The 72,089-nt window shown below is 43.5% G+C and overlaps 2 protein-coding genes and 1 long non-coding RNA gene across 3 annotated transcripts; all 3 read right to left on the bottom strand.

Moving 5' to 3' along the window:
• Positions 1–2,196: 2,196 nt before the first annotated feature.
• LOC110526860 lies at positions 2,197–3,510 on the bottom strand. Its single transcript, XM_036981809.1, has 4 exons — positions 3,506–3,510; positions 3,419–3,428; positions 3,038–3,352; positions 2,197–2,923 (listed from the first exon to the last, which is right to left on the bottom strand). The coding sequence occupies exons 1-4, from the start codon at positions 3,508–3,510 to the stop codon at positions 2,567–2,569; spliced, it is 687 nt and encodes a 228-aa protein (XP_036837704.1). The 3' UTR covers positions 2,197–2,566.
• An 8,791-nt stretch (positions 3,511–12,301) lies between these two features.
• Positions 12,302–68,866, bottom strand: LOC110526857 (Krueppel-like factor 13). The gene is made up of 2 exons (XM_036981648.1): positions 67,927–68,866; positions 12,302–13,314 (listed from the first exon to the last, which is right to left on the bottom strand). Exons 1-2 carry the CDS (start codon positions 68,372–68,374, stop codon positions 12,926–12,928), a joined length of 837 nt encoding a protein of 278 aa, XP_036837543.1. The 5' UTR covers positions 68,375–68,866; the 3' UTR covers positions 12,302–12,925.
• Positions 31,347–35,444, bottom strand: LOC118964996. Its single transcript, XR_005052355.1, has 3 exons — positions 33,834–35,444; positions 32,138–33,218; positions 31,347–31,954 (listed from the first exon to the last, which is right to left on the bottom strand). It is a non-coding gene; the product is annotated as an uncharacterized LOC118964996 (long non-coding RNA).
• Positions 68,867–72,089: the final 3,223 nt, after the last annotated feature.

The raw sequence follows: 72,089 nt of genomic DNA, 5'->3' as shown, positions 1-72,089 counted from the left end.
TGATGAAACCGCCGTGAACGGGCACATAGTGGGAGCTGTGTGTGGCTATGAATTACTGTGCAAATGAAACTATCATCCAGAAGAAGACACTGCCAACATTAAAATGTTTATTTATCATATTTATCCCTATTGTCCAAAAAAAGACACGTAAACATAAAAATGCTAATTTATGAATTTAATTTACCAAATGTAAACTTCACAAATCCATGCGTGCAAGTTAAGGACGACATAACATTACATCGTATATTTTTTGTTTTGCATATTTGCATAGAACATAGTCATCACAAAATAATCATCTAGAGAGTAAAAAAAATACCTTGTAAAAAAAAAATAAAGGTAAGATGGAGCTGAGAGACACATCAGACCAGACCAGGGACAACTGTACATGTCTGACATTCTGTACATTAATGTCAGCAGGGAACTGTACAGCTGGGATACCTCAACATAGTGACTAGTGAGTTTCATTGAGTCGTTATACACATTAGGGGTTCCGCGGCAGCGTAGCTGTGGTGTATACTGTACATACCGGGACAAATATACGTCAATATTTATAGAAGACATCATTTAGACTCTAAAAGAGGGTTCTTTTTTTTCTTCTTCTCCAAAGCAGGTACCGGGTTAAAGCCACCGGTGTGATGACATCGGGCAAGAACGAACAGCGTTATCGTTACTCTACTCTTACCGCAAACTAACGATGAGCTTCCACCCCACGTTCCCCCCCATTTAAAAGGCAGGTTCTGTTGGTATGTTTACAGGGCGGTACAGAGACACACAGGGTGATCAATTAATCAGTGATTCAACCCTGATTGGGAATCATTCTACCACTCTAAAGGGAGGAGGGTGATGCTAGCGGATAATGTACCATTCGATAAGAATCCTCTCAGATATACTGTGTATTCCCCATATTGATACTAGAGCATACAGTATGTTGGCTTAGCCCGTAGACCACTTGGTCTCAGAGACGATACTTAACAGTACAGTTTGGAGTCATATTTCTGCTTCGAATGGAAACTTCCAGCCACATATTTTCACAGTGTTTTCTATGTCTTGTGTGATCAAACGAGGATCAAGACGACCAAATTTAACAAGGCGGAGGACTGCAACATCCCTACAGGATTCCTCAAATAGAGCTTAGAGGAATTATCATGTGATCGTTCGTATGGACTTCAGAGGCCCTCGTTGACACATATGAACACAGTCTACTGTACTGGACATTATGAACACAGTCTACTGTACTGGACATTATGAACACAGTCTACTGTAGTGGACATTATGAACACAGTCTACTGTTATGAACACAGTCTACTGTAGTGGACATTATGAACACAGTCTACTGTACTGGACATTATGAACACAGTCTACTGTAGTGGACATTATGAACACAGTCTACTGTACTGGACATTATGAACACAGTCTACTGTACTGGACATTATGAACACAGTATACTGTACTGGACATTATGAACACAGTCTACTGTATTGGACATTATGAACACAGTCTACTGTACTGGACATTATGAACACAGTCTACTGTAGTGGACATTATGAACACAGTCTACTGTAATGGACATTATGAACACAGTCTACTGTACTGGACATTATGAACACAGTCTACTGTACTGGACAGTATGAACACAGTCTACTGTACTGGACATTATGAACACAGTCTACTGTATTGGACATTATGAACACAGTCTACTGTAGTGGACATTATGAACACAGTCTACTGTACTGGACATTATGAACACAGTCTACTGTAGTGGACATTATGAACACAGTCTACTGTACTGGACATTATGAACACAGTCTACTGTACTGGACATTATGAACACAGTCTACTGTACTGGACATTATGAACACAGTCTACTGTAGTGGACATTATGAACACAGTCTACTGTTATGAACACAGTCTACTGTACTGGACATTATGAACACAGTCTACTGTACTGGACATTATGAACACAGTCTACTGTAGTGGACATTATGAACACAGTCTACTGTACTGGACATTATGAACACAGTCTACTGTAGTGGACATTATGAACACAGTCTACTGTACTGGACATTATGAACACAGTCTACTGTACTGGACATTATGAACACAGTCTACTGTACTGGACATTATGAACACAGTCTACTGTACTGGACATTATGAACACAGTCTACTGTATTGGACATTATGAACACAGTCTACTGTATTGGACATTATGAACACAGTCTACTGTTATGAACACAGTCTACTGTACTGGACATTATGAACACAGGTCAGTGTATTGTACTGGACATTATGAACACAGTCTACTGTACTGGACATTATGAACACAGGTCAGTGTATTGTACTGGACATTATGAACACAGGTCAGTGTATTGTACTGGACATTATGAACACAGGTCAGTGTATTGTACTGGACATTATGAACACAGTTCAGTGTATTGTACTGGACATTATGAACACAGTTCAGTGATTTGTATATATCTGAAATGGCACCCTACTTCATTTTAAAGTGCACTACTTTGGAACAGAGCAGTGGACTACAGCAACTAGGGGGTTTCATTCTGGCCCACAGTCACCTGCTGACATCGCTACGGAGCATGAGGTAACAGAGCGTCTTGCTGCCGTGGTAACCATAGGAATCCAAATACTCACAAAGACGCAGGACAACCCTCCGGCTGTGGTTATAGAAGCAGCGCAGGCCGTCGTAAAGAGATGTGGGTGTAGAGACCTCTTCCCAGACCTCTAGTTCTCTGGTGAGCAGGCCGTCGTTAACAGATATGGCTGTAGAGACCTCTTCCCAGACCTCTAGTTCTCTGGTGAGCAGGTCATCATTAAGAGATATGGCTGTAGAGACCTCTTCCCAGACCTCTAGTTCTCTTGTGAGCAGGTCATCATTAAGAGATATGGAGGTAGAGACCTCTTCCCAGACCTCTAGTTATCTTGTGAGCAGGTCATCATTAAGAGATATGGAGGTAGAGACCTCTTGTTATCTTGTGAGCAGGTCATCATTAAGAGATATGGAGGTAGAGACCTCTTCCCAGACCTCTAGTTCTCTTGTGAGCAGGTCATCATTAAGAGATATGGAGGTAGAGACCTCTTCCCAGACCTCAAGTTCTCTTGTGAGCAGGTCATCATTAAGAGATATGGCTGTAGAGACCTCTTCCCAGACCTCTAGTTCTCTTGTGAGCAGGTCATCATTAAGAGATATGGGTGTAGAGACCTCTTCCCAGACCTCTAGTTCTCTTGTGAGCAGGTCATCATTAAGAGATATGGAGGTAGAGACCTCTTCCCAGATCTCTAGTTCTCTTGTGAGCAGGTCATCATTAAGACATATGAAGGTAGAGACCTCTTCCCAGACCTCTCGTTATCTTGTGAGCTGGTCATCATTAATAAGATATATGGTGGTAGAGACCTCTTCCCAGACCTCTTGTTGTCTTATGAGCAGGTCATCATTAAGAGATATGGCTGTAGAGACCTCTTCCCAGACCTCTAGTTCTCTTGTGAGCAGGGCATCATTAAGAGATATGGCTGTAGAGACCTCTTCCCAGACCTCTTGTTCTCTTGTGAGCAGGGCATCATTAAGAGATATGGAGGTAGAGACCTCTTCCCAGACCTCTTGTTATCTTGTGATCATGTCATCATTAATAAGAGATATGGAGGTAGAGACCTCTTCCCAGACCTCTTGTGGGTAATTTCAGCTTAATGGTGCTAAAATCAAAAAGGTAAAATATTGGTAGCCCGAGACTGATGAAGGATGTGTTTCTTCTGCAAGAGCAGAATGTTCTGTACCCACTTATGATAAATACCTTGTCAGACTACTGGAGTCTCGTAGAGAAAAGGTCCCATGTCTTTCCATCTAGCTACCACACACACAGAGAGAGAGAGAGAGAGAGAGAGAGAGAGAGAGAGAGAGAGTGTGTTGTGGCCTCAAACAGCTCTCTCTCTCTCTCTCTGCTGAGAAGCAGGCTAGAACTAGTAGTAACAGCAATGAAATACTGTCTTTACTAAGGACGTGTCTAAAGAGGAATCATGTAGTTGTGAACATTCATCTGTACCTGACGACATCGGTGACTATCAGATCTGGCTTTAGGCAGGATGTGTTCTCAGTTACTATGACGATGTCAGCTGATAAAGGGGAACAACATAGTGTACATGGTACATCGCTCTTCGCAATTAATTTTTATTTAACTAGGCAAAAGTCAGTTAAGAACAAATTCTTATTTTCAATGACGGCCTAGGAACAGTGGGTTAACTGCCTTGTTCAGGGGCAGAACAACAGATTTTTACCTTGTCAGCTCGGGGATTCGCTCTAGCAACCTTTCGGTTACTAGTCCAACACTCTAAATCACTAGGCTACCTGCCGTCCCTCCACTCTAACCACTAGTCTACCTGCCGCCCCTCCACTCTAACCACTAGGCTACCTGCCGTCCCTCCACTCTAACCACTAGTCTACCTGCCACCCCTCCACTCTAACCACTAGGCTACCTGCCGCCCCTCCACTCTAACCACTAGGCTACCTGCAGCCCCTCCACTCTAACCACTAGTCTACCTGCCGCCCCTCCACTCTAACCACTAGTCTACCTGCCGCACCTCCACTCTAACCACTACCTGACGCCCCGAAAGCACAAGCAATACGAGCACATGATATTGCACCACGATGGCACTTTGTCTGACATCATTTAATATAGTGATTATCCACTATCAGTGGCTGATATTGTTAAAGAAGGTCAATGAGAATGGTTTGTACCCCTATAACCATGTATATCGGTGACTGATATTGTTAAAGAAGGTCAGTGAGAATGGTTTGTATCCCTGACCATGTATATCAGTGACTGATATTGTTAAAGAAGGTCGGTGAGAATGGTTTGTATCCCTGACCATGTATATCGGTGACTGATATTGTTAAAGAAGGTCAATGAGAATGGTTTGTACCCCTATAACCATGTATATCAGTGACTGATATTGTTAAAGAAGGTCGATGAGAATGGTTTGTATCCCTGACCATGTATATCGGTGACTGATATTGTTAAAGAAGGTCGATGAGAATGGTTTGTATCCCTGACCATGTATATCAGTGAGTGATATTATTAAAGAAGGTCGATGAGAATGGTTTGTATCCCTGACCATGTGTATCAGTGACTGATATTATTAAAGAAGGTCGATGAGAATGGTTTGTATCCCTGACCATGTATATCAGTGACTGATATTGTTAAAGAAGGTCGATGAGAATGGTTTGTATCCCTGACCATGTATATCAGTGACTGATATTGTTAAAGAAGGTCGATGAGAATGGTTTGTATCCCTGACCATGTATATCAGTGACTGATATTGTTAAAGAAGGTCGGTGAGAATGGTTTGTACCCCTGACCATGTATATCAGTGAGTGATATTGTTAAAGAAGGTCGGTGAGAATGGTTTGTACCCCTGACAATGTGTATCGGTGACTGACGGACATCTCCTCAAGGGAGTCTTGAGTATTACATTTTTTTTGTCATGTTTTCTGACAGCAACTCTTATTAGACAACATCAACTAAATAGTACAAAGAAATATAAGAAATAAGCAAACTAATAAAAAGAGCATGAATTGATAATGAATCTATTACTTGGAATAGTCAAATGAATCACAGTCAAGAATATAGTACAAAGTTCAAAAATAAATACAACCCATTAAATGAGGTTAGGCCAGATACATTGTTTTGAGGCGAAGTAAGCAGTGTACATACATGGCATACAAATGCAATATCAATTATCTTTTGGAATAGGCGTTCGCCTGTAGAGCGTTCCACTGTCCCCGTTCTGCTACAGAGGATGGCTGTTTGTCTTAGATGCAACACAGACCCATGTCAAAAAAAAATCCAACGTTAAACTAGCGACACGTTCTGAACATAAAGAGAATATACATTCTACTGCGTCCTGTTTCCCTTTTTTTTTTTGCAGTGAGATTAAAGTCAATCTTAAGTAAATCATTTTCAGAGAAGATACAAAAAAAAAGTTGAGTTCGTATTTGAGTTCCGCCTCTCGTTTAAATTTCCCAGTACACAAGTTGTTGTACAAATTGTGTTCGTGTTGTATCATCAATTGTCTGTTGAATATAGCTACAGGTTTTGTTATGGAATGATCACTGTTTTATTTAGCCACAATTCCATCAAATCCCAACCATGATAATTAGCCACAGCTCTTGTGTAGCCTAATGACATCATTTTATAACCCAGAGCTTTTCAGGGTCAAAAAAAAAAACAAAGCATATCTTGTAACAACATGATAAAAAACCTGAAGTCCTTTTGTTCAAGGATTTTATATCTTCCCCCCGTTTCCTTGGTATTCACAGTCATTTATTGTAACGACATGAGTTTAACCTTATCTACCTCCAGAATGCAGATTCTGAATGGCTTTTAAAAATGAGTTATTTGTGGAACACGACAGGGCTGCCCCTTCACTCCTCCTTAGTTTGAGCTGTGATGTTTTGATGAGTAGTTCCGGAATAACGTATCGTGTTTTGGACGTGATGAGAATAAAATAAGCTGGAATGAGATAATATATGAACATTTAAACAGCTGTTGTTGTTTATATGGGTTACGCGTCACTCTGAAAGAGGACGCGATGACAAAATATATTAACAACAGTTGGGTTTAATTTCCTCTGAAATTACAACTTCCTGAATCATTTTCCCTGCGGTGTCTTTGCGTTACAGACAAAGATGTACAATTTTCTGAGATTACGAGGAAAATTAATAATGTCCTGACGTTCTATTCGTAATGCTTAGCATCGATCAAGCGAAAAGAAAACTTAAATAATGTAGCAAATCAATTAAAAAAACATGATATGAACACACACACACACACAGGTGATAATAACAAAATGTACAAAACACAAAATAACACCATAGCAGTTCAAATAAAACATGGAAATAACAGAAAGCCAGAAAATAATATTGAAATCTAACAAATACATTTCTAGTAATATAATATATTATAATAATACTATATTACCATAATAATCAAAGTCTAGAGCGCTGGTCAAAAAACACACCTGGTATCTCTCAGTCAATCCCGGACACCCTCAGTGAGGTTTCTGTTTCAAAAGTTTTTTTTTTAAACAACCTTTATTTTTACACTCAAATCACTTTGTCTCTTTGAACCGAGTTCAAATTGTAGAGGTACATATAACCATTACCTAGACATTTGTTCAGGTTGGACCATTTTATGTTTAAGTGGTCAGTAAAAAGAATTGTGGGTATTGGAATAGAGGGGAAAGGGGGAAGGGGCATTAAAGGATCAGCTTCCTGACTGGCTGCTGACACTGAACTAGAGAAGAAATAACTACAATCATAACTGAATTGGCTGACTGACCGACTACCTGACTGACTGATTGTCTGATTGTCTGACTGTCTGACTGACTGTGCAAAGTGTTATAGAGATAGTGAGGTATATTGCATGTTCTGAATGAACGAGTGGACACCAGTTACAACGCACTGAGGTAATGTGAAGGGATGGGTTTTCTGTTTTCATATATAAACCTACATGGTCAGACAAGCACTGACTGTGATGGATAGGATGGTATGAATGTATCTCACAAGAGACTGTAAATGTTTAAATGTACCTGGTATATGTTGCATGAAAGAAAGAAAATAACATATAGAACATTCAACAGAGTCCAGTTAACTGATGAGCATGTGATTACGGAGGTATCTGACAGCTACAGAGACATTTCAAAATGGCCACCTGTCACCTATTCTGAATGGCTTTTAAAAATGAGTTATTTATGGAACACGACAGGGCTGTCCCTTCACTCCTCCTTAGTTTGAGTTTACAATGGAATTCTGTGATTACTCAAGACACAGTGGGCTGAACCAAGCCTCTCTTTACACAGCGTTAGAGGAGAGTTACCTTAGAGTAGTTCCACTGTGCTGTATGTCTGGGCTAGCTGGCATAGTGGTGACGCCGTGTGTTTTTACAAGGGGAGTTTCTTTTTGGAAGGGGGAGAGAAAAGCTGATTCTGGTTTCTTTTAGGTGACTGGGAAGAGGGAGGGCCCATGGGGAGGCTGAGGGGATGGGGGATACTGAGGGGGGAGGCAGGGGGACAAGGCTGGCCATTCACAGGCCTGACACCTGCTTCCTTCACCCTGTGAAGGATTCCTAGAACTCTCTCCAGCTGGACTCTCTCTTCTCCTTGCGTGATGTGATGTGTTGTGTTGTGTGTGTGTGTGTGTGTGTGTGCGTGCGTGCGTGCGTGCGTGCGTGTGTGCGATGTGTGTGTGTGTATGTGTAGCCTTTTACTGAAAGCCAACACTGAGGCGATGCAACGGCAGTCCAGCCAAAACCAAGGGCCTCAGCTTAGCTCATAGAGAAGCTAAAGCACAGTAGATTAGTCAAGAGGAAGCAGAGAAATCCTCAGACTATTTTAGACCTGGAGGCATTAATTTAGCCTGGACATAATTTACAGTGTCTTTTAATACAGAGTGTAGATGGACATGAGCACCACTGTGCTGAAAGCTAGCTCCGTCTTCTATTTCCTACTTTTCCCTGAACTTTTCACTGGATTGGACTAGAAACGCTGCCAACAAAGCTTGGAACACTGCTGGTAGTTCCAAGAAAGCAGAAAGAAAGGGGAGACACACTGTAGAGCTTTGCCTTTCAACTGGAGTCAATGTGATCACATCTCAAATGGCACCCTATTCTCTATATAGTGCACTACATTTTGACTAGGGCCCAATAGGGAATAGGGTGCCATTTTGGGAGTCATCCTGTAGCTTTCACTAGTACGATCACAGAGGAACGGGAACAGATAACCAGGTCTTTATGAGAGTGGGTCTACAGGCTTTTTACAATGATGAGATTGTTTTAAAACAGGCTGTAAAGAACACGTTGAGGTAATCCACTGTAAAGTGAAATGGAAGGGCCTTCCCAGAGCTATAAACCAAGCCTTGGGTGTGTTTGGGAATCTGAGGCAGGGTACTAATAAAAACATTGCCACATTGCAAAAGTTGCATCTTAAATGGCACCCTATTCCCTATATATAAAGTGCACTACCTATAGGCCCTGGTCAAAAGTAGTGCACTGTAATAGAGAATAGGGTGCCAGAATAGGGTGCCACCGCCTAGGTATGAAACCTGTGACTTCATGTAGAGACAGATCGGATCGTCGAGGTAACGAGGACAACTGTTGAGAGAAGAATTCTCAGTGGATCTAAAGGGCAGCCAACGACACGTTTGACACCGTATTCATCGGGAGATTTTCTCTCCTCTGCGCTGTTTGTCCTGTGGGACTAAGTCAGGTTTCTGTCCGTCACTTAACTCGAGATAAAGTCAAGATTAAAGACCAACTAATGACTCAGTGTTTCCCGCCAAGCATCTCTTTACTGTTTACATTCAACTGGAGTTTTTTTGCTCACTTCTGTCCTGTGCAGTCTGTCTGTCCTGTGTAGTCTGTCTGTCCTGTGTAGTCTGTCTGTCCTGCGTAGTCTGTCTGTCCTGTGCAGTCTGTATGTCCTGTGTAGTCTGTCTGTCCTGTGCAGTCTGTCTGTCCTGTGTAGTCTGTCTGTCCTGTGCAGTCTGTCTGTCCTGTGCAGTTTGTCTGTCCTGTGCAGTCTGTCTGTCCTGTGATTAAGTCACTTCTCTGTATAGTCACGATTAAAGTTGTCTGTCTGTCCTGTGCAGTCTGTCTGTCCCGTGCAGTCTGTCTGTCCCGTGCAGTCTGTCTGTCCTGTGCAGTCTGTCTGTCCCGTGCAGTCTGTCTGTCCCGTGCAGTCTGTCTGTCCCGTGCAGTCTGTCTGTCCCGTGCAGTCTGTCTGTCCCGTGCAGTCTGTTTGTCCTGTGCAGTCGGTCTGTCCTGTGATTAAGTCACTTCTCTGTACAGTCACTCTGGGCCAACTCAAGGGTATAGTGTCAGGATTAAATTGAATTTTAGTGACCTTTGGTGACATTTAGAAGCTGGTAGAAGGGATGGTTTACCTATAATTACTTAGTTACCTATAATAACTCTAGTTAACTGTCCTCCTATAATAACTCTAGTTAACTGCCCTCCTCATGTCTCGCAGCCTGTATGAGACTATAATAACTCTAGTTAACTGTCCTCATGTCTCCCAGCCTGTATGGGACTATAATTACTCTAGTTAACTGTCCTCCTATAATAACTCTAGTTAACTGCCCTCCTATAATAACTCTAGTTAACTGCCCTCCTATAATAACTCTAGTTAACTGTCCTCCTATAATAACTCTAGTTAACTGCCCTCCTATAATAACTCTAGTTAACTGTCCTCCTATAATAACTCTAGTTAACTGTCCTCCTATAATAACTCTAGTTAACTGTCCTCCTCATGTCTCGCAGCCTGTATGGGACTATAATAACTCTAGTTAACTGTCCTCCTATAATAACTCTAGTTAACTGTCCTCCTATAATAACTCTAGTTAACTGTCCTCCTCATGTCTCGCAGCCTGTATGGGACTATAATAACTCTAGTTAACTGTCCTCCTATAATAACTCTAGTTAACTGTCCTCCTATAATAACTCTAGTTAACTGTCCTCCTATAATAACTCTAGTTAACTGTCCTCCTCATGTCTCGCAGCCTGTATGGGACTATAATAACTCTAGTTAACTGTCCTCCTCATGTCTCCATGTGTTTATGATCTAGTCCTCTTCCCTGTCATTAGTGTCTTCCTGTCCTTCACCACCATGTCCCTGGAGACAGACGCTGTAATAACACCTCACACACACCCTGTCTGTCAACACGACACAGCGATATGTGTGTGTACTGTGTGTGCACTGTGTGTGTGTGTACTGTGTGTGTGTACTGTGTGTGTACTGTAAGTGCGTGTGTGCGTGTGCCTGTGCGTGTGTGTGTGTGTGTGTGTGTGTGTGTGTGTGTGTGTGTGTGTGTGTGTGTGTAGCCAGGTGAATCATGATGATGATAGTAATAAGATCAGGGGTGTGTGGCCGAACCCCAAACCACGTGCAGGGTATTGTTCCAGCCCTGCAGTAACACTGGCCTAAAGTGTTTAGGTGACTGACGTCTCTGCTCTCATCATGGGAACTAAACACCTCTCCCGTGGATGAGGTTATGAAGCAACGCAGCAGAGACGTCTCTGCTCTCATCATGGGAACTAAACACCTCTCCCGTGGATGAGGTTATGAAGCAACGCAGCAGAGACGTCTCTCCTCTCATCATGGGAACTAAACACCTCTCCCGTGGATGAGGTTATGAAGCAACGCAGCAGAGACGTCTCTGCTCTCATCTTCACATCCCCTTTTTTGAATCAGTCTGACGTGTTGACCGACACAGCTCACTGCCACACTGTGGCTCGCTGATGATCTCTCTGTCTCTCTCTCTCTCTGTCTCTCACTGTGGCTGTGGTTCGCTGATGATGTCTCTGTCTCTCTCTCTGTCTCTCTCTCTCTCTGTCTCTCACTGTGGCTGTGGTTCGCTGATGATCTCTCTCTCTATGTCTCTCTCTCTGTCTCTCTCTCACTGTGGCTGTGGTTCACTGATGATCTCTCTCTCTCTGTCTCTCTCTCTGTCTCTCTCTCACTGTGGCTGTGGTTCACTGATGATCTCTCTCTCTCTCTGTCTCTCTCTCTGTCTCTCTCTCACTGTGGCTGTGGTTCACTGATGTAAGAGATTCAAGAGTCAGAGATATGGGCTCTTGGATTCAAATGAAAGTGAAAGAGGGAACAGTATGTTTTCTCTCTCTCTCTCTGTCTCTCTCTCTCTCTCTCTCTCTCTCTCTCTCTCTAGTTTCCACTGGTTATTTTGTGTCATCACCATTCAGAGATGAGACCTAGTCTGAAGGACTACTTCCATGGTTTCTTTCAGTGTGAAAAACAAAAAAACAGAATTAATTCAAGGAGAGGAGTGCAATTCTGTTTGAATGTAAAGGCTATTTTGCGTGTGTGTGCGTGCGTGCGTGCGTGTGTGTGTGTGTGTGTGTGTTTGTTTCTGCGTGTCTTCATTGTGTCCATTCTTTCAAGCTATGAAAAGAGGCCTTCCCTGAGCAGGGCAGAAGATTCAACCTGCATTGAATTTCAGAGTAAAGTGATGTTTTCTATTTGTGCAGTCAAGTTTAAAAAAATAATAATAATAAATGAAACTGTGTGTTTTTTTTATAATCCTGAGGATGAAGATGGAAATCTCTCCTTTCGTCAATTTCAAATAAATGTAACTTCCTGTAGTATTTACAATACGGAATATCTCGTTCTGTGTTCTTTCTTGGCTGATTCTGCTAACTGTAAGTATCACAACCTAAATGACACAATATTAAACAATGGGGGACAATGAGGCTTCTCAAAGAGACAACACAGTACATTTGTATACTAATGGAAATATTGTAATCAGAAAGACATTATTTTTTGTTGTTGTTGTCTTTGCTGTCGAAAGGATTGATCTCCAATAGGCAGTATAGTACATGATGTAGAAGACAGTACAATGCAGCAAGCAGACAAAGCATTGGAAATGAGGAGGGGGGGGGGGGTCCCAATTAGGACCAGAGCCAATCAGACGAACCCTACTGAACAAAAATAACGAATCAGAGTAGCTGCTGGGGTTGTGGCGTAGTCCCATTGAAGTCAAGGTTAGGGTGAGACGTTAGAACAAGGGACGAGGCATCAAGTTCTTTGAAAGGATTCCTTCTACCACCACCTGTCATGGTAAAAAAAGACTGCAGCGTGACTGGAGTGGATCCTCTAGAGGATCCAGTCTAACACCACCATCATGATTTTAAAAAAAATAAAAAATGAAATAGCCTATTTCCATTGTAATGCTGTTGTGGGCTGTGACATTCCACAGGGCACCGGTGTAGAAACCCAAACCTGTGGTGGAAAAGACCTAAAACAGACTGAAAGAGTCCTGTCCTGTCTGTGGGTGTGTGTCTTGTCTAGTGGGTGGGTGGGTCAATCAGGGCGCTGGAGGCAGAGCCTGAAAGTGCTGTTTGGCGGGGCTTTAAGGCGAGTTAGCTGGGCTGAGGGTGGGGCTGGGGCTTAGCGTGGGGCTGGACGAGTCGGAGCGGCTGTTGTAGTCGCTGAGGGATCCGGGGCGTGTAGTACTCCCGACCACGCCCATTCCTACGCCCATCCCTCCGCCCATTCCTCCGCCCATTCCTCCGCCCATTCCTCCACCACACCCGTACGGCCGCTTCAACATGGCGGGCTGGAACTCGGAGTGGCGGCGAGCGTGCTTCATCAGGTGGTCGCTACGCATGAAGCGCTTGTCGCAGAGCGGGCAGCTGAACTTCTTCTCCCCGGTGTGGGTTCGGTAGTGACGGGCCAGCTCATCCGAACGGGCAAACTTCTTGTTGCAGTCAGTCCAGGTGCAGGGGAAGGGACGCTCTCCTGGAAGATAGAGAGAGAGAGAGAGACAGAGAGAGAGAGAGACAGAGAGAGAGAGAGACAGAGAGAGAGTGACAGAGAGAGAGAGAGAGACAGAGAGAGAGAGCGAGAGAGAGACAGAGAGAGAGCGACAGAGAGAGAGAGAGACAGAGAGAGAGCGACAGAGAGAGAGAGAGAGACAGAGAGAGAGAGCGAGAGAGAGACAGAGAGAGAGCGACAGAGAGAGAGAGAGACAGAGAGAGACAGAGAGAGAGAGAGAGAGAGAGAGACAGACAGAGAGAGAGAGAGAGAGAGACAGAGAGAGAGAGAGACAGAGAGAGAGAGAGAGAGAGAGAGAGAGAGTGTGTAATTAGTTTACTGTTCATTTTTATTGTTTATTTCACTTTTGTTTATTATCTACTTCACTTGCTTTGACAATGTTAACATATGTTTCCAATGCCAATAAAGCCCTTAAATTTAATTGAATTCAGAGAGAGAGACAGAGAGAGAGAGATGGGTCAACCATACTGTATGGAGGGAGAAGAGTTAAATTCCTATGGTATGTCCCCTTGGACAAGTGAACTAGTTAACTAAACAATAATAATAAACCTTCCCATAATAAACCTTCCCATAATAAACCCCATAATAAACCCCATAATAAACCTTCCCATAATAAACCTTCCCATAATAAACCTTCCCATAATAAACCCCATAATAAACCCCATAATAAACTTCCCATAATAAACTTCCCATAATAAACCCCATAATAAACCTTCCCATAATAAACCCCATAATAAACCTTCCCATAATAAACCTTCCCATAAAAAAAACCATAATAAACCCCATAATAAACCTTCCCATAATAAACCCCATAATAAACCTTCCCATAATAAACCTTCCCATAATAAACCTTCCCATAATACATCTTCCCATAATAAACCTCCCCATAATAAACCTTCCCATAATAAACCTTCCCATAATAAACCTTCCCATAATAAACCTTCCCATAATAAACCCCATAATTACCCTTCCATAATAAACCCCATAATAAACCCCATAGTAAACCTTCTCATAATAAACCTTTCCATAATAAACCTTCTAATAATAAACCTTCTCATAATAAACATTCCCATAATAAACCTTCTCATAATAAACCTTCCCATAATAAACTTTCCCATAATAAACCTTCCCATAATAAACCTTCCCATAATAAACCCCATAATAAACCTTCCCATAATAAACCCCATAATAAACCTTCCCATAATAAACCTTCCCATAATAAACCCCATAATAAACCTTCCCATAATAAACCTTCCCATAATAAACCTTCCCATAATAAACCCCATAATAAACCTTCCCATAATAAACCTTCCCATAATAAACCCCATAATAAACCCCATAATAAACCTTCCCATAATAAACCCCATAATAAACCTTCCCATAATAAACCTTCCCATAATAAACCCCATAATAAACCTTCCCATAATAAACCCCATAATAAACCTTCCCATAATAAACCTTCTCATAATAAACCCCATAATAAACCCCATAATAAACCTTCCCATAATAAACCCCATAATAAACCTTCCCATAATAAACCTTCCCATAATAAACCCCATAATAAACCGTCCCATAATAAACCTTTCCATAATAAACCTTCCCATAATAAACCTTCCCATAATAAACATTCCCATAATAAACCCCATAATAAACCTTCCCATAATAAACCTTCCCATAATAAACCTTCCCATAATAAACCCCATAATAAACCTTCCCATAATAAACCCCATAATAAACCTTCCCATAATAAACCCCATAATAAACCTTCCCATAATAAACCTTCCCATAATAAACCCCATAATAAACCTTTCCATAATAAACCTTCCCATAATAAACCTTTCCATAATAAACCTTCCCATAATAAACCTTCCCATAATAAACCTTCCCATAATAAACCTTTCCATAGCTGTTTCAAAGCCGTCTCCAGTTGAGGTTTTCAACGGCAGCCTTATGTGCAGTTCAATAGAAATGGCTCCTGGAAAGCACATGATAATGATCTCTGAACCAGCACTCCTGGTTCCTGTTCTGCCATGCTCTTATCAACTGACACGGTACACTCCACCCTCCCCCTCCACTATACACTCCACCCTCCATCCGTCCACTATACACTCCACCCTCCACCCTCCCCCTCCACTATACACTCCACCCTCCACCCTCCACCCGTCCACTATACACTCCACCCTCCACTATACACTCCACCCTCCCCCTCCCCCTCCACTATACCCTCCACCCTCCATTCCACCCTCCCCCTCCACTATACACTCCACCCTCCTGTCTCAGCCCCCTGTATTTATGCTGCAGTAGTTTTGTCGGGGGGCTAGGGTCAGTTTGTTATATCTGGAGTACTTCTCCTGTCCTATCCGGTGTTCTGTGTGAATTTAAGTATGCTCTCTCTAATTCTCTCTTTCTCTCTTTCTTTCTCTCTCTCGGAGGACCTGAGCCCTAGGACCATGCCTCAGGAATACCTGACATGATGACTCCTTGCTGTCCCCAGTCCACCTGGCCATGCTGCTGCTCCAGTTTCAACTGTTCTGCCTGTGATTATTATTATTTGACCATGCTGGTCATTTATGAACATTTGAACATCTTGGCCATGTTCTGTTATAATCTCCACCAGGCACAGCCAGAAGAGGACTGGCCACCCCACATAGCCTGGTTCCTCTCTAGGTTTCTTCCTAGGTTTTGGCCTTTCTAGGGAGTTTTTCCTAGTCACATTGCTTCAACACCTGCATTGCTTGCCGTTTGGGGGTTTTAGGCTGGGTTTCTGTACAGCACTTTGAGATATCAGCTGATGTACGAAGGGCTTTATAAATACATTTGATTTGATTTGATTCGATAGGGTGCCATTTAGGATACACCCGTAAAGTAAATAATCTCCTTTCCACCAGGTGATAATACAGCCTTTAAATGATCAAAAATAAAACACTACTGGCATATTGTTCTTAGAGTGCTACCTTAAGAATAACGGACTAGGAACAAAAGACCTTCATTATTTTGGTTCCTAGTTCATATATTCATATTCTGTCCCCCCGAGGACTGAAGTGAAAGAAATTATTTGGTACAACGAATATACTTGTACATGATGTCACAACAATCAGTCAAATGTATAAATGTATAAAGCCCTTTTTACATCAGCTGATGACACAAAGTGCTGTACAGAAACCCAGCCTAAAACCCCCAAACAGCAAGCAATGCAGGTGTAGGAGCACGGTGGCTGGGAAAAACTCCCTAGAAAGGCAGGAACCTTAGGAAGAAACCTAGAGAGGAACCAGGCTCTGAGGGGTGGCCAGTCCTCTTCTGGCTGTGCCAGGTTGAGATTATAAGAGTACGTACATCAGGTCACTACACTCATACCTGATTTTACAACACTCTAACCTGAGGTCACTACACTCATACCTGATATTACAACACTCTAACCTGATGTCACTACACTCATACCTGATATTACAACACTCTAACCTGAGGTCACTACACTCATACCTGATATTACAACACTCTAACCTGAGGTCACTACACTCATACCTGATATTACAACACTCTAACCTGAGGTCACTACACTCATACCTGATATTACAACACTCTAACCTGAGGTCACTACACTCATACCTGATATTACAACACTCTACCCTGAGGTCACTACACTCATACCTGATATTACAACACTCTAACCTGAGGTCACTACACTCATTCCTGATATTACAACACTCTAACCTGAGGAGTCCCTCCCCCTTAAAAAAAGAAATTGTAAGAACTACTCATGCTACCTACTGACACAGTAGTACTCTGCCACGCTGACTAACTCTACCTACTGACACAGTAGTACTCTGCCACACTGACTAACTCTATCTACTCATGCTACCTACTGACACAGTAGTACTCTGCCACGCTGACTAACTCTATCTACTCATGCTACCTACTGACACAGTAGTACTCTGCCACACTGACCAAACTCTACTCAAACCAACAGCCACTGTCTTTCTCCTCCTACCTGACTAACTCTACCTACTGACACGGTCTTTCTCCTCCAACCTGACTAACTCTACCTATAGACACGGTCTTTCTCCTCCTACCTGACTAACTCTACCTATAGACACGGTCTTTCTCCTCCTACCTGACTAACTCTACCTACAGACACTGTCTTTATCATCCTACCTGACTAACTCTACCTACTGACACTGTCTTTCTCCTCCTACCTGACTGATCCTAGCAACACAAAGAGCCTGCTGGGGATTTACTGTTGAGATGAGCTGAATTACAAACTACATCTGTTCATGTGACCTCAAGGGCTGCTTCCCAAACAACACTCTATTCCCTACATAGCGCAACAACTAGTCCTATTTGCCCGTGGTCAACAGTAGTGCACTATATAGGGAATAGAGTGCCGTTTGGGAAGCAGCCCCAGTTACAAAGCAGCAGAGGGTAAAGTATCACAGTGATTCAATATTTAACAGCTTTTCAGAGGTGACTGGATCTGGGAGGTGTCAGTGGTGGAGGAGAGACTACTGGGATATCATGACTAAACAGACATCAGGTATCAACACAGTGCAGAGGAGACTGCTGGGATATCATGACTCAACAGACATCAGGTATCAACACAGTGGAGAGGAGACTGCTGGGATATCATGACTCAACAGACATCAGGTATCAACACAGTGCAGAGGAGGCTGCTGGGATATCATGACTCAACAGACATCAGGTATCAACACAGTGCAGAGGAGACTGCTGGGATATCATGACTCAACAGACTTCAGGTATCAACACAGTGGAGAGGAGACTGCTGGGATATCATGACTCAACAGACATCAGGTATCAACACAGTGGAGAGGAGACTGCTGGGATATCATGACTAAACAGACATCAGGTATCAACACAGTGGAGAGGAGACTGCTGGGATATCATGACTCAACAGACATCAGGTATCAACACAGTGCAGAGGAGACTGCTGGGATATCATGACTAAACAGACATCAGGTATCAACACAGTGGAGAGGAGACTGCTGGGATATCATGACTAAACAGACATCAGGTATCAACACAGTGGAGAGGAGACTGCTGGGATATCATGACTCAACAGACATCAGGTATCAACACAGTGCAGAGGAGACTGCTGGGATATCATGACTCAACAGACTTCAGGTATCAACACAGTGGAGAGGAGACTGCTGGGATATCATGACTCAACAGACATCAGGTATCAACACAGTGGAGAGGAGACTGCTGGGATATCATGACTCAACAGACATCAGGTATCAACACAGTGGAGAGGAGACTGCTGGGATATCATGACTCAACAGACATCAGGTATCAACACAGTGGAGAGGAGACTGCTGGGATATCATGACTCAACAGACATCAGGTATCAACACAGTGGAGAGGAGACTGCTGGGATATCATGACTCAACAGACATCAGGTATCAACACAGTGGAGAGGAGACTGCTGGGATATCATGACTCAACAGACTTCAGGTATCAACACAGTGGAGAGGAGACTGCTGGGATATCATGACTCAACAGACATCAGGTATCAACACAGTGGAGAGGAGACTGCTGGGATATCATGACTCAACAGACTTCAGGTATCAACACAGTGGAGAGGAGACTGCTGGGATATCATGACTAAACAGACATCAGGTATCAACACAGTGGAGAGGAGACTGCTGGTAATCAGAATGATTTCTCTGAACAGTACACTCTCAAACACCTAGATCCCCTCTGAACGCAGCTCCCTCTCCAGATCCCAATCACCTGAATTCTGATCACCTGTTCACACACCTGTATGTCATGTCCACACACTATTTAGTTCAGTTCTTGCACCTCATCACTGTGAGGTCTTGTTGTTTTGATACACATTCTATTCGGAGCTCTGTTTCTGTCCATATTAGTCCTCCTGTGTGTCGTAGTTTTTGGCCATCCTCACTAACGACACCTGTTTGCCTATTCCCTGCCTGCACATTTGATACAATTTCCTGTCGTCAACCTCTTGCCTGATCTCCCAGACGACGTTACTAGCCCTTTCCCTGCCTGTACTGTTACCTTGTATGACCTTCTGCCTGCCCCTGGACCCAGCTACCTGCCCCTGGACCCAGCTACCTGCCCCTGGACCCAGCTACCTGCCCCTGGACCCAGCTGCCTGCCTCCTCCTGTGTATGACCTTCTGCTGCCCCTGGACCCAGCTACCTGCCCCTGGACCCAGCTACCTGCCCCTGGACCCAGCTACCTGCCCCTGGACCCAGCTACCTGCCTCCTCCTGTGTATGACCTTCTGCCTGCCCCTGGACCCAGCTACCTGCCCCTGGACCCAGCTACCTGCCCCTGGACCCAGCTACCTGCCTCCTCCTGTGTATGACCTTCTGCCTGCCCCTGGACCCAGCTACCTGCCTCCTCCTGTGTATGACCTTCTGCCTGCCCCTGGACCCAGCTACCTGCCTCCTCCTGTGGTCCTTTACAATAAACACCAGCTGCGCCCTGCGCTTGAAACCAGCTCTCTGTCTCCCATGGTGTTCACTACAAGTACTGTAATCAGAATGGTTTCTCTGAACATACACTATAGTGATGACAACAACACTAGAATACACTAACAGTACTCTAGCTATCTGTTAAGGACACTTGGGCTATCTGTATTTAGCTAGATAGTTCACTCAGAAAAAAATGTCAGTCCATCATCTAGATTCTAGCATGAATGACTGTGTCCAACTCAGTCCTTAACCCAATGTGCTTTCACAAAATGGTGGTTGGTGACACGGGATACCCAGTAATTAGTTCTGAGTTCTGACTAGTTTCTCCTGAGCTGTGGCTACAGACTGCCTATAAACAGACACACCCACATGGGCAGACACACCCACATGGGCAGACACACCCACATGGGCAGACACATCCACATGGGCAGACACACCCACATGGGCAGACACACCCACATGGGCAGACACACCCACATGGGCAGACACACCCACATGGCCAGACACACCCACATGGCCAGACACACCCACATAGCCAGACACACCCACATGGTCACAAGCACATCGCCAGACACACCCACATGGCCAGACACACCCACATGGTCAGACACACCCACATGGGCAGACACACCCACATGGGCAGACACACCCACATGGGCAGACACACCCACATGGGCAGGCACACCCACATGGGCAGACACACCCACATGGGCAGACACACCCACATGGGCCGACACATCCACATGGGCAGACACACCCACATGGGCAGACACACCCACATGGGCAGACACACCCACATGGGCAGGCACACCCACATGGGCCGACACATCCACATGGGCAGACACACCCATAAAGCCGGACAAACCCACATAAAGCCTGTAACTACGACCCTCTGGTTCTGGAGAACAACCCACACAAAGCCTGTAACTACGACCCTCTGGTTCTGGAGAACAACCCACACAAAGCCTGTAACTACGACCCTCTGGTTCTGGAGAACAGTAGTGAAACCCACACAAAGCCTGAAACTACGACCCTCTGGTTCTGGAGAACAGTAGTGAAACCCACACAAAGCCTGAAACTACGACCCTCTGGTTCTGGAGAACAGTAGTGAAACCCACACAAAGCCTGTAACTACGACCCTCTGGTTCTAGAGAACAGTAGTGAAACCCACACAAAGCCTGAAACTACGACCCTCTGGTTCTGGAGAACAGTAGTGAAACCCACACAAAGCCTGAAACTACGGCCCTCTGGTTCTGGAGAACAGTAGTGAAACCCACACAAAGCCTGAAACTACGACCCTCTGGTTCTGGAAAGGAGGAGAGAGGAGAGTGGTGGCTATAGAAACATACGACCCTCTGGTTCTGGAAAAGAGGAGAGAGGAGAGTGGGTGGCTATAGAAACATACGACCCTCTGGTTCTGGAAAGGAGGAGAGAGGAGAGTGGGTGGCTATAGAAACATACGACCCTCTGGTTCTGGAAAGGAGGAGAGAGGAGAGTGGGTGGCTATAGAAACATACGACCCTCTGGTTCTGGAAAGGAGGAGAGAGGAGAGTGGTGGCTATAGAAACATACGACCCTCTGGTTCTGGAAAGGAGGAGAGAGGAGAGTGGGTGGCTATAGAAACATACGACCCTCTGGTTCTAGAAAGGAGGAGAGAGGAGAGTGGGTGGCTATAGAAACATACGACCCTCTGGTTCTGGAAAGGAGGAGAGAGGAGAGTGGTGGCTATAGAAACATACGACCCTCTGGTTCTGGAAAGGAGGAGAGAGGAGAGTGGGTGGCTATAGAAACATACGACCCTCTGGTTCTGGAAAGGAGGAGAGAGGAGAGTGGGTGGCTATAGAAACATACGACCCTCTGGTTCTGGAAAGGAGGAGAGAGGAGAGTGGTGGCTATAGAAACATACGACCCTCTGGTTCTGGAAAGGAGGAGAGAGGAGAGTGGGTGGCTATAGAAACATACGACCCTCTGGTTCTGGAAAGGAGGAGAGAGGAGAGTGGTGGCTATAGAAACATACTGAACTATTGACTTTTGTTCTGTCATGCTGCTGTGACACGCTATGATTGTGACCCAAATGGAACCCTATTCCCTATAGTCCACTACTGTAGACAGAAGTAGTGCACTACATAGGGAAATAGAGTGTCGTTTGGGACTCAGAGTAACTCTGTCCTCCATACAGCCTGGCGGCACCAGCCCCGCCCACATCATAAGTGTTATTGCTTCGGAACAATAACAGTAAAAGCCAACAAGCTGGAAATGTCTGAATGATGTTTATGTGTTCCTGCTGTAACTACAGAGAACTAGTCACCCTGACATAAGACCTGCTATATCTACAGAGAACTAGTCACCCTGACATAAGACCTGCTATAACTACAGAGAACTAGTCACCCTGACATAAGACCTGCTGTAACTACAGAGAACTAGTCACCCTGACATAAGACCTGCTATAACTACAGAGAACTAGTCACCCTGACATAAGACCTGCTGTAACTACAGAGAACTAGTCACCCTGACATAAGGCCTGCTATAACTACAGAGAACTAGTCACCCTGACATAAGACCTGCTATAACTACAGAGAACTAGTCACCCTGATATAAGGTCAGGCTTGCCCTGGGTTGTACTGGCTGTTTTGTGAACAAAACAAGAGCAGGCACACACACACACACACACACACACATACACAGGCACGTGCGCAAGCAGTTCAGACACGCACACACTCACACGCAGGGGTTGTTTTCCTGGTCAGGATGGAAGAAACAGAACGTCGCTGTGGAGGGGGCCTCTTTGAGAACAGCTCTTTGTCCTTAAAGAGGGAAACAATGAGGGGAGCCACAGCCTCTGTCCCAAATGGCACACTATTCCCTGTATAGTGCACTATGTAGGCTATGGGTCCTGGTCAAAAGTAGTGCACTATAAAGGGAATAGGGTGCCATTTGGGACGAACTTACAGTCAAGTGGGCTGATTGTTTCAGGACAAACAAAACTAGCATGAGGCATGCTATGCTGCTAACAGCCATAGACTACAACTGATTCATGATGCTAGATGCTGCTAACAGCCATAGACCACAACTGATTCATGATGCTAGATGCTGCTAACAGCCATAGACTACAACTGATTCATGATGCTAGATGCTGCTAACAGTCATAGACCACAACTGATTCATGATGCTAGATGCTGCTAACAGCCATAGACCACAACTGATTCATGATGCTAGATGATGCTAACAGACATAGACTACAACTGATTCATGATGCTAGATGATGCTAACAGACATAGACTACAACTGATTCATGATGCTAGATGATGCTAACAGACATAGACTACAACTGATTCATGATGCTAGATGCTAATAACACCTATAGACTACAACTGATTCATGATGCTATGCTGCTAACAGCCATAGACTACAACTGATTCATGATGCTAGATGCTGCTAACAGCCATAGACTACAACTGATTCATGATGCTGTGCTGCTAACAGCCATAGACTACAACTGATTCATGATGCTAGATGATGCTAACAGCCATAGACCACAACTGATTCATGATGCTAGATGTTAATAACAGCCATAGACTACAACTGATTCATGATGCTAGATGCTGCTAACAGTCATAGACCACAACTGATTCATGATGCTAGATGTTAATAACAGACATAGACCACAACTGATTCATGATGCTAGATGCTGCTAACAGCCATAGACTACAACTGATTCATGATGCTAGATGCTGCTAACAGTCATAGACCACAACTGATTCATGATGCTAGATGCTGCTAACAGTCATAGACCACAACTGATTCATGATGCTAGCTGCTGCTAACAGCCATAGACTACAACTGATTCATGATGCTGTGCTGCTAACAGCCATAGACTACAACTGATTCATGATGCTAGATGATGCTAACAGCCATAGACCACAACTGATTCATGATGCTAGATGTTAATAACAGCCATAGACTACAACTGATTCATGATGCTAGATGCTGCTAACAGTCATAGACCACAACTGATTCATGATGCTAGATGTTAATAACAGACATAGACCACAACTGATTCATGATGCTAGATGCTGCTAACAGCCATAGACTACAACTGATTCATGATGCTAGATGCTGCTAACAGTCATAGACCACAACTGATTCATGATGCTAGATGCTGCTAACAGTCATAGACCACAACTGATTCATGATGCTAGCTGCTGCTAACAGCCATAGACTACAACTGATTCATGATGCTAGATGCTGCTAACACCCATAGACTACAATTGATTCATGATGCTAGCTGCTGCTAACAGCCATAGACTACAACTGATTCATGATGCTGCTAACAGCCATTTACTACAACTGATTCATGATGCTAGATGCTGCTAACAGTCATAGACCACAACTGATTCATGATGCTAGATGCTGCTAACAGTCATAGACCACAACTGATTCATGATGCTAGATGTTAATAACAGACATAGACCACAACTGATTCATGATGCTTGATGCTGCTAACAGCCATAGACTACAACTGATTCATGATGCTAGATGCTGCTAACAGTCATAGACCACAACTGATTCATGATGCTAGATGCTGCTAACAGTCATAGACCACAACTGATTCATGATGCTAGCTGCTGCTAACAGCCATAGACTACAGCTGATTCATGATGCTAGATGCTGCTAACACCCATAGACTACAATTGATTCATGATGCTAGCTGCTGCTAACAGCCATAGACTACAACTGATTCATGATGCTGCTAACAGCCATATACTACAACTGATTCATGATGCTAGATGCTGCTAACACCCATAGACTACAACTGATTCATGATGCTAGATGCTGCTAACAGCCATAGACTACAACTGATTCATGATGCTAGCTGCTGCTAACAGCCATAGACTACAACTGATTAATGATGCTAGATGCTGCTAACACCCATAGACTACAACTGATTCATGATGCTAGATGCTGCTAACAGCCATAGACTACAACTGATTCATGATGCTAGATGCTGCTAACACCCATAAACTACAACTGATTCATGATGCTAGATGCTGCTAACAGCCATAGACTACAACTGATTCATGATGCTAGATGCTGCTAACACCCATAGACTACAACTGATTCATGATGCTAGATGCTGCTAACAGTCATAGACTACAACTGATTCATGATGCTAATAACAGCCATAGACTACAACTGATTCATGATGCTAGATGCTGCTAACAGCCATAGACCACAACTGATTCATGATGCTATGCTAATAACAGCCATAGACTACAACTGATTCATGATGCTATGCTAATAACACCCATAGACTACAACTGATTCATGATGCTACTAACACCCATAGACTACAACTGATTCATGATGCAACTAACACCCATAGACTACAACTGATTCATGATGCTATGCTAATAACACCCATAGACTACAACTGATTCATGATGCTATGCTAATAACACCCATAGACTACAACTGATTCATGCCGGAATATGAAAACAAATATTTATTTCAGACCCATTACTTTTGCCTTGTGTGACCTCTGTGTGCGTGTTCCTAGTCGTTAGGGCACAGTGCTCCGTGATGCCTTCTTAACTTCCTGATAAGTGGCCCTTCTCTGGTGTTCTGCCCCAGGCAAACACACACCCTTTCTGGGAATGGGAGAGCCAGCGGTAATCAGGGAAGATTTAATTCGTTAGAATGAACACATTGACCCACTTCTATTGTGAGGCCGTTACGTCAATCCTGTGTGTGTGTGTGTGTGTGTGTGTGTGTGTGTGTGTGTGTGTGTGTGTGTGTGTGTGTGTGTGTGTGCGTGCGTGTGCGTGTGTACAGTAGCTCCAGTACATCTGTGGCCAAACAGCAGAATCTCCCCTCAGGCCCTAACTCTCATTATGTCACAGTAGCTGCTCTCTTATGTAAACACCCTCATTCACAGTCAGTAGCCAGGAGAGACAGGAGAGACAGATGAGACAGGAGAGACAGTAGGAATGGAGAGACAGGGGAGAGGAGAGACAGGAGAGACAGGAGAGACAGGAGAGACAGGAGTGACAGGAGTGAGAGGAGAGACAGGAGAGACAGGAGAGACAGGAGAGACAGGGGAGACAGGAGAGACAGGAGAGACAGGAGTGACAGGAGAGACAGGAGAGACAGGAGAGACAGGAGTGACAGGAGAGACAGGAGAGACAGGAGAGACAGGAGAGACAGGGGAGACAGGGGAGACAGATGAGACAGGAGAGACAGGGGAGACAGGGGAGACAGGGGAGACAGGGGAGACAGGAGAGACAGGAGTGACAGGAGTGACAGGGGACAGGGGAGACAGGAGAGACAGGGGAGACAGGAGAGACAGGAGTAACAGGGGAGACAGGGGAGACAGGAGAGACAGGGGAGACAGGAGAGACAGGGGAGACAGGAGAGACAGGAGTAACAGGGGAGACAGGGGACACAGGAGAGACAGGAGAGACAGGGGAGACAGGAGTAACAGGGGACAGGGGAGACAGAAGAGACAGGGGAGACAGGAGAGACAGGAGTAACAGGGGAGACAGGGGAGACAGGAGAGACAGGAGAGACAGGAGAGACAGGGGAGACAGGAGAGACAGGGGAGACAGGAGAGACAGAAGAGAGACAGGAGAGACAGGAGGACAGGAGAGACAGGAGAGAGGAGAGACAGGAGGTCCCGTGGGTCAAACACACAGATTATAACAATGTTAGTTCATAGAGAGGTCAAACACAGATTACAACACTGTTTGTTCATAGAGAGGTCAAACACACAGATTATAACACTGTTAGTTCATAGAGAGGTCAAACACACAGATTATAACACTGTTCGTTCATAGAGAGGTCAAACACAGATTATAACACTGTTCGTTCATAGAGAGGTCAAACACAGATTATAACACTGTTAGTTCATAGAGAGGTCAAACACACAGATTATAACACTGTTCGGTCATAGAGAGGTCAAACACAGATTATAACACTGTTAGTTCATAGAGAGGTCAAACACAGATTATAACACTGTTAGTTCATAGAGAGGTCAAACACACAGATTATAACACTGTTAGTTCATAGAGAGGTCAAACACACAGATTATAACACTGTTAGTTCATAGAGAGGTCAAACACAGAGATTATAACACTGTTAGTTCATAGAGAGGTCAAACACACAGATTATAACAATGTTAGTTCATAGAGAGGTCAAACACAGATTACAACACTGTTAGTTCATAGAGAGGTCAAACACAGATTATAACACTGTTAGTTCATAGAGAGGTCAAACACAGATTATAACACTGTTAGTTCATAGAGAGGTCAAACACAGATTACAACACTGTTAGTTCATAGAGAGGTCAAACACACAGATTAAAACACTGTTAGTTCATAGAGAGATCAAACACACAGATTATAACACTGTTAGTTCATAGAGAGGTCAAACACATAGATTATAACAATGTTAGTTCATAGAGTGGTCAAACACACAGATTATAACACTGTTAGTTCATAGAGAGGTCAAACACACAGATTAAAACACTGTTAGTTCATAGAGAGGTCAAACACACAGATTATAACACTGTTAGTTCATAGAGAGGTCAAACACACAGATTATACCAATGTTAGTTCATAGAGAGGTCAAACACAGAGATTATAACAATGTTAGTTCATAGAGAGGTCAAACACAGAGATTATAACAATGTTAGTTCATAGAGAAGTCAAACACACAGATTATAACAATGTTAGTTCATAGAGAGGTCAAACACAGATTATAACACTGTTAGTTCATAGAGAGGTCAAACACACAGATTAAAACACTGTTAGAGAGGTCAAACACACAGATTATAACACTGTTAGAGAGGTCAAACACACAGATTAAAACACTGTTAGAGAGGTCAAACACACAGATTAAAACACTGTTAGAGAGGTCAAACACAGAGGTGTCGGTTTAAAGAGATGCTCAGCATGTTTAACACCACAGTCAACCAAACAAGTTCTGTAGGCTCTAGTTTTATCTAATCTTGACTATTGTCGGGTGATATTGGCCAAGTGCTGCAAAGAAGGACCTAGAAAAGCTGCAGCTGGCCCAGAACAGAGAATCAGGTCTTGACCTTTGATGGACACATAGAACTAATGTCAGCAGTATGCATGTCAGCCTCTCTTGGGTCAGAGTAGAGAGGAGAGATTGACTGCATCAATTCTTGTTCAATTGTGAGAAAATATTATTGTGTTGAAAATTCCAAATTGACTGTACAATCGATTTACATATACCGTAGTTCTGACAGACATAGTTACCCCACCAGACAGGCCAACAGACAGGTCACCAGACAGGCCAACAGACAGGCCAACAGACAGGCCAACAGACAGGTCACCAGACAGGCCAACGGACAGGCCAACAGACAGGCAAACAGACAGGTCACCAGACAGGCCAACGGACAGGCCAACAGACAGGCCAACAGACAGGTCAACAGACAGGCCAACAGACAGGCCACCAGACAGGCCACCAGACAGGCCAACAGACAGGCCACCAGACAGGCCAACAGACAGGCCACCAGACAGGCCAACAGACAGGCCAACAGACAGGCCAACAGACAAGCCACCAGACAGGCCAACAGACAGGCCACCAGACAGGCCAACAGACAGGCCAACAGACAGGCCACCAGACAGGCCAACAGACAGGCCAACAGACAGGTCACCAGACAGGCCAACAGACAGGCCAAAGGACAGGCCAACGGACAGGTCCTTTTTGTACAGTTCAGTCCTTGAGCTGTTCTTGTCTATCGATGTTCTGTATTATGTCATGTTCTATGTTCTGTGTGGACCCCAGGAAGTGTAGCTGCTGCTATGGCAACAGTTAATGAGGATCCTAATAAACCCCAGGAAGTGTAGCTGCTGCTATGGCAACAGTTAATGAGGATCCTAATAAACCCCAGGAAGTGTAGCTGCTGCTATGGCAACAGTTAATGAGGATCCTAATAAACCCCAGGAAGAGTAGCTGCTGCTATGGCAACAGTTAATGAGGATCCTAATAAACCCCAGGAAGAGTAGCTGCTATGACAACAGTTAATGAGGATCCTAATAAACCCCAGGAAGAGTAGCTGCTGCTATGGCAACAGTTAATGAGGATCCTAATAAACCCCAGGAAGAGTAGCTGCTGCTATGACAACAGTTAATGAGGATCCTAATAAAACCCCAGGAAGTGTAGCTGCTGCTATGGCAACAGTTAATGAGGATCCTAATAAACCCCAGGAAGAGTAGCTGCTGCTATGGCAACAGTTAATGAGGATCCTAATAAACCCCAGGAAGAGTAGCTGCTGCTATGGCAACAGTTAATGAGGATCCTAATAAACCCCAGGAAGAGTAGCAGCTATGACAACAGTTAATGAGGATCCTAATAAACCCCAGGAAGAGTAGCTGCTGCTATGACAACAGTTAATGAGGATCCTAATAAACCCCAGGAAGAGTAGCTGCTGCTATGGCAACAGTTAATGAGGATCCTAATAAACCCCAGGAAGAGTAGCTGCTATGACAACAGTTAATGAGGATCCTAATAAACCCCAGGAAGAGTAGCTGCTGCTATGGCAACAGTTAATGAGGATCCTAATAAACCCCAGGAAGAGTAGCTGCTGCTATGACAACAGTTAATGAGGATCCTAATAAACCCCAGGAAGAGTAGCTGCTGCTATGGCAACAGTTAATGAGGATCCTAATAAACCCCAGGAAGAGTAGCTGCTATGACAACAGTTAATGAGGATCCTAATAAACCCCAGGAAGAGTAGCTGCTGCTATGGCAACAGTTAATGAGGATCCTAATAAACCCCAGGAAGAGTAGCTGCTGCTATGACAACAGTTAATGAGGATCCTAATAAATCACAGGAAGTGTAGCTGCTGCTATGACAACAGTTAATGAGGATCCTAATAAACCCCAGGAAGAGTAGCTGCTGCTATGACAACAGTTAATGAGGATCCTAATAAACCCCAGGAAGAGTAGCTGCTGCTATGACAACAGTTAATGAGGATCCTAATAAACCCCAGGAAGAGTAGCTGCTGCTATGACAACAGTTAATGAGGATCCTAATAAACCCCAGGAAGAGTAGCTGCTGCTATGACAACAGTTAATGAGGATCCTAATAAACCCCAGGAAGAGTAGCTGCTGACTCAAATTATGGGTGCATTTAGAAATCATCAGGATTATGGAGGTTTCAGGGCAATCACACACACACACACACACACACACACACACACACACACACACACACACACACACACACACACACACACACACACACACACACACACACACACACACACACACACACACACACACACAGACACACACACACACACACACACACACACACACACACACACACACAGTGCAGATGTAGAATCTTAATAGCAGGAGCACTTTCCTGCAACTTTTAAAACGCTTCATGTACAGGACTGTAGTAGCTACTATCTGATATAGCGTGCTGAAGTGGCTGCGTGGGAGAACTGAGACTACCTGAGTGAGACACACACACACACACACACAGAGAGAACACCTTGTGAAAGTCATTGAGTCATTCTAATCACTGCGGTGTGTGTGTGTGTGTGTGTGTGTGTGTGTGTGTGTGTGTGTGTGTGTGTGTGTGTGTGTGTGTGTGTGTGTGTGTGTGTGTGTGTGTGTGTGTGTGTGTGTGTGTGTGTGTGCATACGTCGTGTCTCCGGTTCACAAACTCTCCATGAGATTTGAATCGTAAAATTCCAATAGGCAGGCACAGTTTACGAACCGACAGACACACAGACAGACAGACCTGACAGGCCTGAGTTATATTACCTCCATATAGGGCCTGAGTTATAATACCTCCATATAGTAGTCCATATAGGGCCTGAGTTATAATACCTCCATATAGTAGTCCATATAGGGCCTGAGTTATAATACCTCCATATAGTAGTCCATATAGGGCCTGAGTTATAATACCTCCATATAGTAGTCCATATAGGGCCTGAGTTATATTACCTCCATATAGGGCCTGAGTTATAATACCTCCATATAGTAGTCCATATAGGGCCTGAGTTATATTACCTCCATATAGGGCCTGAGTTATAATACCTCCATATAGTAGTCCATATAGGGCCTGAGTTATATTACCTCCATATAGTAGTCCATATAGGGCCTGAGTTATAATACCTCCATATAGTAGTCCAGATAGGGCCTGAGTTATATTACCTCCATATAGGGCCTGAGTTATAATACCTCCATATAGTAGTCCATATAGGGCCTGAGTTATATGACCTCCATATAGTAGTCCATATAGGGCCTGAGTTATAATACCTCCATATAGTAGTCCATATAGGGCCTGAGTTATATTACCTCCATATAGTAGTCCAGATAGGGCCTGAGTTATAATACCTCCATATAGTAGTCCATATAGGGCCTGAGTTATATTACCTCCATATAGGGCCTGAGTTATAATACCTCCATATAGTAGTCCATATAGGGCCTGAGTTATATTACCTCCATATAGTAGTCCATATAGGGCCTGAGTTATATTACCTCGATATAGTAGTCCATATAGGGCCTGAGTTATAATACCTCCATATAGTAGTCCATATAGGGCCTGAGTTATAAAACCTCCATATAGTAGTCCATATAGGGCCTGAGTTATATTACCTCCATATAGGGCCTGAGTTATATTACCTCCATATAGTAGTCCATATAGGGCCTGAGTTATATTACCTCCATATAGTAGTCCATATAGGGCCTGAGTTATATTACCTCCATATAGTAGTCCATATAGGGCCTGAGTTATAAAACCTCCATATAGTAGTCCATATAGGGCCTGAGTTATATTACCTCCATATAGGGCCTGAGTTATAATACCTCCATATAGTAGTCCATATAGGGCCTGAGTTATATTACCTCCATATAGTAGTCCATATAGGGCCTGAGTTATATTACCTCCATATAGTAGTCCATATAGGGCCTGAGTTAAATTACCTCCATATAGGGCCTGAGTTATAATACCTCCATATAGTAGTCCATATAGGGCCTGAGTTATATTACCTCCATATAGTAGTCCATATAGGGCCTGAGTTATATTACCTCCATATAGTAGTCCATATAGGGCCTGAGTTATATTACCTCCATATAGTAGTCCATATAGGGCCTGAGTTATATTACCTCCATATAGTAGTCCATATAGAGCCTGAGTTATATTACCTCCATATAGTAGTCCAGATAGGGCCTGAGTTAAATTACCTCCATATAGTAGTGCATATAGGGCCTGAGTTATATTACCTCCATATAGGGCCTGAGTTATAATACCTCCATATAGTAGTCCATATAGGGCCTGAGTTATAATACCTCCATATAGTAGTCCATATAGGGCCTGAGTTATATTACCTCCATATAGTAGTCCATATAGGGCCTGAGTTATAATACCTCCATATAGTAGTCCATATAGGGCCTGAGTTATAATACCTCCATATTGTAGCCCATACAGTCACATATATACTGTACCTAGTTAAAACACTGTTTATATCCATTATAGTCACATATATACTGTAGCTAGTTAAAGCCAATAATAGCATGAGGAACAGAGAGAACCTCGAAGAACAACAACAAGACAACGTCAACAAGGCCAGATGTCCTGTGTTTCCACATCCAGTCTTCCCCTCAGCACACAAGTCCTTTCTTTAATGGAGTAGCAGTTAGAGGGTAATCACTGTGAACACGATGAAACAGTCCCATGATCAATAGGATTAACTAGCCCTCTAGTACTCTATCTAACTCATCTTACCCTGGCTCCGCTCTGCTCTCGTCTAGTCTGGTCTAACTCATCTTACCCTGGCTCCGCTCTGCTCTCGTCTAGTCTGGTCTAACTCATCTTAACCTGGCACAGCTCTGCTCTCGTCTAGTCTGGTCTAACTCATCTTACCCTGGCTCTGCTCTGCTCTCGTCTAGTCTGTTCTAACTCATCTTAACCTGGCTCTGCTCTGCTCTCGTCTAGTCTGGTCTAACTCATCTTAACCTGGCACAGCTCTGCTCTCGTCTAGTCTGGTCTAACTCATCTTACCCTGGCTCCGCTCTGCTCTCGTCTAGTCTGGTCTAACTCATCTTAACCTGGCACAGCTCTGCTCTCGTCTAGTCTGGTCTAACTTATCTTAACCTGGCACAGCTCTGCTCTCGTCTAGTCTGGTCTAACTTATCTTAACCTGGCACAGCTCTGCTCTCGTCTAGTCTGGTCTAACTCATCTTAACCTGGCACAGCTCTGCTCTCGTCTAGTCTGGTCTAACTCATCTTACCCTGGCTCTGCTCTGCTCTCGTCTAGTCTGTTCTAACTCATCTTAACCTGGCTCCGCTCTGCTCTCGTCTAGTCTGGTCTAACTCATCTTAACCTGGCACAGCTCTGCTCTCGTCTAGTCTGGTCTAACTCATCTTAACCTGGCTCTGCTCTCGTCTAGTCTGGTCTGACCAATCTTAACCTGGCTCTGCTCTCGTCTAGTCTTGTCTAACCCATCTTAACCTGGCTCTGCTCTCGTCTAGTCTGGTCTAACTGAGCTTAACCTGGCTCTGCTCTCGTCTAGTCTGGTCTAACCCATCTTAACCTGGCTCTGCTCTCGTCTAGTCTGGTCTAACTGATCTTAACCTGGCTCTGCTCTCGTCTAGTCTGGTCTAACCCATCTTAACCTGGCTCTGCTCTCGTCTAGTCTGGTCTAACTGATCTTAACCTGGCTCTGCTCTCGTCTAGTCTGGTCTAACCCATCTTAACCTGGCTCTGCTCTCGTCTAGTCTGGTCTAACTGATCTTAACCTGGCTCTGCTCTCGTCTAGTCTGGTCTAACCCATCTTAACCTGGCTCTGCTCTCGTCTAGTCTGGTCTAACTGATCTTAACCTGGCTCTGCTCTCGTCTAGTCTGGTCTAACCCATCTTAACCTGGCTCTGCTCTCGTCTAGTCTGGTCTAACTGATCTTAACCTGGCTCTGCTCTCGTCTAGTCTGGTCTAACCCATCTTAACCTGGCTCTGCTCTCGTCTAGTCTGGTCTAACTGATCTTAACCTGGCACAGCTCTGCTCTCGTCTAGTCTGGTCTAACTCATCTTAACCTGGCTCTGCTCTCGTCTAGTCTGGTCTGACCAATCTTAACCTGGCTCTGCTCTCGTCTAGTCTTGTCTAACCCATCTTAACCTGGCTCTGCTCTCGTCTAGTCTGGTCTAACTGATCTTAACCTGGCTCTGCTCTCGTCTAGTCTGGTCTAACCCATCTTAACCTGGCTCTGCTCTCGTCTAGTCTGGTCTAACTGATCTTAACCTGGCTCTGCTCTCGTCTAGTCTGGTCTAACCCATCTTAACCTGGCTCTGCTCTCGTCTAGTCTGGTCTAACTGATCTTAACCTGGCTCTGCTCTCGTCTAGTCTGGTCTAACCCATCTTAACCTGGCTCTGCTCTCGTCTAGTCTGGTCTAACTGATCTTAACCTGGCTCTGCTCTCGTCTAGTCTGGTCTAACCCATCTTAACCTGGCTCTGCTCTCGTCTAGTCTGGTCTAACTGATCTTAACCTGGCTCTGCTCTGCTCTCATCTAGTCTGGTCTAACTGATCTTAACCTGGCTCTGCTCTCGTCTAGTCTGGTCTAACTGATCTTAACCTTGCCCTGCTCTTCTCTCATTTGGTCTAAGCCATCTTAACCTGGTTCTGCTCTGCTCTAATCTAGTCTGGTCTAACCCATCTTAACCTCACCCTGTTCTTCTCTGCTGTGGCCTGGGAAAAAGACACTTCACGGCCAGGATTCAATCCTTGGAGCGCCGTCCACAATGCAGCTTTTCAAAGCGGTGTTTGTGGAGATCGTAGTCACGGTAACTACCGCCCAATGGGAAAGCCCTTTTCAAAGTCAGTTACAGTGCACTATTACGCAGCTTCAGTGTAACCCCGGCCTTAGTCTTTTCAACGCTAGTTAACGCTAGCTAACGCTAGTTAACCGACAAGGAGGAGAAGGTTAACACAGCTAGTAAACAGTTAACCCCAACGGACGCTGCTAGCAATCCCCATAATACCATGATAGTACTGGGGCCTAGAGAGATGATTTTACCCATAACACATTATACAGTAATGTGGCAAAAACCCTCAACTGTGGTGCTGTTGACAACCCAAAGCTTTAATGAACGACGCCACCGGATGCACAACGGCACCAGTCCCAGAGGCCAGGGGCCTCGCCAACACTGATGTTTTGGTGAAACTGGCTCTCACAGAGGGCTCAGAGGAGACACAACAGCCTGGGAGTGGTGTTGGTTACAATGAGGAACAGGGCTCAGAGGAGACACAACAGCCTGGGAGTGGTGTTGGTTACAATGAGGAACAGGGCTCAGAGGAGACACAACGGGCCTGGGAGTGGTGTTGGTTACACTGAGGAACAGGGCTCAGAGGAGACACAACAGCCTGGGAGTGGTGTTGGTTACAATGAGGAACAGGGCTCAGAGGAGACACAACAGCCTGGGAGTGGTGTTGGTTACACTGAGGAACAGGGCTCAGAGGAGACACAACAGCCTGGGAGTGGTGTTGGTTACACTGAGGAACAGGGCTCAGAGGAGACACAACAGCCTGGGAGTGGTGTTGGTTACAATGAGGAACAGGGCTCAGAGACACAACACAACCTCCTCTCCATCTCTCTTCTCCTATCCCCCTCCTCCCTCAAGCCCTCCTCTCCTCTCTCCCTCTCTCCCTCCCCCTCCTCCTCCCCCTCCTTCTCTCCTCACCCCCTGCCCCCCCCATCTCTCCTCTCCTCTCTCCCTCCCCCCTCAAGCCCTCCTCTCCTCTCCTCTCCTCTCTCCCTCCCCCTCCTCCTCCCCTTCCTCCTCTCCTCTTCCCCTGCCCCCTCCTTCTCTCCTCACCCCCTGCCCCCTCCATCCCTCCTCTCCTCCATCTGCTGAATGCTCCTTTTCTTCCGTGGTGACATGGAGCCCAGACCATCTGATTCATTACTCTCAGTGTGAGTGTGCATGCATGCTTGCCTACGTGTGTGTGTGTGTGTGTGCCTGCGTGTGTGTGTGTGTGCGTGCCTGCGTGTGTGTGTGTGTGTGTGTGCGTGCCTGTGTGCGTGCCTGTGTGTGTGTGTGTGTGTGTGTGTGTGTGTGTGTGTGTGTGTGTGTGTGTGTGTGTGTGTGTGTGTGTGTGTGTGTGTGTGTGTGTGTGTGACTGCGTGTGTGTGTGTGTGTGTGTGTGTGTGTGTGTGTGTGTGTGTGTGTGTCTACGTGCGTGCGTGCGTATACAGTCTAGGAACCGTACAAACCTCCCAGTACAGAGTAAATATGTTGGGTCAGCAGGGAGAAAGACCTCTCTGTTTCAGTCAGTCTGTATCACACAGACCATATACATTGCAGTTGTTTTATTAGTAAGGATATATTCAAACTACCAGACGCAGGGCTGGGTCTGACTGGCTTTGACACATCAAACGCTCGTTTGCTTTCCTTCACGTGAAGTCCAATATGGTTAACTCTTTTCAGATGGAGAACAGATCACCATCAATGGAGAATACTGACTGGGTTAACCTGATGAGAATACTGGCAGAGTTAACCTGGATGAGAATACTGACTGAGTTAACCTGATGAGAATACTGACTGGGTTAACCTGATGAGAATACTGGCAGAGTTAACCTGATGAGAATACTGACTGAGTTAACCTGATGAGAATACTGACTGGGTTAACCTGATGAGAACACTGGCAGAGTTAACCTGGATGAGAATACTGACTGAGTTAACCTGATGAGAATACTGACTGGGTTAACCTGATGAGAATACTGGCAGAGTTAACCTGATGAGAATACTGGCAGAGTTAACCAGATGAGAATACTGACTGGGTTAACCTGATGAGAATACTGACTGGGTTAACCTGATGAGAATACTGACTGGGTTAACCTGATGAGAATACTGACTGAGTTAACCTGATGAGAATACTGACTGGGTTAACCTGATGAGAATACTGACTGGGTTAACCTGATGAGAATACTGACTGAGTTAACCTGATGAGAACACTGACTGGGTTAACCTGATGAGAATACTGACTGGGTTAACCTGATGAGAATACTGACTGGGTTAACCTGATGAGAATATTGACTGAGTTAACCTGATGAGAACACTGACTGGGTTAACCTGATGAGAATACTGACTGGGTTAACCTGATGAGAATACTGACTGAGTTAACCTGATGAGAATACTGACTGGGTTAACCTGATGAGAAAATTGACTAGGTTAACCTGATGAGAATGCTGACTGGGTTAACCTGATGAGAATACTGACTGAGTTAACCTGATGAGAATACTGACTGGGTTAACCTGATGAGAATACTGACTGGGTTAACCTGATGAGAACACTGACTGAGTTAACCTGATGAGAACACTGACTGAGTTAACCTGCTGAGAATACTGACTGAGTTAACCTGATGAGAACACTGACTGAGTTAACCTGATGAGTTAACCTGATGAGAATACTGGCAGAGTTAACCTGATGAGAATACTGACTGGGTTAACCTGATGAGAATACTGACTGAGTTAACCTGATGAGAACACTGACTGGGTTAACCTGATGAGAATACTGACTGAGTTAACCTGATGAGAACACTGACTGGGTTAACCTGATGAGAATACTGACTGGGTTAACCTGATGAGAATACTGACTGAGTTAACCTGATGAGAATACTGACTGGGTTAACCTGATGAGAATACTGACTAGGTTAACCTGATGAGAATGCTGACTGGGTTAACCTGATGAGAATACTGACTGAGTTAACCTGATGAGAATACTGACTGGGTTAACCTGATGAGAATATTGACTGGGTTAACTTGATGAGAACACTGACTTAGTTAACCTGATGAGAATACTGACTGAGTTAACCTGATGAGAATACTGACTGGGTTAACCTGATGAGAATACTGACTAGGTTAACCTGATGAGAATGCTGACTGGGTTAACCTGATGAGAATACTGACTGAGTTAACCTGATGAGAATACTGACTGGGTTAACCTGATGAGAATACTGACTGGGTTAACCTGATGAGAACACTGACTGAGTTAACCTGATGAGAACACTGACTGAGTTAACCTGCTGAGAATACTGACTGAGTTAACCTGATGAGAACACTGACTGAGTTAACCTGATGAGTTAACCTGATGAGAATACTGGCAGAGTTAACCTGATGAGAATACTGACTGGGTTAACCTGATGAGAATACTGACTGAGTTAACCTGATGAGAACACTGACTGGGTTAACCTGATGAGAATACTGACTGGGTTAACCTGATGAGAACATTGACTGGGTTAACCTGATGAGAACACTGACTGAGTTAACCTGATGAGTTAACCTGATGAGAATACTGACTGAGTTAACCTGATGAGAATACTGACTGGGTTAACCTGATGAGAATACTGACTGGGTTAACCTGATGAGAATACTGACTGAGTTAACCTGATGAGAATACTGACTGGGTTAACCTGATGAGAATACTGGCAGAGTTAACCTGATGAGAATACTGGCAGAGTTAACCAGATGAGAATACTGACTGGGTTAACCTGGATGAGAATACTGACTGGGTTAACCTGATGAGAATACTGACTGGGTTAACCTGATGAGAATACTGACTGAGTTAACCTGATGAGAATACTGACTGGGGTAACCTGATGAGAATACTGACTGGGTTAACCTGATGAGAATACTGACTAGGTTAACCTGATGAGAATGCTGACTGGGTTAACCTGATGAGAATACTGACTGAGTTAACCTGATGAGAATACTGACTGGGTTAACCTGATGTGAATACTGACTGAGTTAACCTGATGAGAACACTGACTGGGTTAACCTGATGAGAATACTGACTGGGTTAACCTGATGAGAATACTGACTGGGTTAACCTGATGAGAATACTGACTGAGTTAACCTGATGAGAATACTGACTGGGTTAACCTGATGAGAATACTGACTGGGTTAACCTGATGAGAATACAGACTGAGTTAACCTGATGAGAATACTGACTGGGTTAACCTGATGAGAATACTGACTAGGTTAACCTGATGAGAATGCTGACTGGGTTAACCTGATGAGAATACTGACTGAGTTAACCTGATGAGAATACTGACTGGGTTAACCTGATGAGAATACTGACTGGGTTAACCTGATGAGAACACTGACTGAGTTAACCTGATGAGAACACTGACTGAGTTAACCTGCTGAGAATACTGACTGAGTTAACCTGATGAGAACACTGACTGAGTTAACCTGGTGAGTTAACCTGATGAGAATACTGGCAGAGTTAACCTGATGAGAATACTGACTGGGTTAACCTGATGAGAATACTGACTGAGTTAACCTGATGAGAACACTGACTGGGTTAACCTGATGAGAATACTGACTGGGTTAACCTGATGAGAACATTGACTGGGTTAACCTGATGAGAACACTGACTGAGTTAACCTGATGAGTTAACCTGATGAGAATACTGACTGGGTTAACCTGATGATAATACTGACTGGGTTAACCTGATGAGAATACTGACTGGGTTAACCTGATGAGAATACTGACTGAGTTAACCTGATGAGAATACTGCCTGGGTTAACCTGATGAGAATACTGGCAGAGTTAACCTGATGAGAATACTGGCAGAGTTAACCAGATGAGAATACTGACTGGGTTAACCTGGATGAGAATACTGACTGGGTTAACCTGATGAGAATACTGACTGGGTTAACCTGATGAGAATACTGACTGAGTTAACCTGATGAGAATACTGACTGGGGTAACCTGATGACAATACTGACAGGGTTAACCTGATGAGAATACTGACTAGGTTAACCTGATGAGAATGCTGACTGGGTTAACCTGATGAGAATACTGACTGAGTTAACCTGATGAGAATACTGACTGGGTTAACCTGATGTGAATACTGACTGAGTTAACCTGATGAGAACACTGACTGGGTTAACCTGATGAGAATACTGACTGGGTTAACCTGATGAGAATACTGACTGGGTTAACCTGATGAGAATACTGACTGAGTTAACCTGATGAGAATACTGACTGGGTTAACCTGATGAGAATACTGACTGGGTTAACCTGATGAGAATACTGACTGAGTTAACCTGATGAGAATACTGACTGGGTTAACCTGATGAGAATACTGACTAGGTTAACCTGATGAGAATGCTGACTGGGTTAACCTGATGAGAATACTGACTGAGTTAACCTGATGAGAATACTGACTGGGTTAACCTGATGAGAATACTGACTGGGTTAACCTGATGAGAACACTGACTGAGTTAACCTGATGAGAACACTGACTGAGTTAACCTGCTGAGAATACTGACTGAGTTAACCTGATGAGAACACTGACTGAGTTAACCTGGTGAGTTAACCTGATGAGAATACTGGCAGAGTTAACCTGATGAGAATACTGACTGGGTTAACCTGATGAGAATACTGACTGAGTTAACCTGATGAGAACACTGACTGGGTTAACCTGATGAGAATACTGACTGGGTTAACCTGATGAGAACATTGACTGGGTTAACCTGATGAGAACACTGACTGAGTTAACCTGATGAGAATACTGACTAGGTTAACCTGATGAGAATACTGACTGGGTTAACCTGATGAGAATACTGGCAGAGTTAACCTGATGAGAATACTGACTGAGTTAACCTGATGAGAATACTGACTGGGTTAACCTGATGAGAATACTGACTAGGTTAACCTGATGAGAATGCTGACTGGGTTAACCTGATGAGAATACTGACTGAGTTAACCTGATGAGAATACTGACTGAGTTAACCTGATGAGAATACTGACTGAGTTAACCTGATGAGAATACTGACTGGGTTAACCTGATGAGAATACTGACTAGGTTAACCTGATGAGAATGCTGACTGGGTTAACCTGATGAGAATACTGACTGAGTTAACCTGATGAGAATACTGACTGAGTTAACCTGATGAGAATACTGACTGGGTTAACCTGATGAGAATACTGACTGGGTTAACCTGATGAGAATACTGACTAGGTTAACCTGATGAGAATACTGACTAGGTTAACCTGATGAGAATACTGACTAGGTTAACCTGATGAGAATACTGACTGGGTTAACCTGATGAGAATACTGGCAGAGTTAACCTGATGAGAATACTGACTGAGTTAACCTGATGAGAATACTGACTGGGTTAACCTGATGAGAATACTGACTAGGTTAACCTGATGAGAATGCTGACTGGGTTAACCTGATGAGAATACTGACTGAGTTAACCTGATGAGAATACTGACTGGGTTAACCTGATGAGAATATTGACTGGGTTAACTTGATGAGAACACTGACTTAGTTAACCTGATGAGAATACTGACTGAGTTAACCTGATGAGAATACTGACTGGGTTAACCTGATGAGAATACTGACTAGGTTAACCTGATGAGAATGCTGACTGGGTTAACCTGATGAGAATACTGACTGAGTTAACCTGATGAGAATACTGACTGGGTTAACCTGATGAGAATACTGACTGGGTTAACCTGATGAGAACACTGACTGAGTTAACCTGATGAGAACACTGACTGAGTTAACCTGCTGAGAATACTGACTGAGTTAACCTGATGAGAACACTGACTGAGTTAACCTGATGAGTTAACCTGATGAGAATACTGGCAGAGTTAACCTGATGAGAATACTGACTGGGTTAACCTGATGAGAATACTGACTGAGTTAACCTGATGAGAACACTGACTGGGTTAACCTGATGAGAATACTGACTGGGTTAACCTGATGAGAACATTGACTGGGTTAACCTGATGAGAACACTGACTGAGTTAACCTGATGAGTTAACCTGATGAGAATACTGACTGAGTTAACCTGATGAGAATACTGACTGGGTTAACCTGATGAGAATACTGACTGGGTTAACCTGATGAGAATACTGACTGAGTTAACCTGATGAGAATACTGACTGGGTTAACCTGATGAGAATACTGGCAGAGTTAACCTGATGAGAATACTGGCAGAGTTAACCAGATGAGAATACTGACTGGGTTAACCTGGATGAGAATACTGACTGGGTTAACCTGATGAGAATACTGACTGGGTTAACCTGATGAGAATACTGACTGAGTTAACCTGATGAGAATACTGACTGGGGTAACCTGATGAGAATACTGACTGGGTTAACCTGATGAGAATACTGACTAGGTTAACCTGATGAGAATGCTGACTGGGTTAACCTGATGAGAATACTGACTGAGTTAACCTGATGAGAATACTGACTGGGTTAACCTGATGTGAATACTGACTGAGTTAACCTGATGAGAACACTGACTGGGTTAACCTGATGAGAATACTGACTGGGTTAACCTGATGAGAATACTGACTGGGTTAACCTGATGAGAATACTGACTGAGTTAACCTGATGAGAATACTGACTGGGTTAACCTGATGAGAATACTGACTGGGTTAACCTGATGAGAATACAGACTGAGTTAACCTGATGAGAATACTGACTGGGTTAACCTGATGAGAATACTGACTAGGTTAACCTGATGAGAATGCTGACTGGGTTAACCTGATGAGAATACTGACTGAGTTAACCTGATGAGAATACTGACTGGGTTAACCTGATGAGAATACTGACTGGGTTAACCTGATGAGAACACTGACTGAGTTAACCTGATGAGAACACTGACTGAGTTAACCTGCTGAGAATACTGACTGAGTTAACCTGATGAGAACACTGACTGAGTTAACCTGGTGAGTTAACCTGATGAGAATACTGGCAGAGTTAACCTGATGAGAATACTGACTGGGTTAACCTGATGAGAATACTGACTGAGTTAACCTGATGAGAACACTGACTGGGTTAACCTGATGAGAATACTGACTGGGTTAACCTGATGAGAACATTGACTGGGTTAACCTGATGAGAACACTGACTGAGTTAACCTGATGAGTTAACCTGATGAGAATACTGACTGGGTTAACCTGATGATAATACTGACTGGGTTAACCTGATGAGAATACTGACTGGGTTAACCTGATGAGAATACTGACTGAGTTAACCTGATGAGAATACTGCCTGGGTTAACCTGATGAGAATACTGGCAGAGTTAACCTGATGAGAATACTGGCAGAGTTAACCAGATGAGAATACTGACTGGGTTAACCTGGATGAGAATACTGACTGGGTTAACCTGATGAGAATACTGACTGGGTTAACCTGATGAGAATACTGACTGAGTTAACCTGATGAGAATACTGACTGGGGTAACCTGATGACAATACTGACAGGGTTAACCTGATGAGAATACTGACTAGGTTAACCTGATGAGAATGCTGACTGGGTTAACCTGATGAGAATACTGACTGAGTTAACCTGATGAGAATACTGACTGGGTTAACCTGATGTGAATACTGACTGAGTTAACCTGATGAGAACACTGACTGGGTTAACCTGATGAGAATACTGACTGGGTTAACCTGATGAGAATACTGACTGGGTTAACCTGATGAGAATACTGACTGAGTTAACCTGATGAGAATACTGACTGGGTTAACCTGATGAGAATACTGACTGGGTTAACCTGATGAGAATACTGACTGAGTTAACCTGATGAGAATACTGACTGGGTTAACCTGATGAGAATACTGACTAGGTTAACCTGATGAGAATGCTGACTGGGTTAACCTGATGAGAATACTGACTGAGTTAACCTGATGAGAATACTGACTGGGTTAACCTGATGAGAATACTGACTGGGTTAACCTGATGAGAACACTGACTGAGTTAACCTGATGAGAACACTGACTGAGTTAACCTGCTGAGAATACTGACTGAGTTAACCTGATGAGAACACTGACTGAGTTAACCTGGTGAGTTAACCTGATGAGAATACTGGCAGAGTTAACCTGATGAGAATACTGACTGGGTTAACCTGATGAGAATACTGACTGAGTTAACCTGATGAGAACACTGACTGGGTTAACCTGATGAGAATACTGACTGGGTTAACCTGATGAGAACATTGACTGGGTTAACCTGATGAGAACACTGACTGAGTTAACCTGATGAGTTAACCTGATGAGAATACTGACTGGGTTAACCTGATGATAATACTGACTGGGTTAACCTGATGAGAATACTGACTGGGTTAACCTGATGAGAATACTGACTGAGTTAACCTGATGAGAATACTGACTGGGTTAACCTGATGAGAATACTGGCAGAGTTAACCTGATGAGAATACTGGCAGAGTTAACCAGATGACAATACTGACAGGGTTAACCTGATGAGAATACTGACTAGGTTAACCTGATGAGAATGCTGACTGGGTTAACCTGATGAGAATACTGACTGAGTTAACCTGATGAGAATACTGACTGGGTTAACCTGATGAGAATACTGACTGAGTTAACCTGATGAGAACACTGACTGGGTTAACCTGATGAGAATACTGACTGGGTTAACCTGATGAGAATACTGACTGAGTTAACCTGATGAGAATACTGACTGGGTTAACCTGATGAGAATACTGACTAGGTTAACCTGATGAGAATGCTGACTGGGTTAACCTGATGAGAATACTGACTGAGTTAACCTGATGAGAATACTGACTGGGTTAACCTGATGAGAATACTGACTGAGTTAACCTGATGAGAATACTGACTGGGTTAACCTGATGAGAATACTGACTGGGTTAACCTGATGAGAATACTGACTGAGTTAACCTGATGAGAACACTGACTGGGTTAACCTGATGAGAATACTGACTGGGTTAACCTGATGAGAATACTGACTGAGTTAACCTGATGAGAATACTGACTGGGTTAACCTGATGAGAAAACTGACTAGGTTAACCTGATGAGAATGCTGACTGGGTTAACCTGATGAGAATACTGACTGAGTTAACCTGATGAGAATACTGACTGGGTTAACCTGATGAGAATACTGACTGGGTTAACCTGATGAGAACACTGACTGAGTTAACCTGATGAGAACACTGACTGAGTTAACCTGCTGAGAATACTGACTGAGTTAACCTGATGAGAACACTGACTGGGTTAACCTGATGAGAATACTGACTGAGTTAACCTGATGAGAACACTGACTGGGTTAACCTGATGAGAATACTGACTGGGTTAACCTGATGAGAATACTGACTGAGTTAACCTGATGAGAATACTGACTGGGTTAACCTGATGAGAATACTGACTAGGTTAACCTGATGAGAATGCTGACTGGGTTAACCTGATGAGAATACTGACTGAGTTAACCTGATGAGAATACTGACTGGGTTAACCTGATGAGAATACTGACTGGGTTAACCTGATGAGAACACTGACTGAGTTAACCTGATGAGAATACTGACTGAGTTAACCTGATGAGAATACTGACTGGGTTAACCTGATGAGAATACTGACTAGGTTAACCTGATGAGAATGCTGACTGGGTTAACCTGATGAGAATACTGACTGAGTTAACCTGATGAGAATACTGACTGGGTTAACCTGATGAGAATACTGACTGGGTTAACCTGATGAGAACACTGACTGAGTTAACCTGATGAGAACACTGACTGGGTTAACCTGATGAGAATACTGACTGAGTTAACCTGATGAGAATACTGACTGGGTTAACCTGATGAGAATACTGACTAGGTTAACCTGATGAGAATGCTGACTGGGTTAACCTGATGAGAATACTGACTGAGTTAACCTGATGAGAATACTGACTGGGTTAACCTGATGAGAATACTGACTGGGTTAACCTGATGAGAACACTGACTGAGTTAACCTGATGAGAACACTGACTGAGTTAACCTGCTGAGAATACTGACTGAGTTAACCTGATGAGAACACTGACTGAGTTAACCTGGTGAGTTAACCTGATGAGAATACTGGCAGAGTTAACCTGATGAGAATACTGACTGGGTTAACCTGATGAGAATACTGACTGAGTTAACCTGATGAGAACACTGACTGGGTTAACCTGATGAGAATACTGACTGGGTTAACCTGATGAGAACATTGACTGGGTTAACCTGATGAGAACACTGACTGAGTTAACCTGATGAGTTAACCTGATGAGAATACTGACTGGGTTAACCTGATGATAATACTGACTGGGTTAACCTGATGAGAATACTGACTGGGTTAACCTGATGAGAATACTGACTGAGTTAACCTGATGAGAATACTGACTGGGTTAACCTGATGAGAATACTGGCAGAGTTAACCTGATGAGAATACTGGCAGAGTTAACCAGATGAGAATACTGACTGGGTTAACCTGGATGAGAATACTGACTGGGTTAACCTGATGAGAATACTGACTGGGTTAACCTGATGAGAATACTGACTGAGTTAACCTGATGAGAATACTGACTGGGGTAACCTGATGACAATACTGACAGGGTTAACCTGATGAGAATACTGACTAGGTTAACCTGATGAGAATGCTGACTGGGTTAACCTGATGAGAATACTGACTGAGTTAACCTGATGAGAATACTGACTGGGTTAACCTGATGAGAATACTGACTGAGTTAACCTGATGAGAACACTGACTGGGTTAACCTGATGAGAATACTGACTGGGTTAACCTGATGAGAATACTGACTGAGTTAACCTGATGAGAATACTGACTGGGTTAACCTGATGAGAATACTGACTAGGTTAACCTGATGAGAATGCTGACTGGGTTAACCTGATGAGAATACTGACTGAGTTAACCTGATGAGAATACTGACTGGGTTAACCTGATGAGAATACTGACTGGGTTAACCTGATGAGAACACTGACTGAGTTAACCTGATGAGAACACTGACTGAGTTAACCTGCTGAGAATATTGACTGAGTTAACCTGATGAGAACACTGACTGAGTTAACCTGATGAGTTAACCTGATGAGAATACTGGCAGAGTTAACCTGATGAGAATACTGACTGGGTTAACCTGATGAGAATACTGACTGAGTTAACCTGATGAGAACACTGACTGGGTTAACCTGATGAGAACACTGACTGAGTTAACCTGATGAGTTAACCTGATGAGAATACTGACTGAGTTAACCTGATGAGAATACTGACTGAGTTAACCTGATGAGAATACTGACTGGGTTAACCTGATGAGAATACTGACTGAATTAACCTGATGAGAATACTGACTGAGTTAACCTGATGAGAATACTGACTGAGTTAACCTGATGAGAACACTGACTTAGTTAACCTGATGAGAATACTGACTGAATTAACCGTATTACATGTGATGGAGCTCTACTGTATTGTGTGGTCACATTGTTGTACCGTCTCAGAATGGATGGTCAGCCGGTATGGAGCTGTCTCAGCACTAGTAACAACAGAGTAGTGGATCCTGGTCCACAGTCTAGAGATCTAGTAACAACAGAGTAGTGGATCCTGGTCCACGGTCTAGAGATCTAGTAACAACAGAGTAGTGGATCCTGGTCCACGGTCTAAACCTAGTAACAACAGAGTAGTGGATCCTGGTCCACGGTCTAAACCTAGTAACAACAGAGTAGTGGATCCTGGTGCACGGTCTAAACCTAGTAACAACAGAGTAGTGGATCCTGGTCCATGGTCTAAACCTAGTAACAACAGAGTAGTGGATCCTGGTCCACGGTCTAAACCTAGTAACAACAGAGTAGTGGATCCTGGTCCATGGTCTAAACCTAGTAACAACAGAGTAGTGGATCTGGTCCATGGATTAGAGATCTAGTAACAACAGAGTAGTGGATCCTGGTCCACGGTCTAGAGATCTAGTAACAACAGAGTAGTGGATCCTGGTCCACGGTCTAAACCTAGTAACAACAGAGTAGTGGATCCTGGTCCACGGTCTAGAGATCTAGTAACAACAGAGTAGTGGATCCTGGTCCACGGTCTAAACCTAGTAACAACAGAGTAGTGGATCCTGGTCCACGGTCTAAACCTAGTAACAACAGAGTAGTGGATCCTGGTCCAAGGTCTAGACCTAGTAACAACAGAGTAGTGGATCCTGGTCCAAGGTCTAGACCTAGTAACAACAGAGTAGTGGATCCTGATCCAAGGTCTAAACCTAGTAACAACAGAGTAGTGGATCCTGGTCCATGGTCTAAACCTAGTAACAACAGAGTAGTGGATCCTGGTCCATGGTCTAAACCTAGTAACAACAGAGTAGTGGATCCTGGTCCACGGTCTAAACCTAGTAACAACAGAGTAGTGGATCCTGGTCCATGGTCTAAACCTAGTAACAACAGAGTAGTGGATCCTGGTCCACGGTCTAAACCTAGTAACAACAGAGTAGTGGATCCTGGTCCAAGGTCTAAACCTAGTAACAACAGAGTAGTGGATCCTGGTCCATGGAGTCAGGTTGGATAACACTAGGGATTGTAACACACCAGGGTTGGGTTTGTTTCCATGGAGAGGAGAGGGGAGTCAGGTTGGATAACACTAGGGATTGTAACACACCAGGGTTGGGTTTGTTTCCATGGAGAGGAGAGGGACTACACACACATAGCCCAACACCCATCCTCAACACCGCTCTCTACAGCCAGAACTCACAGTGAGTATCAATCTGGCTGTCATGTGGCCTGCCAACAGAGTGAAGGAACACACACTGACCTTCTGACTGACTGACTGACTGACTGACTGACTGGCTGACTGGCTGACTGACTGACTGGCTGGCTGACTGACTGACTGACTGGCTGGCTGGCTGACTGACTGGCTGACTGACTGACTGACTGACTGGCTGGCTGGCTGGCTGACTGACTGACTGACTGACTGGCTGGCTGACTGACTGACTGACTGACTGGCTGACTGACTGACTGACTGACTGACTGGCTGACTGACTGGCTGACTGACTGGCTGGCTGGCTGACTGACTGACTGACTGACTGACTGACTGGCTGACTGACTGACTGACTGACTGACTGACTGACTGACTGGCTGACTGACTGACTGACTGACTGACTGACTGAACGTTGGACTTCCTGCATCTGTAACCTGGCATGGTGTCTACAGGGGGAGGGAAAGGAAGAGAGAGAGAAAGAGAGAGAGAGAGAGAGAGAGAGAAAGAGATAGAGAGAGAGAGAGACAGAGAGAGAGAGAGAGAGAGAGAGAGAGAGCTGGGAGAGACAGATGGGAGGAGATGGACGACACACACTATTCAGAGCGAGTGAAAATGTGGATTTGGCAGTCAGACATCTAAACTATATCCCTAACGGCCCCCCTATTCCCTACATAGTGCACTACTTTTGACCAGAGCTCTATGGTCCCAGGTCAAAGGTAGTGCACTATATAGGGAATAGGATGCCGTTTGGGACAGAGGCCCACTCTGCTAAAGCCTGGCTACTGCTGCCTGTTGCTGAGTAAAAACTACGCTGATTCATCCCTTCTGGAGATGGAGGAGGGTGGATGAGGCTGGGGATTCGTCCTAAATGGTAGCCTATTCCCTATATAGTGCACTACGTTTGACCCAGGCCCAAAGGGAATCCCTCAAAAATAGTGCACTGTATAGGGAACAGGGTGCCATTTTGGACTCAAGCCTGGTACTTTTCCGTCTCTAATGCTCTTAATGAATAAAGCTCCTAGGGGCTTAAATGTACGTCCCCCAACTGGTCTGTGTCTTGGAGGGCTGGGAGCGAGGGAGGGAGTTGGGCAACGGGGGGGGACGGACTATTGACGATAGCAAAGGGACATTTTCTAGAGGTTCTTCAGAGACAATACTGTCGTGTAAACGTCTGGAGAGCTACCTCCGGAGGTCGAGCACCACACTCGCCAGACAGTTGCTCCTCGTCGCCGCCGAGCAGGGCGTTGGAAACAGAATGGTGTTGTTCCGCTCAACACTCGTTTTCAGGGAAAACTGTAATAGCAGAGGGAAGCTTTTTGAAACAACTGAAATGTATAGACATTTTCTCTACATTTGAGTCTTGTTTTATTGAGTTTTTCCCTGAGCCTGTTACTGTACATTCTGAAATTACAGTAAGAGCCTGTTACTGTAAATTCTGAAATTAGGGTAAGAGCCTGTTACTGTACATTCTGAAATTACAGTAAGAGCCTGTTACTGTACATTCTGAAATTACAGTAAGAGCCTGTTACTGTAAATTCTGAAATTAGGGTAAGAGCCTGTTACTGTACATTCTGAAATTACAGTAAGAGCCTGTTACTGTACATTCTGAAATTACAGTAAGAGCCTGTTACTGCCTGCCGGCTGCACTGAGCCACGTATATCTATGGAAACCCAAAAATGTTTAGATACGCAAGTCAAACTAAGTCAACATGTTGAGATAAGAGATCATTCAAACAGAATATGTTTTCTCATGTGTAACATTGTCTGGTGATTTCAGAGGTGGCACCACAGGTCCCAGATTGTTGGGGGCTGGGAGGGGGGGGGGGTTCCTGGGGCCCAGAGTTTTCCCTATTCTGGCAGGCTAACCTAACCAGGGAAAACTCTGGGTACAACATAGTAACACATCAGTTGACGGGACCAGATTGTTTCTAACCAGGTCATATGGTTTTAAATTCCTGGCTAAACTCCTGGTTAAACTCCTGGCTAAACTCCTGGTTAAACTCCTGGCTAAACTCCTGGTTAAACTCCTGGCTAAACTCCTGGTTAAACTCCTGGTTAAACTCCTGGTTAAACTCCTGGTTAAAATCTAACCACTTGGCTACCTGCTGGTTACTGGCCCAACACTCTAACCACTAGGCTACCTGCTGGTTACTAGTCCAACACTCTAACCACTAGGCTACCTGCTGGTTACTGGCCCAACACTCTAACCACTAGGCTACCTGCTGGTTACTAGTCCAACGCTCTAACCACTAGGCTACCTGCTGGTTACTAGTCCAACACTCTAACCACTAGGCTACCTGCTGGTTACTGGCCCAACACTCTAACCACTAGGCTACCTGCTGGTTACTAGTCCAACGCTCTAACCACTAGGCTACCTGCTGGTTACTAGGCTACCTGCTGGTTACTAGTCCAACACTCTAACCACTAGGCTACCTGCTGGCTACTGGTCAAACACTCTAACCACTAGACTACCTGCTGGTTACTAGTCTGGGAGACTGGGAGACTGGGAGACTGGACACTGTGTTACCTAGTAGACTGGGAGACTGGACACTGTGTTACCTAGTAGACTGGGAGACTGGGAGACTGGACACTGTGTTACCTAGTAGTGGTAGACTAGGAGACTGGATACTGTGTTACCTAGTAGACTGGGAGACTGGGAGACTGGGAGACTGGACACTGTGTTACCTAGTAGACTGGGAGACTGGACACTGTGTTACCTAGTAGACTGGCAGACTCGGAGACTGGATACTGTGTTACCTAGTTACCTAGTAGTGGTCGACTGGGAGACTGGACACTGTGTTACCTAGTTACCTAGTAGTGGTCGACTGGGAGACTGGACACTGTGTTACCTAGTTACCTAGTAGTGGTCGACTGGGAGACTGGACACTGTGTTACCTAGTAGACTGGGAGACTGGACACTGTGTTACCTAGTAGACTGGGAGACTGGACACTGTGTTACCTAGTAGACTGGGAGACTGGGAGACTGGACACTGTGTTACCTAGTAGTGGTAGACTGGGAGACTGGACACTGTGTTACCTAGTAGACTGGGAGACTGGGAGACTGGGAGACTGGACACTGTGTTACCTAGTAGACTGGGAGACTGGACACTGTGTTACCTAGTAGACTGGCAGACTCGGAGACTGGATACTGTGTTACCTAGTTACCTAGTAGTGGTCGACTGGGAGACTGGACACTGTGTTACCTAGTTACCTAGTAGTGGTCGACTGGGAGACTGGACACTGTGTTACCTAGTAGACTGGGAGACTGGACACTGTGTTACCTAGTAGACTGGGAGACTGGACACTGTGTTACCTAGTAGACTGGGAGACTGGGAGACTGGACACTGTGTTACCTAGTAGACTGGGAGACTGGGAGACTGGACACTGTGTTACCTAGTAGACTGGGAGACTGGACACTGTGTTACCTAGTAGTGGTAGACTAGGAGACTGGACACTGTGTTACCTAGTAGTGGGAGACTAGGAGAGTGGACCATGTGTTACCTAGTAGTGGTAGACTGGGAGACTGGACACTGTGTTACCTAGTAGTGGTAGACTAGGAGACTGGACACTGTGTTACCTAGTAGACTAGGAGACTGGACACTGTGTTACCTAGTAGACTAGGAGACTGGACACTGTGTTACCTAGTAGTGGTAGACTAGGAGACTGGACACTGTGTTACCTAGTAGTGGTCGACTGGGAGACTGGACACTGTGTTACCTAGTAGTGGTAGACTAGGAGACTGGACACTGTGTTACCTAGTAGTGGTAGACTAGGAGACTGGACACTGTGTTACCTAGTAGTGGTCGACTGGGAGACTGGACACTGTGTTACCTAGTAGACTAGGAGACTGGACACTGTGTTACCTAGTAGACTAGGAGACTGGACACTGTGTTACCTAGTAGACTAGGAGACTGGACACTGTGTTACCTAGTAGACTAGGAGACTGGACACTGTGTAACCTAGTAGTGGAGACTAGGAGACTGGACACTGTGCTACCTAGCAGTGGAGACTAGGAGACTGGACACTGTGGTCAGGAAAGGGTTTTAATAGTAGTTCTGTGTGAAATATATGTAGCCTATGGCTTGATGGGTTCTCGCAGGAAAATACCAGAGTCGGCCAGTCAATTGGAGAGCTGATTGTAACTTGTAACTTACAGAAGTAGAACCTATTCTTAGGATGCTTATTGAACCTAAACCCAAACCTCAAGAGACTTCCTGGGGAGACGAACAGTTCAAACCTCAAGAGACTTCCTGGTCAAATGAAGGTGAGATAAAAGATTGCTGTAGCTGCATTATTCCGTGTGTGTGTGTGTGTGTGCGTGCGTGCGTGTGTGTGTGTGTGTGTGTGCGTGTGTGCATGCGTGTGTGCAGCTCAACAGGGAAGAACCTCCTCATTTTCCTGGAAATCACACAACGCCTGTCTGCTGACGGTCCCCTGTAACCTGAACTATCTCTGCTGATATTGGCCTCCATCGTGCACTGTGCTATGGTACAGACTGAAGACTGACTACTGTACTATGGTACAGACTGAAGACTGTCTACTGTGCTATAGTACAGACTGAAGACTGACTACTGTGCTATGGTACAGACTGAAGACTGACTACTGTGCTATGGTACAGACTGAAGACTGACTACTGTGCTATAGTACAGACTGAAGACTGACTACTGTGCTATAGTACAGACTGAAGACTGACTACTGTGCTATAGTACAGACTGAAGACTGACTACTGTGCTATAGTACAGACTGAGGACTGACTACTGTGCTATGGTATAGACTGAATACTGACTACTATACTATAGTACAGACTGAAGACTGACTACTGTGCTATAGTACAGACTGAAGACTGACTACTGTGCTATGGTACAGACTGAAGACTGACTACTGTACTATAGTACAGACTGAAGACTGACTACTGTGCTATGGTACAGACTGAAGACTGACTACTGTACTATGGTACAGACTGAAGACTGACTACTGTGCTATGGTACAGACTGAAGACTGACTACTGTGCTATAGTACAGACTGAAGACTGACTACTGTGCTATAGTACAGACTGAAGACTGACTACTCCACTATAGTACAGACTGAGGACTGACTACTGTGCTATGGTACAGACTGAAGACTGACTACTGTACTATGGTACAGACTGAAGACTGACGGATCCACTATAGTACAGACTGAAGACTGACTACTCCCCTATAGTACAGACTGTAGACTGACTACTCCACTATAGTACAGACTGTAGACTGACTACTGTACTATAGTACAGACTGAAGACTGACTACTCCACTATAGTACAGACTGAAGACTGACTACTGTATTATAGCACAGACTGAAGACTGACTACTGTACTGTAGTACAGACTGAAGATTGACTACTGTGCTATAGTACAGACTGAAGACTGACTCCTGTGCTATGGTACAGACTGACTACTGTGCTATAGTACAGACTGAAGACTGACTATAGTACAGACTGAAGACTGACTACTGTGCTATTGTACAGACTGAAGACTGACTCCTGTGCTATGGTACAGACTGACTACTGTGCTATAGTACAGACTGAAGACTGACTATAGTACAGACTGAAGACTGACTACTGTGCTATGGTACAGACTGAAGACTTTGACCAACTACCTTACAAAGGGAAACCTCTGACTCATTAAGCCGGGTAAGCAACATGTGTTTTAGGAGTTAAACAAGAGAAAAACAGTGAACATCACAATTGTTCCCACAATCCCCCCTTGAGAGAGGCTCCTGTTAGCTCTCTCTCTCTCTCTCTCTGGTTTCAAAGGAGAGCAGTATGTTTCAAACCATTGCTTACTTTCAACTTAAAGGGGCACTCAAACCAATCCCTATTGGAACATCCTGTTCTGTATCACTGGTATGGTGCTGAAGATAGTGGAGATATATACGATGTTTAAAATGGGTGAAGTATCCCTTTAAAGTCCACAAAGGAAACGCTATGTTCCACTTGTTCTCAAGATTAGAGTTCTCCCTGTTTACCTTCCCAAATGGCACCCTATTCCCTATATAGCGCACTACTTTTGACCAGAGCCCTATTGACCAGGGCACCAAAGTAGTGCACTATGTAGGGAATAGGGTGCCATTTTGGGATGTAGTCCCTTGTCTTTAGATCCTGAAAGGGAAGGGGAGGGTTGCTGTGTCGTCGTTAAATTCTTAACTGACACCTCGAGTGTCTAAGTACCGAAGCCCTGCGCTCCGGGGTTGTTGTGACTGTCTCTTACAGCAGACACACCGTGAAGCTACTCAGACACTCATTATTACGTTGAGCACTTATCAGCAGACAGTCTGCTGCTATTCCATTGGCTCTCAGCTGTGTTCCGTGACTGGAGGGCACATAGAACAGAAGACTGTCAACTCCCTGCACCCTTTTTCTATCTCAAGTTCATTACAATTATTTAAGTGCAGAAGAAAACCACAAAAAAATATATATATATGTATGATGATCTCTTGATTACAATTTGTTTTATTTTTATATATATATATATAATTGGACACTAATTAGCATAGCGATGTTAACCAGTTCACTGCAACGTTTACATTTCAAGTTCGGTCAGGTTCTTACGAGTCAAAATACATTTTAAAGTCTAATGTCAACAAAGTCAATAAAGGTAAATAGACACAAACCAGCTTTCATTGACATTTGACACAACAAAAAAAACACTTTTAAAAAAGATAGGGAGTTCCTAGTACTTAAACGGCTTCACGCTAAGAGGGAACTCCCTGTTCTCTCTGCTCTGCTGCTACACACTGGAGTGATGTGAAAGGTCCTGAGAGAGAGAGAGAGAGAGAGAAGCAGAAAAAAAGAGAGAGAAGCAGAAAGAGAGTGAGGGAGAGAGAGAGAGAGAGAGAGAGAGAGAGAGAGAGAGAAAGAGAGAGACAGAGAGAGAGAGAAGCAGAAAAAAAGAGAGAGAGAGAAGCAGAAAGTGAGAGAGAGAGAGAGAGAGAGAGAGAGAGAGAGAGAGAGAGAGAGAGAGAGAGAGAGAGAGAGAGAGAGAGAGAGAGAGAGAGAGAGCTACTTCGGGGACAGAGCTGAACTCAAATGACCCACATTCTCTGATTACCCAACGAGAGGAGAGCGAGACGGAAAACATTATCTGACCGAGCCAGTTGCAGCGCTGAGCAGTCAAGAGCCAAGAGAGAGAGAGAGTATGGGGGAGAAAGAGACCTAAATAGTGAGTGTGAGAGAGAGAGAGAGAGAGAGAGTGTGTGGGGGAGAAAGAGACCTAAATAGTGTGTGTGTGAGAGAGAGAGAGAGAGAGAGAGAGAGAGAGAGAGAGAGAGAGAGAGAGAGAGAGAGAGAGAGAGAGAGACAGAGAGAGAGAGAGAGAGAGAGACAGAGAGAGAGAGAGAGAGAGAGAGAGAGAGAGAGGTAACCAACAACTGGAAACTGTTGCTTTCCCTTCCATGTGCCATCATTTCTCTGTGTACTTAAACAGCTGTGTGAACACTGAGCCAAACACAACATGTGTTGAACGGTCCCAACTGCACACTGGACAGAATGACAGAGAGAGAATTGAGAGAGAGATACAGACGTGTCGGCTTCAGCTTAGCAGCTATAACATTGACAAAGACCAACTGACACTTTCTTTCTTTTACCTGAAAGGTCAGGTTCAAACTTCACCGGGATAAATGTCATCCATGAGCTACTTCATGAACAGAACCAATAAAGCCTCACAGAGGGGCATTATATAAAACACTGTCCCTATTTTCCTGAGGTAAAGTGGAGGTAGTTGTATAGACTACCTGAGGTAACGTGGAGGAGGTAGTTGTATTTACTAAGACTACCTGAGGTAAAGTGGAGGAGGTAGTTGTATAGACTACCTGAGGTAAAGTGGAGGAGGTAGTTGTATTTACTACCTGAGGTAAAGTGGAGGAGGTAGTTGTATTTACTACCTGAGATAAAGTGGAGGAGGTAGTTGTATAGACTACCTGAGGTAAAGTGGAGGAGGTGGTTGTATAGACTACCTGAGGTAAAGTGGAGGAGGTAGTTGTATAGACTACCTGAGGTAAAGTGGAGGAGGTGGTTGTATTTACTAAGACTACCTGAGGTAAAGTGGAGGAGGTAGTTGTATAGACTACCTGAGGTAAAGTGGAGGAGGTAGTTGTATAGACTAAGACTACCTGAGGTAAAGTGGAGGAGGTAGTTGTAAAGACTACCTGAGGTAAAGTGGAGGAGGTAGTTGTATAGACTACCTGAGGTAAAGTGGAGGAGGTAGTTGTATAGACTACCTGAGGTAAAGTGGAGGAGGTGGTTGTATAGACTACCTGAGGTAAAGTGGAGGAGGTGGTTGTATAGACTACCTGAGGTAAAGTGGAGGAGGTAGTTGTATAGACTACCTGAGGTAAAGTGGAGGAGGTAGTTGTATAGACTACCTGAGGTAAAGTGGAGGAGGTGGTTGTATAGACTACCTGAGGTAAAGTGTAGGAGGTGGTTGTATAGACTACCTGAGGTAAAGTGGAGGAGGTAGTTGTGTAGACTACCTGAGGTAAAGTGGAGGTAGTTGTATAGACTACCTGAGGTAAAGTGGAGGAGGTGGTTGTGTAGACTACCTGAGGTAAAGTGGAGGAGGTAGTTGTGTAGACTACCTGAGGTAAAGTGGAGGAGGTAGTTGTATAGACTACCTGAGGTAAAGTGGAGGAGGTAGTTGTGTAGACTACCCGAGAGAGTGATGTAATGAGGAAGAATAGAAGCTCTTTTCAAAGAAGAGAATATGTCCCAAATTGCACCCTATTCCTTATATAGTGCACTACTTTTGGGCTTCTCCCCACAGAGTACTGGTCAAAAGTAGTGCACTATAATGGAAATAGGGAGCCATTTGGGATTCAGGTGGATGGCGTGTGTTTCAACAACAGCAGGAAATACCACACACACACACACACACACACACACACACACACACACACACACACACACACACACACACACACACACACACACACACACACACACACACACACACAGACCAGACAATGCTCTGTTCCGCGATCTGCTGTTCCCATCTGGGCCGCTGTCACAGAAACCTAACACAACACAACATCCACTAACCTCAGACCAACGCAGCACACGTATCTGACGTAACCCGTGGCACCCACACACACACACACACACACGCACATACACGCGCACGCACATGCACACACACACACGCAGACAGGCTACAATACGTTGCCACAAATCACTCAACTTCTCTTGTTTACTTGAAGCGAAACGAGATCTAACCCTGTTGCCAACACATAATTTAAACTCTATAGTCTGAAGAACTCCTCAGAGACAACGAGCACAGTTAATAAAGAATGAAGAGGCAAAAGTCTAACCATTAATGGTAACTATAAAGCCCTGTGTGCAGACACCCACCGGGATACGGCAGAGTTCCCCACTGAGTGCAGCGTCTCGTCCATCTAGTCAGGCAGCCGGTGTCTTCACAGCCACTGGTGACCATAGCAACGACATAAACAAACACTACGTGCGAAAGGTGACTCGCTACAGCGCCGCAGGCGTGCATTAAAAACATATTTACCTGAACGTGCAACAGAAATGATGAATCCAAAAAATTGATTAGAAAACGATTTATAGAATCTGCTGACTCACACATATTATGCACACACACACACACACACCCACACTCACACACACTCACACACATACACACACACACACACTCACACACACACACACTCACACACACACACACCCACTGACCCTGTATATAGTATGGTATTAACTGACCCTGTATATAGTATGGTATTAACTGACCCTGTATATAGTATGGTATTAACTGACCCTGTATATAGTATGGTATTAACTGACCATGTATATAGTATGGTATTAACTGACCATGTATATAGTATGGTATTAACTGACCCTGTATATAGTATGGTATTAACTGACCCTGTATATAGTATGGTATTAACTGACCCTGTATATATTATGGTACTAACTGACCCTGTATATAGTATGGTACTAACTGACCCTGTATATAGTGACCCTGTATATAGTATGGTATTAACTGACCCTGTATATAGTATGGTACTAACTGACCCTGTATATAGTATGGTATTAACTAACCCTGTATATAGTGTGGTATTAACTGACCCTGTATATAGTATGGTATTAACTGACCCTGTATATAGTATGGTATTAACTGACCCTGTATATAGTATGGTATTAACTGACCCTGTATATATTATGGTATTAACTGACCCTGTATATAGTATGGTATTAACTGACCCTGTATATAGTATGGTGTTAGCTTGGTATTAACTGACCCTGTATATAGTATGGTATTAACTGACCCTGTATATTGTATGGTATTAACTGACCCTGTATATAGTATGGTATTAACTGACCCTGTATATAGTATGGTATTAACTGACCCTGTATATAGTATGGTGTTAGCTTGGTATTAACTGACCCTGTATATTGTATGGTATTAACTGACCCTGTATATAGTATGGTATTAACTGACCCTGTATATAGTATGGTATTAACTGACCCTGTATATAGTATGGTATTAACTGACCCTGTATATAGTATGGTCTTAACTGACCCTGTATATAGTATGGTATTAACTGACCCTGTATATAGTATGGTACTAATTGACCCTGTATATAGTATGGTATTAACTGACCCTGTATATAGTATGGTACTAACTGACCCTGTATATAGTATGGTACTGACCCTGTATATAGTATGGTACTAACTGACCCTGTATATAGTATGGTATTAACTGACCCTGTATATAGTATGGTATTAACTGACCCTGTATATAGTATGGTATTAACTGACCCTGTATATAGTATGGTACTAATTGACCCTGTATATAGTATGGTATTAACTGACCCTGTATATAGTATGGTATTAACTGACCCTGTATATAGTATGGTACTAACTGACCCTGTATATAGTATGGTACTAACTGACCCTGTATATAGTATGGTACTAACTGACCCTGTATATAGTATGGTACTAACTGACCCTGTATATAGTATGGTACTAACTGACCCTGTATATAGTATGGTATTAACTGACCCTGTATATAGTATTTCACTGTACCTGTGCAGGTGACATCAAATTAAAACCCTGAAACGTGAAACCTATTGTTAACCGTGTCTGTGTAAACGGCTAGCCGTTAGCCAGCTAGCTAAAGAGGACAAAGGCCGTACGGAGCCGACGTATCGCCCCAACAGGCTGCGTCGTCTCCCGTGATTGGTCAACGATGACACCACTGCTGCATAAATAGGACAGGTTTCTATTTTCTCAGCCTCACTTGAGTGGCAGTCATCGGCACGAGCACCGCCCCGACCGCTCTGCCTGGATAGAATATCACCCCCCCCAAAACCACGTCTAGTCTTCATTGAAAATGAATGGGCCCCCTGCTGTCTATCAGCAGCTTAAGGACCAGTCTCTCTTCTCCACACGTAGAACACTAGCTCAGCACAGCAGTCTAGACAAAATGGCTGATTGTCCCCGTGTTGTGGGTGCAGCGTCGTCTCACTAGAATAACAAAGTGAGTGGAAGGATTATATTTCAGGAGATCACACCCAAACTCACAGAATATGAATGTTGTTCATTAAAGTGCTATGTTCGGGATTTTGACTGCAGGTCTAGACTCACTTGATATTCAGGACCAAGGTCAGGAGAATTTCTGCTCAGGAGATCCTTACCTTACAGTATTGTTCAGATGTTCTGATCTGATCGTTTTTCTAATTGTATTTTATTTAACCGTTATTTAACCAGGCACTAGGATAGGGTTAGAGGGGAGTAACAGAGATGTGTAGATGGATAGGGTTAGAGGGGAGTAACAGAGATGTGTAGATGGATAGGGTTAGAGGGGAGTAACAGAGATGTGTAGATGGGGTTAGGGTTAGAGGGGAGTATCAGAGATGTGTAGATGGATAGGGTTAGGGTTAGAGGGGAGTATCAGAGATGTGTAGATGGGGTTAGGGTTAGAGGGGAGTATCAGAGATGTGTAGATGGATGGGGTTAGGGTTAGAGGGGAGTATCAGAGATGTGTAGATGGGGTTAGGGTTAGAGGGGAGTATCAGAGATGTGTAGATGGATAGGGTTAGGGTTAGAGGGGAGTATTAGAGATGTGTAGATGGATTGGGTTAGGGTTAGAGGGGAGTATCAGAGATGTGTAGATGGATAGGGTTAGGGTTAGAGGGGAGTATCAGAGATGTGTCGATGGGGTTAGGGTTAGAGGGGAGTATCAGAGATGTGTAGATGGATGGGGTTAGAGGGGATGGGGGTAGGGTTAGTAGGGATGGGGGTAGGGTTAGGGTTAGAGGGGATGGGGGTAGGGTTAGAGGGGATGGGGGTAGGGTTAGATGGGATGGGGTAGGGTAGGGTAGGGTAGGGTTAGAGGGGATGGGGGTAGGGTTAGAGGGGATGGGGGTAGGGTTAGTGGGGATGGGGGTAGGGTTAGGGTTAGAGGGGATGGGGGTAGGGTTAGATGGGATGGGGGTAGGGTTAGATGGGATGGGGTAGGGTTAGGGTTAGAGGGGATGGGGGTAGGGTTAGAGGGGATGGGGGTAGGGTTAGGGTTAGAGGGGATGGGGTAGAGTTAGAGGGGATGGGGGTAGGGTTAGGGTTAGAGGGGATGGGGGTAGGGTTAGGGTTAGAGGGGATGGGGGTAGGGTTAGAGGGGATGGGGTTAGAGGGGATGGGGGTAGGGTTAGAGGGGATGGGGTAGGGTTAGAGGGGATGGGGTAGGGTTAGAGGGGATGGGGGTAGGGTTAGATGGGATGGGGGTAGGGTTAGAGGGGATGGGGTAGGGTTAGAGGGGATGGGGGTAGGGTTAGATGGGAAGGGGGTAGGGTTAGATGGGATGGGGGTAGGTTTAGATGGGATGGGGTAGGGTAGGGTTAGAGGGGATGGGGTAGGGTTAGAGGGGATGGGGGTAGGGTTAGATGGGATGGGGGTAGGGTTAGAGGGGATGGGGGTAGGTTTAGATGGGATGGGGTAGGGTAGGGTTAGAGGGGATGGGGTAGGGTTAGAGGGGATGGGGGTAGGGTTAGATGGGATGGGGGTAGGGTTAGAGGGGATGGGGGTAGGGTTAGAGGGGATGGGGGTAGGGTTAGATGGGATGGGGGTAGGTTTAGATGGGATGGGGTAGGGTAGGGTTAGAGGGGATGGGGGTAGGGTTAGAGGGGAAGGGGGTAGGGTTAGATGGGATGGGGGTAGGGTTAGAGGGGATGGGGGTAGGGTTAGAGGGGATGGGGGTAGGGTTAGATGGGATGGGGGTAGGTTTAGATGGGATGGGGTAGGGTAGGGTTAGAGGGGATGGGGGTAGGGTTAGAGGGGAAGGGGGTAGGGTTAGATGGGATGGGGGTAGGGTTAGTAGTCGAGTACAGAACATCTGCATCATTCGGTCACCGTCCAGAGACACCAAACGAATCACTTGTATCGATCTATCTAGGAACGTATCTGTTGCAAATCCTAGCGTAACGTTCACGGAGCATCTGTCTTCTGTAGTTGTAATCTACAAAGGCTTCTGAAAGTCTAGGTAGGCTTTGATCATCAAAGATAAAGTCCTTGTAGAGACGTGTTACATGTAAATAACGAAAAGAGCCAACAGGCCAACCCCTTCCAGCTGTGAACCTGATGAATTATTGCATAACAGCTCATTTCATTCACCAATATAATAATATGTCTATATAATATCTGTATATTGTTTCTATGGGCTGTCAGTGTTATGCTGTCTATGTCCAATATAATAATATGTCTATATAGTATCTGTATATTGTTTCTATGGGCTGTCAGTGTTATGCTGTCTATGTCCAATATAATAATATGTCTATATAATATCTGTATAGTGTATTGTTTCTGTGGGCTGTCAGTGTTATGCTGTCTATGTCCAATATAATAATATGTCTATATAGTATCTGTATAGTGTATTGTTTCTGTGGGCTGTCAGTGTTATGCTGTCTATGTCCAATATAATAATATGTCTATATAATATCTGTATATTGTTTCTATGGGCTGTCAGTGTTATGCTGTCTATGTCCAATATAATAATATGTCTATATAATATCTGTATAGTGTATTGTTTCTGTGGGCTGTCAGTGTTATGCTGTCTATGTCCAATATAATAATATGTCTATATAGTATCTGTATAGTGTATTGTTTCTGTGGGCTGTCAGTGTTATGCTGTCTATGTCCAATATAATAATATGTCTATATAGTATCTGTATAGTGTATTGTTTCTGTGGGCTGTCAGTGTTATGCTGTCTATGTCCAATATAATAATATGTCTATATAATATCTGTATATTGTTTCTATGGGCTGTCAGTGTTATGCTGTCTATGTCCAATATAATAATATGTCTATATAATATCTGTATAGTGTATTGTTTCTGTGGGCTGTCAGTGTTATGCTGTCTATGTCCAATATAATAATATGTCTATATAGTATCTGTATAGTGTTTCTGTGGGCTGTCAGTGTTATGCTGTCTATGTCCAATATAATAATATGTCTATATAGTATCTGTATAGTGTTTCTGTGGGCTGTCAGTGTTATGCTGTCTATGTCCAATATAATAATATGTCTATATAGTATCTGTATATTGTTTCTGTGGGCTGTCAGTGTTATGCTGTCTATGTCCAATATAATAATATGTCTATATAGTATCTGTATAGTGTTTCTATGGGCTGTCAGTGTTACGCTGTCTATGACTGAGTTCCAAATAGCATCCTGTGTTTTTTTATAGTGCATATCCCTATGGGCCCTGGTCAAAAGTAGTGCACTAAATAGGGAATAGGGAGACATTTGGGACGCAGGCTAAGACTATTCAGGGCTCCTAGACTAGTTATGGGGTCAGGGGATGGGCATCTCTGATACTCCCCTCTAACCCCATCCATCTACACATCTCTGATACTCCCCTCTAAACCTAACCCCATCTACACATCTCTGGTACTGCCCTCTAACCCTAACCCTCTAACCCTAACCCCATCTACACATCTCGGATACTGACCTCTAACCCTAACCCTCTAACCCTAACCCCATCTACTCCCCTCTAACCCTAACCCCATCTACAGATCTCTGATACTCCCCTCTAACCCTAACCCCATCTACAGATCTCTGATACTCCCCTCTAACCCTAACCCCATCTACAGATCTCTGATACTCCCCTCTAACCCTAACCCCATCTACAGATCTCTGATACTCCCCTCTAACCCTAACCCCATCTACAGATCTCTGATACTCTCCCTTAATACCATCTCATAAAATTAAGTGCTTAGTAAAAAATAGATAAAAGTAACAAAAATTAAAGAGCAGCAGTAAAAATAACAATAGCGGGGCTATATACAGGGTATTACGGTACCGAGTCAATATGGAGGCTATATACAGGGTATTACGGTACAGAGTCAATGTGGAGGCTATATACAGGGTATTACGGTACAGAGTCAATGTGGAGGCTATATACAGGGTATTAGGGTACAGAGTCAATGTGGAGGCTATATACAGGGTATTACGGTACAGAGTCAATGTGGAGGCTATATACAGGGTATTAGGGTACAGAGTCAATGTGGAGGCTATATACAGGGTATTAGGGTACAGAGTCAATGTGGAGGCTATATACAGGGTATTACGGTACAGAGTCAATGTGGAGGCTATATACAGGGTATTAGGGTACAGAGTCAATGTGGAGGCTATATACAGGGGATTACGGTACAGAGTCAATGTGGAGGCTATATACAGGGGGTACCAGTACAGAGTCAATGTGGAGGCTATATACAGGGGATTACGGTACAGAGTCAATGTGGAGGCTATATACAGGGGGTACGGGTACAGAGTCAATGTGGAGACTATATACAGGGTATTACGGTACCGAGTCAATATGGAGGCTATATACAGGCTGTTACGGTACAGAGTCAATGTGGAGGCTATATACAGGGGGTACCGGTACAGAGTCAATGTGGAGGCTATATACAGGGTATTACGGTACAGAGTCAATGTGGAGGCTATATACAGGGTATTACGGTACCGAGTCAATGTGGAGGCTATATACAGGGTATTACGGAACAGAGTCAAAATGGAGACTATATACAGGGTATTACGGTACAGAGTCAAAGTGGAGACTATATACAGGGTATTACGGTACAGAGTCAATATGGAGGCTATATACAGGCTGTTACGGTACAGAGTCAATGTGGAGGCTATATACAGGCTGTTACGGTACAGAGTCAATGTGGAGGCTATATACAGGGTATTACGGTACAGAGTCAAAGTGGAGACTATATACAGGGTATTACGGTACAGAGTCATTGTGGAGGCTATATACAGGGTATTACGGTACAGAGTCAATGTGGAGGCTATCTACAGGGTGTTACGGTACAGAGTCAATGTGGAGGCTATATACAGGGTATCACGGTACAGAGTCATCTGTGTTGGGAGGGGTGGGGGGGGGGGGGGGGGGTTGTGTGTGGGGAGGGGGGGGGGGGTGTTGTGTGTGGGGAGGGGTGGGGGGGGTTGTGTGTGGGAAGGGGTGGGGGGGGGGTTGTGTGTGGGGAGGGGTGGGGGGGGGTTGTGTGTGGGGAGGGGTGGGGGGGGTTGTGTGTGGGGAGGGGTGGGGGGGGGTTGTGTGTGGGGAGGGGTGGGGGGGGTTGTGTGTGGGGAGGGGTGGGGGGGGTTGTGTGTGGGGAGGGGTAGGGGGGGGGGGGTTGTGTGTGGGGAGGGGTGGGGTAGTTATTTCGTCATTATTTTGTTTGTGTACTGTAGTGGCCATTAGGTCTCGGTTGATAGTAAATATGAAACATTTAACATTACTGTAACCTGGGTCAGTAGGTAGAAAACATAAATACAGAGGACAGGTCTGATTTAAATGGGACAACATGATTACATTGCACTGAAAACTCACCAAACTTTTCCTGAAGTATTTACCTGTTAGAAAGCATTTGAATACCAAACTCACAAAAATTATATTTACACAATTACACACACTTACCATAAAATGTGCAAATTGTGATGGAAATTGTGATGGTCATTGTTATGGTAATTGAGATGGTAATTGTGATGACAATTGAGATGGTAATTGAGATGGTAATTGTGATAGTAATTGTGATGGTAATTGGTGATAGTAATTGTGATGGTAATTGTGATAGTAATTGTGATGGTAATTGAGATGGTAATTGTGATAGTACTTGTGATGGTAATTGTGATAGTAATTGTGATGGTAATTGAGATGGTAATTGTGATAGTAATTGTGATGGTAATTGTGATAGTAATTGTGATGGTAATTGAGATGGCAATTGTGATGGTAATTGAGATGGTAATTGTGATAGTAATTGTGATGGTAATTGTGATAGTAATTGTGATAGTAATTGTGATGGTAATTGTGATAGTAATTGTGATGGTAATTGAGATGGCAATTGTGATGGTAATTGAGATGGTAATTGTGATAGTAATTGTGATGGTAATTGTGATAGTAATTGTGATAGTAATTGTGATGGTAATTGTGCTGGTAATTGTGATGGTAATTGTGATAGTAATTGTGATGGTAATTGAGATGGCAATTGTGATAGTAATTGTGATAGTAATTGTGATGGTACTTGTGATGGTAATTGTGATAGTAATTGTGATAGTAATTGTGATGGTAATTGTGATAGTAATTGTGATGGTAATTGTGATGGTAATTGTGCTGGTAATTGTGCTGGTAATTGTGATAGTAATTGTGATGGTAATTGTGATAGTAATGGTGATGGTAATTGTGATAGTAATTGTGATGGAAATTGTGATAGTAATTGTGATAGTAATTGTGATGGTAATTGTGATAGTAATGGTGATGGTAATTGTGATAGTAATTGTGATGGTACTTGTGATAGTAATTGTGATAGTATTTGTGATGGTAGCTTTTTTGAAGAACAGAGAAGAAAAGAGGACGAAGCCTCACACACGTGATATCATTGAAAAGCCCAGAATGTACCTGTCAAAGGTACAACAAGTCCCAACACAGTGGCATGCATGGCCTCTGGGACACGGAGAAAAACAACATGACCATTAGAGAGGACAACAATGAACTGCTGGGTCTCAGAAAACTATAGGATGGCAGATCGAGGACATTATGTTCTCCATTTAATGACATGAAGCATCTTATCCTATGGGAAACACTCCCTGTGTCTGAGCTCTGGCACACTGCTTTATCACGTGGTAATAACATGGATTACGCTTGTGGAGTTTATATGTCCCACCTAATGATATGATATGAAGCATCTTATGGGGAACACTCCCTGTGTCTGAGCTCTGCTAGCTGAGTCTGTTGCTGGACAGATTGGCTGTAAGGCAGGCAGAGTGTGTGTCTGGGGCTGGGCCTGGAGCCGAGAGAGAGAGAGAGACTGAGAGAGAGAAACAGAAACAGAGAGAAAGAGAGAGAGCGAGAGAGAGAGAGAGAGAGAGATAGAGAGAGGGAGAGAGAGACTGAGACTGAGAGAGAGAGACTGAGAGAGAGAGAGAGAGAGAGAGAGAGAGAGAGAGACAGACTGAGAGAGAGAGAGAGAGAGAGAGACAGAGAGAGAGAGAGAGAGAGAGAGAGAGAGAGAGAGAGAGAGAGAGAGAGAGAGAGAGAGCGAGAACTGATGTTGGCAGGGAAGGAGTTGTCACTAGTTACCACAAGCACGAAGTGAAAAATTGGCTATATTTTTGAAAATTCATGAAAACAAAAATAGCTTTTTTTGTCTTAATTTAAGGTTAGGGTTAAAATCCGATTTTAAGAAGATAAATTGCAGAAATAGGCGCGGTTTTTCCATAATTATGACTTTGTGGCTGTGGTAACTAGTGAAGAGCCAGTGAAGGGGGTGTGGTACATCCTCCCACAGCAAAACAAAGAGCTTAGAGTCACACTTACCATCTCTCTCTCTCTCTCCCACTCTTTCTCTCTTTACCCTCTCTGTCTATCTCTCTCTCTCTCTTTCTCTCCCTCCATCCATCCTTTCCTATTGGATTTATAGTTTACAGTAAAGAAATTGATTTGACTTTCTCAGAAACGTTTTCTGATAAAAGTCAAATCGTTATGTTGTTGTTGTTATGTGCACGGTGTTTCTTGTGTTTTTCTATCAACTGAAACAAAGCCCATAGTGGTATAGTTGAGTTGTATGAATCCCATTTCGCTGCACCTGCTGTTCTACATCAGCCATACAGCAGGTCATTGAGTTGAGTGTTTTCTCCACGCGCTCAACTTATTCACCGGCCAGTAAATACAGACAAGGCTACAATGTAACGCAGCTCTCTCATTCACTGCAGCTCTTAACATTGTTTCAGAGAGGATTGTTTACAGGGTTAAGTGCATATTAACAGAATAGTTAGATCATGTGGTTTTTTTAAAAGCGTTTTATATGTGCAAACGGGTCAATAGAATAGTTCACCGTGAGCGACCGTATGTGTGACACGTTGTGCATTGCATCAATGCGTTGGCTCTCATCCAATTTAGGGTCACTATTCGTCCCTATTCACACCCAGTTCTTCACAATACTAGGCTACTAGTGAAACTGAACAAAATTAATAATGGGGAGTTTAACATCACTATAAATAATGTATTTGAATGTATTTTTTTTTAAAGGGAACTGACCTGTGTGTGTCCTTAGGTGCGCTTTGAGGTGGGACGACTTCCCGTAAACTTTTTCACAACCTGAATAATGACATTTGTGCTTTTTCTGCGGCGATTCCGGCTCGGATCGACCTCTGACACGTTTACTGCCTCTTTGTGTGAGGTCGGCGGCGGGGCTGACGAGGATAGGTGTGGCAGTATTCCCATCCTCTGTGACTGGAGCTGGCGATACGCACCCTTCTGGTATTTTTGCCTGCTCGGCAATATCGCTAGTGGTCGTGGGTGCCTGCTGGTTAAAATCCGCTAGAATCCTCGCCACCACGAAAAGAGAGGAGTTGTCTTTGACCATGTCCTCTCCATCGTTCCTTGGACAGCAGGCTGGCTCTGTTTTGAACTCTCTGTTCTCTTTAGGGTGAACGACAGCCCGACTGGACATAGACACAAGGCACTCAGCGGCGAAATGATCCATATCCCTTCAAACGGAACACCGATGCGTCGTTGGTGACATTCAAATATAACAACTATGTTCTGGTATAAAGGATTTCGGTCGGGTTTGATCCCTTTATGTGATTATGGAGGTAGCTTTGGTCTCAGTATGCTATCAATAGGAAACAACAAACATCATACATGTTACCGGCTTCTCCATGGAATCGCCATCCTAGATCCCAAAATAACATCTACACGTAAACACGTCGAGTATGAATCCCTTTCCGGTCTTTGGAAATTACACAGTTATGAAATGATGATAACTTTTCTTTCTTTCTGTAGCCAAATGAACATACTCCATCCCAGTGATATTTCCCTAGTTGTCTCCTGCATTGTGACAGGTCAATGTGCCGAGTCGACTAGAAGCTGTTTCCATGCTGGGGGCGTGCCCAACTTCATGCATAAAAAGGGGTGTGTCGTCTTGCAGCTGCTTATCCATTGGATACCGATGCGTTCCAGAGCGCCAGAATCGTGACCTCGTTAAAAACAAAGTTAGATCGGGACATGATGTACTATACAGAGAGACAGTGCTGTGGACTGTTGTATCTGCGATAAAGAGCCCTACTCTCTCTCTCTCTCTCTCTCTCTCTCTCTCTCTTATCTTCTAGAGAAAAAAAACGTCTCAGCGCAAGAGGAATAAGAGATGTATGTAAAGTAGGCTATGCAATAAATATGTTATGAAGGCACTATTGTAGTCTGTAATGTGTAATATATTACTGTCATAGTGTAGTCCATAATGTAATATATTACTGTCTTAGTGTAGTCCATAATGTAATATATTACTGTCTTAGTGTAGTCTATAATGTGTAATATATTACTGTCTTAGTGTAGTCTATAATGTGTAATATATTACTGTCTTAGTGTAGTCTATAATGTGTAATATATTACTGTCTTAGTGTAGTCCATAATGTGTAATATATTACTGTCTTAGTGTAGTCTATAATGTAATATATTACTGTCTTAGTGTAGTCCATAATGTAATATATTACTGTCTTAGTGTAGTCCATAATGTAATATATTACTATCTTAGTGTAGTCTATAATGTGTAATTTATTACTATCTTAGTGTAGTCCATAATGTGTAATATATTACTGTCTTAGTGTAGTCTGTAATGTGTAATATATTACTGTCTTAGTGTAGTCTATAATGTGTAATATATTACTGTCTTATTGTAGTCCATAATGTAATATATTACTGTCTTAGTGTAGTCCATAATGCATATATTACTGTCTTATTGTAGTCTATAATGTGTAATCTATTACTGTCTTAGTGTAGTCCATAATGTAATATATTACTGTCTTAGTGTAGTCTATAATGTGTAATCTATTACTGTCTTAGTGTAGTCCATAATGTAATATATTACTGTCTTAGTGTAGTCCATAATGTGTAATCTATTACTGTCTTAGTGTAGTCCATAATGTAATATATTACTGTCTTAGTGTAGTCTATAATGTGTAATATATTACTGTCTTAGTGTAGTCCATAATGTAATATATTACTGTCTTATTGTAGTCTATAATGTGTAATATATTACTGTCTTAGTGTAGTCCATAATGTAATATATTACTGTCTTAGTGTAGTCCATAATGTAATATATACTGTCTTATTGTAGTCCATAATGTGTAATATATTACTGTCTTAGTGTAGTCCATAATGTAATATATTACTGTCTTAGTGTAGTCCATAATGTAATATATTACTGTCTTATTGTAGTCCATAATGTAATATATTACTGTCTTAGTGTAGTCCATAATGTAATATATTACTGTCTTATTGTAGTCCATAATGTAATATATTACTGTCTTAGTGTAGTCCATAATGTAATATATTACTGTCTTAGTGTAGTCCATAATGTAATATAGTACTGTCTTAGTGTAGTCCATAATGTAATATATTACTGTCTTAGTGTAGTCCATAATGTAATATATTACTGTCTTAGTGTAGTCCATAATGTAATATATACTGTCTTATTGTAGTCCATAATGTAATATATTACTGTCTTAGTGTAGTCCATAATGTAATATATTACTGTCTTAGTGTAGTCCATAATGTGTAATATATTACTGTCTTAGTGTAGTCTATAATGTGTAATATATTACTGTCTTAGTGTGGTCTATAATGTAATATATTACTGTCTTAGTGTAGTCCATAATGTAATATATTACTGTCTTAGTGTAGTCCATAATGTGTAATATATTACTGTCTTAGTGTAGTCCATAATGTAATATATTACTGTCTTAGTGTAGTCCATAATGTAATATATTACTGTCTTAGTGTAGTCCATAATGTAATATATTACTGTCTTAGTGTAGTCCATAATGTAATATATTACTGTCTTAGTGTAGTCCATAATGTGTAATATATTACTGTCTTAGTGTAGTCCATAATGTAATATATTACTGTCTTAGTGTAGTCCATAATGTGTAATATATTACTGTCTTAGTGTAGTCCATAATGTAATATATTACTGTCTTAGTGTAGTCCATAATGTAATATATTACTGTCTTAGTGTAGTCCATAATGTGTAATATATTACTGTCTTAGTGTAGTCCATAATGTGTAATATATTACTGTCTTAGTGTAGTCTATAATGTGTAATATATTACTGTCTTAGTGTGGTCTATAATGTAATATATTACTGTCTTAGTGTAGTCCATAATGTAATATATTACTGTCTTAGTGTAGTCTATAATGTGTAATATATTACTGTCTTAGTGTAGTCCGTAATGTGTAATATATTACTGTCTTAGTGTAGTCTATAATGTGTAATATATTACTGTCTTAGTGTAGTCCATAATGTAATATATTACTGTCTTAGTGTAGTCCATAATGTAACATATTACTGTCTTATTGTAGTCCATAATGTGTAATATATTACTGTCTTAGTGTAGTCCATAATGTGTAATATATTACTGTCTTAGTGTAGTCCATAATGTAATATATTACTGTCTTAGTGTAGTCCATAATGTGTAATATATTACTGTCTTAGTGTAGTCCATAATGTAATATATTACTGTCTTAGTGTAGTCCATAATGTAATATAGTACTGTCTTAGTGTAGTTCATAATGTAATATATTACTGTCTTAGTGTAGTCCATAATGTAATATATTACTGTCTTAGTGTAGTCCATAATGTAATATATTACTGTCTTAGTGTAGTCCATAATGTGTAATATATTACTGTCTTAGTGTAGTCCATAATGTAATATATTACTGTCTTAGTGTAGTCCATAATGTAATATATTACTGTCTTAGTGTAGTCCATAATGTGTAATATATTACTGTCTTAGTGTAGTCCATAATGTGTAATATATTACTGTCTTAGTGTAGTCTATAATGTGTAATATATTACTGTCTTAGTGTGGTCTATAATGTAATATATTACTGTCTTAGTGTAGTCCATAATGTAATATATTACTGTCTTAGTGTAGTCTATAATGTGTAATATATTACTGTCTTAGTGTAGTCCGTAATGTGTAATATATTACTGTCTTAGTGTAGTCTATAATGTGTAATATATTACTGTCTTAGTGTAGTCCATAATGTAATATATTACTGTCTTAGTGTAGTCCATAATGTAACATATTACTGTCTTATTGTAGTCCATAATGTGTAATATATTACTGTCTTAGTGTAGTCCATAATGTGTAATATATTACTGTCTTAGTGTAGTCCATAATGTAATATATTACTGTCTT

Source organism: Oncorhynchus mykiss, chromosome 6 (assembly GCF_013265735.2).
Source record: "Oncorhynchus mykiss isolate Arlee chromosome 6, USDA_OmykA_1.1, whole genome shotgun sequence".
Lineage (NCBI taxonomy): Eukaryota > Metazoa > Chordata > Actinopteri > Salmoniformes > Salmonidae > Oncorhynchus > Oncorhynchus mykiss.
The sequence above is the reverse complement of the archived record's forward strand: the minus strand, read 5'-3'. Positions and strand labels throughout refer to the sequence as shown.

Excerpts from the sequence above, each read along its gene's own strand:
- LOC110526860 (XM_036981809.1), bottom strand. Across the intron at positions 2,924-3,037 it reads TGCTCACAAGAGAACTAGAG|GTCTGGGAAGAGGTCTCTAC; the intron begins GTCTGGGAAGAG and ends AGATAACTAGAG.
- LOC110526857 (XM_036981648.1), bottom strand. The coding sequence starts at position 68,374 with ATGGATCATTTCGCCGCTGAGTGCCTTGTGTCTATGTCCAGTCGGGCT. Across the intron at positions 13,315-67,926 it reads GCACCTAAGGACACACACAG|GAGAGCGTCCCTTCCCCTGC; the intron begins GTCAGTTCCCTT and ends TCTATCTTCCAG.